Source organism: Emydura macquarii, unplaced genomic scaffold (genome assembly GCF_026122565.2).
Source record: "Emydura macquarii macquarii isolate MOO-44397 ecotype Brisbane River unplaced genomic scaffold, CSIRO-AGI_Emac_v2 contig_2681, whole genome shotgun sequence".
Classification (NCBI taxonomy): domain Eukaryota; kingdom Metazoa; phylum Chordata; order Testudines; family Chelidae; genus Emydura; species Emydura macquarii.
Genome location: NW_027132818.1, coordinates 319,168 through 391,256, shown reverse-complemented (window position 1 = coordinate 391,256; position 72,089 = coordinate 319,168). Strand labels below are relative to the sequence as shown.

Below are 72,089 nucleotides of genomic sequence, written 5' to 3'. Positions count from 1 at the left end.
CAGTGTTATTATACTCTATTGGTTTGTGGTTTCCCAAGCGAAACTTTAGCTACCTACTGGTTAAAAGTTGCGCATTTTAATGAAGTATATTTGTCACACACTGCTTACATTTGTGGGATTGAAAGATACGACAACATTTATAGCAAAATCAACATAATATATTTGAATAGTTTCCTTTCCTTCTTCTCCAGCAGCCACATGCTAGCGGAGCCAAAATGTGAAAGTTACTTCTGAAAATAGTCCCTGGGTATACAGCTATCATTTTCAAAACATTGCAAACTATTTGTTTATAAATTATGTGGAAAAGGAGGTAAACAGTGAGTGGTAAGGTTTGCAGATGATTCAAGATAGTTAAGTCCAAAGCTGACTGTGAAGAATTACAATGGGAAGTCACAAAGCTGGGTGACTGAGCAACAAAATGGCAGATGAAATTCAATGTTGGTAAGTAGAAAGTAATGCAAAGTGAAATAAATAATCCCAATGATACATACAAAATGATGGGGTCTAAATTAGCTGTTACCACTGAAAGAGATCTTGGAGTCATCATGGATAATTCTCTGAAAACATCTACTTAATGTGCAGCAGCAGTCAAAAAAGCTAACAGAATGTTAAGAACCATTTGAAAAGGAATAGATAATAATTCAGAGAATATCATAATGCCACTATTTAAACCCATGGTATGCCCATACCTTGAATACCACGTGCAGTTCCGGTCACCCCATTTCAGAAAAGATATATTAGAATTGGAAAAGGTATAGAAAAGGGCAACAAAAATAATTAGGGGCTTGAAATAGCTTCCAGATGAGGGGAGATTAAAAATATTGGAACTGTTCAGTTTAGAAAAGAGTCAACTAAAGGGGGAAATGATAGAGGTCTATAAAATCATGAATGGTGTGGAAAAAGTGAATAGGGGAGTGTTATTTATCCCTTCATATAACAAGAATCAGGATCGCCCAATGAAATCAATAGGCAGCCTGTTTAAAACAAACATAAGGAAATACTTCTTCACACAATGCACAGTCAACTTGGTGAAACTGTTGCCAGGGGATGTTGTGAAAGCCAAAAGTATAACTGGGTTCAAAAAAGAATTTGATAAGTTCATGGAGGATAGGCCCCACAATGACTATTAGCCACAATGATTAGAGATGCAGCCCCCTGCTCTGGATATCCCTACACCTCTGACTGCCAGAAGCTAGGACAACTGGGGATGGATCACTCAATAGTTGTCGTATTCTGTTCATTCCCTCTGAAACATCTGGCCACTGTCAGAAAACAGGATATTGGGCTAGAAGGACCATTTTACACCAGCTGAGGATGTGGCTATCATTTAGCAATTTAATCTAGGTGTTACCTTGAAGAATTAACCTTATTCCTTTTCCTCCCAACATCCAGTTGCGATAGCAAGCCATACCTGGTTTTATAAAGCATGGTACATTTCTAAGAGTTCTAGGCACTACAGGGTGACCCTTTGAGTCAGGTGGCTTAGCATGAAAATCATAAGTAATGGCAATACATTATACATATCATGCTTTAGATGTCCAATGTGGACAGACCTCTACAATGAGTGCTTCAGAATAAACCCCTCTATGTCCTACTTGAAAGTGAACAAGTTAAAAGCATTTGTATACACTGCAAAAATGTTCACAGTGTCTCAGAGATCTGTTACTTTTTTTACATGCAGCTATTGGTTTGTTGTCTTTGGATATTTACGAAGGATTTGATTGGGCCTAAGGGGCACAGCCCTGTAATGGGGGCAGTGTGGGACCCCATTGCCTCAGAGATCATGCTAGAGAACCTCTCATAGCTTCCCACTGTGCATACAGGCGGAGCAGAGCCAAGGCTCCAGCTACTCTCTTCCCCTCCCCATCCCTTGGGGTGCCAGGCACTCCTCAGGAGGGCAATTAGGTAGCAGTTCCTATACCCATAAGTGCAGGGACAGCGATTGGGGGAGCGAGTCCAGTGTGAACCTGCATACAGGCTAAGCAAAATCTTTCCCTAGGTAACTCAGTGCACAGTGGAAAATGCTATAAGGGGGAAAAAAAACCTAATATTCTCCATGTTAGGAACAATCCAAAAGCCACATCATCATCTCTGCAACTCACAAGAAAACATGTGCGGCATCGGTTTAAGTACAATGTACAAGCAAAAATTTATTTCCCTAGACAGGCTCGTAGACTCATTGAAATGTTATTACAGTTTGGGTTTTTTTTAAATAAGATATTTTTTGAGAGACAGACACTCAAAGGTCCTTGTATTACACATGTTGCCTGTCCAAATGACTGGACTGAAAATCTAGCCCATGCTGCTTAAACGCTTTAAATGACATCTGCTCTGCTGGCACAATGTCTAGCATTTGAGGTTTGGCACCCAGAGCCTGTCACTTTCTGTGGAACTATGGTGCCTGCTGGAGTCACAGCTGTGAGCAGCACGAGGTAGGCCAGTGCTCTTTGTGGGTTATGTAAAATCAAGAGTAGAACCAAGGGGAGACAGATTCTGACTGAGCACAGAACAGCTGATCTCATGGCTGCTGATGAAAAATGGATGTGAACTGGCAGTTACAGTTGCTTAAAATACAAGCCAAGCCAGAGATCTGTTGTATCTGAATATCAGGATCATAGCTGACCTCTTCATAGTAAAAATAGAGGTGTTGAGAGAATACAGGAAAAGACAGTAGGCACAAAGGGGTGAAAACATTCTAGGAAGGGATTTTCAAAACCCTATCAGGGATTTGGTGTTCCAAACCCTTAAAGATTTTAGAAAAATCTCCGGCCCTCTGTTTTCTGAAGGCACTGAAGGTTGTGACTGTTCTAACTGGAAATGGACTCTACTGAACTAATGGAATTACTTGTAGGATTATATCTGAAAGTACATTTTATTATTATGTGTATGCTTTGGCCTGGTTATGCTGGTGAATTTGCTGATTAATTGTTCCTTTTAATTAGTAATTAAACCAGTACAAACAAAATTAATCCATAGTAAAATTGATCATAATTTAATCCTGTCTCAAAATATTCATCTGAGCGTGATGTAGATAGAAGCAACAGAAAAGGTTTTCAGAATCAATACCCCAAACTGTAGACACTTTTGAAATTACCAGTCTACAAAATAAATCTCTGTTTTGTCTCAGCATAGTCAAGGGGATGATTCATATGAAATATATGTGCTCTTTCACATAAGAATTATCTTGCTCTTGTCTTACAAAAAGTGTCCCAAATTATTTTTTCCCTTTAGCATAGAGCACTTATTTGAACCACTGTGAAGCTTTACTGTAACACTTTGGTCATCTCCTGGTCATCCAGATATCAACACCAATCTTCATGAGAATACTCTTATTTTCATAGTGTTAACTAATTAGAATGAGGGGACAAAAAAGTGTCGGTGTTTCAGTATTACCAGGCACCTACTGTTCACTACAGTAAATAGTCTCCTGATCTCTCCCTCATCTGTGTCTGCACTACTCGTGAAGATGTTGCACTGTGATCAGTGGAATGTCACTGCATACTGTTAAAATGGCAGCATGTAATATAGGAGGCCAGTTAGGCCCTGATTCAGCAAGGTACTTATGCCCAGGCCTAACTTTAAGCATGTGGGTAGTCCCATCAAATTCAGTGGGGCCTTACGGAGGAACTACTGAGGTGTTAAGTAAGGGCAGAAATTGGCCCTTAACATTAAAACAAAACAAAACAAAATTATATGTCCCAAAGATTTTAAAAATACATGTCTGGCAATAACACAGACTAGTTAAGGGGTACACTATGACCCCCAGGGAGCCGATTATAAAGTAAAGACATTGAAACTGAGACAGGCTATTAATGCAACATTTCTTAACTTGATTTTCGTGTACCATCAAGAATGTAATATGCCAGAAACCTGATCCCAGAGGACCATTCAAGGTTGAACTCCTAAAGAATGCCTTTCACACTAGTCATTGCTTCATATGGGATGGCTTGTTTACAGTCTGGAATCATTGCACTCTTCCCCCTGTCTTTAAAGTTACAAAACAGCAGTGCTTGTAATAATTTATTTCTCGTTTTCCATAATTTGATTCTGTAAACTTAAATAAAACTTTCATGAAATGAACCAAAATAAGGGTTCCATTGGAAAATCCTGCTCTTATTTCTTTCACTGTCTGGTTTTGTATGATTCTGCATGACAGCCATTAATAGCAACTTAGGCAATCAGATACTAGAGTGATGGTTGGGAGAATATAACTACCTAGATAAATAGATAGAAATAACAGTAGTGTTTATCTATGAAAAATGTCTTTATTAAACATTACCCAACTTTTCAAAAACATTCAGGTTTTATGAACTTCCTAGTTGGCAGTTATTAGGGGAATATTACATAAAGGAGATATATCTATACATGTGTGTACATGTAGTTAGTTAACATAACAAGCACCATATGCCAGCACTAGGAATATATAGAACTCTTCACAGGTAGTAGTTACAATAAAAGTTGTTGTGCAGTGAAATAGCTTCTTTAGTCCAGCTCCTAAAAGAGATCATTCCTTTCACACAGTACCAGGACAGAATTTTTCATGGACCATGATTTTCCCCTTACCAGCATGGTAATATTTTGTTGTTGATTTTTGTTTTGCTTTGCCTGAGAATGATTGCACATGTCACACGTATAGAAATGAGAGTACTTTCCTCTATTATAAGCCTGCTCTTTTCACCACCTTCTGCATCCACAGGTCACTGTGCAGGCCACTGTTTGTGACATTATAAACATGTGCATGGGAGAAAAATGATATCACAAACTGGACTGTGAGATCAGTAATATGATGCTTAGGTAATCATGGGAGCAGGGTAATTTTTAAAGGGTAGCATTGCTATTTATTTATAAAAATGCTAAAACCAAGGCCTTTTTATGTTCTCTGGACACCCTTGACATAAATGAACAATACATTGTTAAGTGCAGTAATATAACCCCTCCCGTCTCCACCCCTTCCCTTAAAAAGCTTCCCCACCCTTACAGTTACAACTCTCGTTCTATATGGAATATGCACAGAAATCTTGGTAATCTCTGATGTTGAGACGATTTCAAGAAATAGCTTTATATGGAGTCGGTTAAATTTATTTATTTTTTTAAGATCGCCTGTATGTGATGACAGCTTTTTACAAAAAAAAAAAAAGGACCATCGCCAATGTGTCATTTATCTCAGAATAGTATAAAAAGAGCAAATGACAGCAACACAGAAATATTAAACATTAGTGTTTCTTTAAAGTTACAATTAAAATGAACCCAATTTGTTAGTGAGATAGGCAAGAGAGGAACCTGTTTGTATGTCCTAGGCAGGATTAAAGCCTCGGTATATCCAGTGCACTGCTACTGTTTAGTGGATTAAAAGGAATACTATTCACAAGGAGCCTGTAGAGCAGTTTGCAGCGTCTCAGTGCATTGATGGGTGTGCACCCATGCACAAGACACCTAACGGCCAGGTTATAGAGGGAAACGGAGTATCCCCCTCACTCAGGGCTGCTCCGCACAATGTCCAACGAAGGAGATGTAACAGAGCTCCAAACCATTGTAGTGAACCAGCTAGCTCAATACTTGGCATTTTGTTACAGCCCTTCCTCCTGCACCGCCCCCCTTTCACCATGCAACCAGGAGAGGGCTCAGTAATCCCACAGCACAGCAATGAGGTTCAAATTGAGATCAGAGGGTTTGATATGTTGTTCCCGTGCGTATTTACTGCACTTCATTCAAACCCCACTCTGAATACAGAATTACTAATTTCCTCATGGGCCTTTCTGAGGTGCTCATCCCTATAGCAACTAAGGGCGTGTCCACAGTACAAACTTACATCGACCTATGTCAGGTCGACTTACAACCACCACAATCATTATGGCGATGGTTCACATCCACACTGCCCTCCTTCCGTCCGTGGTGCGTGTCCTCACCAGGAGCGCTTCCAGAGACTAAAAAGGGGCAGCGTGGGGCGCTGAGAGCCCATGCAGCTCCCAGCCTAGCTGCCCCCAGGTCTCTGAGTACGGCTGCTCCCCGCCCCAGAGAGCTGTGAGCTGGGCTTTCTTGTCAATTTCACAGCTCCAGCAGGGAGCTGACTCAGAACAGGTCTACTGCATCACCCTAACTACACTGACGTAAGCCTTACGCCTCTTGTAGAGGTGGAGTTATTATGCTGGCGTAGTAAGGCACTTTCATTGGTGGAAGTAAGGCTGTAGTGTAGACACTGACGTAATTAGATCAACGTTAGCTGCCTCAGCAATTGACAGACACAAATGAATTTTATCTACACAATGCTCCTGTGAAAGAAGGTGGTATTATCCCATGTTACAGAGGGGGAATGGAGACAAAGAGATTAATGTCCAAAATGTACACTAATTTGGGTGGTGAGGAGGAGGAATTTTGCAATGCCAACAGCCTGGGTTTTTCAGAGAATTTAGCTTTTTACAGTTCTTAATTTGTTCAGAGCACAGCTCCAAGTGACTTCAGCTGCAGTTGTGAATGCCGAGCACTTTTGCAAGACAGACCTGAGGTGCCTCAACACAATGAGGAAGACATAGTTAGTGGCCAACTGTGAAAATTTTGGTTTAAGTGATTCATCCAGCACCATATAGGAACTCTGGTAGAGGCAGGCATAGAATCAAGTTCTCCAGTGCAGCATTCAACTGCCTTAACTATGAAACTCTCCTTTCTCTTCCCACAATGCCCTACCTCATTCCCCACACAGTTTCCAAGTTCCGCAGCAAATGAAGCAGGGGTCTTGCAGAGACAACAGCTTCATTAGCTATAAAACCCTTCGTTCCCTGAGCACCATCCATCCTGTGCAATGCGTGAGGCAGGGGGCCTGTGGAAAATAGAGTATGTGATCATGTACTTATACACTGTAATATAATGCATACACAAAAGGGACACAAATTAAGGTTGTACAGGCCACCTTGATTCTGGCCTTTCCTAACTTGTGAGTCCTTGACTTTGCCACCTTAATGTTCTTTTAATGCAGCTCATATAATTTTCCTAGGTTTTAAAAAAAGAAAACTAAAAAAAAACAACCACCCCAAATTCCGTCACATGGAACAATATTTGAAGCCTACCTGGGTCATCAGCAGAACTGGAACCTTTTGATCCACTGCACAGTCCTCATCTTCAGCTAATGAGTAACTGATAGCAATAGGAGGTTATCCTCTATGCGGGCTAACCACTTCAAGGAGATGAGGCATATATTTTGCCAGAGGGTTTCACAGCTATTTGCTAACAACAGAGAAATTTGCAACTGTGGAATCCCAGGTTCTAGTCCAGGTTTTGAGGGGAGTGCATTCTAATAGGTAGAGACCCTGCTGCCCCTGTTCCTCCCATACAGAACCCATTCTACCTGTGGCCCCTCCAGACTGTCTCCTCCTAATCCCAGTTCTCCTCCAGCCCCATCCTCAGCTCCTCATACCAGTTCCAATGTGCACCCTACCCTGACTTAACCATTTTTGTTGAACATTTCCAGAATAATTCAGCCTGAGGCAGATACCCAGTTTAGGACATTTCAGCTCAGTTAATTACTGAGAAAAAGTTATAAGAAACTGAAAACAGGGTCTGATAATGGAAAGTGTCAGGCAATCATAACTACAGGAGAGCCACAACAGGTTTTACCAGATGAGAACTGCATCATTAGACAGTTGCTGTCATATCCTGTATCACTGCATAATAGAGACTGGTGCACCTGGGATACCCTTCATTCAGGGTACAAGTCAAAGATTCAGAATGTATGTGGGAATGTGCTATGTGATGCCATGTACCTTTAAATTCTTACCCGTCCCTTCTTGACTTAACTTATTCCCCTTCCCAGACAAGGGTTTGGCTCCTCTGTGGGAGGTGCTATTTCCAACAGAAGCAGCAGCATACTTCCCTAACCTCCCACCACTGTTTCAACAGGCTGTCTGTCCCCTTCTGCTATAGAATACAGAGTAGACCAAGTTTAAAAAAACAACTTTTTTGCAGATGTGGCAGCTGACAACTGCATGTTCACTTTATTTATGCACAGGTACCAAACTGGACCCAATATAGTCAAAGAAATTGCAAACAGATTTTTAAGATGAAATCTACCTTTGTGCATAAGGGCATCAGGAGGCCAAGGCATCACTCAAGCCTTCACATTAGGGTGATCTATATATTTAATCATTTACAGCTTTGGTGTCATTCATTTTGAGTCCCAAATACTTTCTAAACAAAAAGCCTCGAGCTTTCAAAGATAATAGCCAATGGCTCTGAAATCACCTCAGCCAACTCCCTCAGCACCCTCGGGTGCATTGCATCCGGCCCCATGGACTTGTGTATGTCCAATCCTTCTAAATAGTCTTGGACCCATTCCTTCAGCACTGCGGGATGTTCGCCTCCTTCCCATTCTGTGCCACCCAGTACAGCAGTCTGGGAGCTGATCTTGTCTGTGAAGACAGAGGCAAAAAAGGCATTGAGTACCTCAGCTTTCTCCACATCCTCCGTCACTAGGTCGCCTCCCTCATTCTCTAAGGGGCCCACACTTTCCCGAATCTTCCTCATCTTTATAGTAAAAGGTTCAATATCCTGAACTAAAAGCCTGCAGTATTCATTGAGCTACTACAATAAAATATTTTTTCGTTTGGATTATATATGCTCTTTACTCATCAGGAAAATATATATTCCTTTTATGGGCAATATAAACACTGCATCACATATGCTATGAACACAATTCTTGGAAATTAACTCTATCTAGTGGAACAGGCTCAGTTATGATGGCAGACTAATGAAATAAAGCTTACCAGATACTTTGGTATTTTTAAGTGTATTTTAGTGCGTGTGCAGTCTTTCAACTTTTTGTTTTTGTTTTTAAAATAAAAATAGAACTAAAACTGTGAAAATAGCTACCATTGTTTTACTCAAAATGAATCACTGTCTAGTTCTCCCAAAAGGGTGTGGACTGCACAAGGCCTAACTACCACTGCTGTGATCTGTGAAGATGTCTTTAGCAACCAACTCTTTTACTAATGAGACCTCAATCGTCCTGATGATCTACTCTAATTGCTTCATATAATTGGAGAATGCTATGGCCCAGTCTCTGCTCTGAAAATGGGCATTTCAAAAATGCTAATCTGCAAATGATGTGAATACTATTCTAATTGGATTTTTGTAGTCTCTGTTCTTTAGGGAAGAAAAGCTAATATTCAGCCAGAAATATTGATTATCAAATGGCTGACATGAAACAAGAAGATTACATGAAGGGTTGTATTAAAAATGATTTATCATTTTCCTGGTAGAATTTTGTGTGGGAATTAGGGTATTTGAGGTTTCCTAATTAGAATTTTCATGCTTATGTTCAGCATCGGAATTTTGTGCTCTTAGCCGTAGAGGTCTAGGATTTTTAAATATTTCACCTTCTTCAGTCTACTGGGTAGGTTGTGGCAATATATCCATGTCTCTCACAGGTACCCACTGGAATCAGGAGCAGAAAGAGATTACAAATATAAGGCATTTGGGACATGACTGTGTCATTTACATTTTGGCCTTTGATGGGTGCATTGTGGATCCCCAGGAGGCCTTGGGCTCAGCTCTGTAAAGATATTTAGGTGCCTAACTCCTGCTGAAATCAATGAGATTTAGGCTCCTAAATGCCTTTGAGGATCTGAGCACAATCCATCCTCCCCACGTCCCCAATATGCAAGGTTACTTTGGAAGACATGCAGTCCATTGAGAAGGATAGAATGGAGCAGTGGTGAACACAAGGTCTTCTTTTGTGCCTGCCTCTTACATGGCACTTGTATCATCTTCCTGCTAGCACACCCACATGAGATCCAGGCACCATGTGACCCTTCATATTCTTCAAGTGTTCTTCTCTTTTCCAAAACTGAACCTTTGGAAATACTTCCTCCATCCTTGAAAGGATTCTCACTGTGCCACTGGTTATACTGTTAGCTGGCTTTTTGTCACTTCCAGTCCCCCTGGGGATGAGGGTAACACATCAAGTCCAGAAGTTGGATGGAAGTTCAGACAAAGCAGTATTACTTCAAAAAAGCATTTAAGAGGGCCTGGATGAGCAATGCATGACAAACATTTTAATCAACATATTTTGCCTCTTCAGTTTTCTAAGGCCAGATTCTTGCCTGGGATAGAGTCTGTGTACCTAGCTCTAGGTATCCCTTTCTGGCCCTCACGTAGGGGGAGTGGCTTGAGCATGCTGGTTTCCTGAAACCCCTTAAGGGGATGTTGCTGCAGATACACTGAAAATGCTCTCTCTCTTATGCCAGAAACAGAACTGGCCCCTGATTGCTTGCAGGATTAAAGGGCAGAAAAATAACAGAAAGCCACCGTTGCCCTGCCACCTTGGTCATTGGTAGGGCTCTAGAAAAGCATAAACAGACTGTGAAATCCTCATACTTATTCATTGCTTGTAATTATTCACAAATGTGTTTAGTTACTAATTTTTGGTCTGCAAATGAGGTCAGACCTTACCATTGGGCTTTAGTTAAAAGTCATGTGATATAGTTTCTCCTCACTGGTTGGATGAATTTGTAGCAACCCAACCGCAGCATGAAATTCAGACTGCAAAACTGCCAGAAAAATTTAACATCTGGGTTTGGTGACCCACCAAAACACCCGGTTTTAACATTTGTTTTAGAACATGAGTATTTGTGCTAGCAGGGCTCTGGAATATTCATAGAAAGCGGTGCGAACAGTCAAAGCAAGCTCATTAAAAATTAAAGTCAATACTAGCAGAAAATCTTTGTGTTTGCCCAGCTCTTTTGTTAATTCTTTAGGCGCACAAAATAACTTCCAGCTAGGATATAGCACTTCATCTCTGCTGTAATCTCTTATTAAAAATGTGTTAATTTGGAAAAAGAAGGGGGTGGGAATGGATATTTTATATACACACACAGTATAATATAAGCTTATAACGTTGTGAAATAGCCATTGTTAAATATGTTTTCCATTTGAACAGCTATAAAATGTTTTTTAAAAGCATTTGTGTATCTGGTTTAAATGAAGTGTTCTGTCTCTGCAAGGCAGACTATTCCATGTGAAGAACGTTATCTTTTTCCATTTCTGAAATAGGTAAATTCTCAAATCTTTGAGTAGCCCTGGTCAGAGCACTAGTTACAGCCACTGTATGTTGCTCTTGTCAAAAGCAACAAGGAATCTGAATATTCAACACATTTTTAATGGTAGATATTCAAACTGTGACTGCCAGATTAAGTGTTCAGTGTGCAAAACTGGGAATTCTGACTAAGACAATGGTGCCAAGAACTACTACTGATAGCTGTAGAATGGGGAAAAATGTGGCACCTGGTCTCTGTTCTAGGATTTGATGACTACCTGATTCTCCTTAAATCCTTCCCTATATTACCTTAGGACATGCATCAGTGCAAAGATACCTTTTCATCAGTGTTGGCAGAATTTGTAGCTTATGTGCACTGTGCTTATTTTGTAGCTTCAACCCATGGTATACTATAATTCTTTCTGTAATCCGCACCTTTGGAGCACAGACATAATTTGTGGGCCCCTAGTTTTGAACGCAGCTGCTCAAAAAAAAAAAAAATATTTGAAAAGGTTTCTTGGTAGGGATTGAAATGGACCAATTTTTCCAAAAATGTTTACATTTCAATGAAAATTTTGAATTTGGTTATAGAAACCAGATTTTTAGCACACAAAAAAATTCTATAACCTTTTTGGTGTTTGGATAACAAACAGAGATTAAAAAGGTCCCAAAAATTGTCCAAAAAGGAGGATGGAGAGGGAGGAGGTAGAACAGTTTTTCATGACTCTCTAGGATAAAAGGCCAAACCTTTATTCGTGGGACTCATATTGGGAGCACTGTATTTCTTTTAGTTTTACAGTTTTCTTTTCTCCAAATGCCAGGCAGTGTTAATGTGCAAGCTAACTTCTACATATCCCACACATTCCTCTAACCTGATTGTCCGTTGCAAGATTTTGGCACCCTTTTTTTGCAATGCCTGTTTTCAGTATACTTGTGTACATCCTGCTGTGCAATAACTTTATTCCTGGTTTCTTGATTATCCTCTTTACTCACAGCAGGCATTTATACTTTTGCCTGTTCCTCCAAATGACAGGTTTTGTATGACGTTTTCACAATTAGCCCAAAAATCTCTCAACAAGTATTCATATAGTTTCACACCACTGCAGCTCACAGTAGATGTAAGCAGGAAATTTTTTAAATGGACTAAAATCAGCTTAAAGTTTGTGACATATCCCTTAAAACTTTCTTGCTTCTTTTACAGACTTCTGTGGGATAATAAATCTTTCATATATTTTGTTCTTCTTGGCAGTGCAATGAGTCTCAAGTTGCACTAGGACTCTATCAAAAACTTTACTGGGCATGGAGGAGAGCTGAGCCTAATAAAAATATCTAGAACCTCATACCCAACTACAGTTAATAAGACCATGGTCCTTGCAGTACTGATTGACAGCGAAAGATGAAGTCATGCTATACCTGACAAAACTCTAGGCCAATGGAGCAAGTGGGTGAGGGAGGAGGTTGGGCTAGGGTGGCTGGGAATGGGCAAAGTCTACTTGTGGGGCAGCACTGCATTGCTACTGCAGGTGCTGTTGTGATTTGTTGCTGGAATAGGCAAATCAGTAGATTACTGCCCCTGAAGAGCCAGGAGAAAGTAGGAAGGAACTGTCTCTGAAGCGTAATGCTTCCTGGGCCTGCTTGTGGGGTGAGGCAGCTCCCATACCCTTCCTTGCTCACAGCTGTGACTGAAGTCACAATCTAGCCCTCAGTGATGAGTTGCACCCTTCTACTCACTACTGTGTCTCCACTTCAAAATGAAGGGTGACCTTGGGCCTGCTAGAGACACCTTGCACATTCTTTTGGTGTTAGTGCAGTAGGAATGTAAAGCTCCTTGCATAGACCTTCTCTTACCCTTCCCTTTCTCCTTCTAAAAAGGAAGGAATTTATTGCCCCTTGGCACTGTCACTGATGGTTTTCCTGCAGCTAAGTTTACTCTCTCTTTGGCTAGAGTAACCCTTGTGTGTCTTGGAGTTTTCCATTTGGAGGACGGAACTTACTGGTGTTTAGCAGATTTCACACTTTCATAGTACAACATGGGGAAATCTATATTAATAGCAGGCAACTAGCTATTGTATGGAGTTCAAAGGGTTTGAATGGTGACAGAACAGACTGTGCAGTAAAAAAAAACCAGCCATAGTTCATAAAGCTGGTATCTTTCGTACCTCATGGACTAGGGAATAGACCATGTGTTAGAATGCATTTTCAGCAATACAGGCAGAGGATAATTTATGAGAGTTTATAATGCCAGCTACTAATATTAAAAATGTTACATCCTGTGTAGAGGTGGGCAAACTAATGAAGCATTAAGTCTGGCTTCAGCTGAAAATCTGATTCTGTCTCGGCTCTGTGCCCATGAATATGTGAGAGTCAGGGTAGAGCCAAGGCAGTGAGAATTGTCTGGCATTACTTCCTGGCGGTCACAGTGACCTTATATATATTATATATATAAAATGTAATACGTTTTTCATACTGCATATGTATATCCACCCCAGTGGCTTGAATGATGATTAGCCTAATCATACTAAGACAGATCCTTGGCTTGTCACCAACTTAGCTGTACCCTCAAGCATTTTGGCTTGTCTAGGACTAGTACTTAGACATTATTTGAGATACATCTTTCATCAGATCCTATGCATGGGACAGTCTGGTATAATGAAATTCTCCTCCTTCCTTTCCCTCTCACACCTGTTGAACTCTCTCACATGTATTTACCTGCTTGACTAAATATAGTTTGAATGACATAAGACTAAGTGATATTTAATATTCCACGTCGCAGTGGTGAGAAATTTTCACCTAATAGAAGATGATCTTTTTAAATAATATTTTTAGCTGAGGTAAACCCAAGCTGCAAAGTTTGTATTAGGATTTTTGGTAGCCTGAAGTTTAAAGCCAGGTTTTAGGTCTAGGCCTTAAAACAGCAGTCATTTGCAAAATTTGGATCTACACTTGGGTTCAGGCCTTGAACTCATCCCAAGAAGGAAGAAAGAGAGAGAGGGATGTAGGAGGCCCCTCTCTGGGTTTTAGAAATCTAGGCCTATCACTTACCAAAAAATTCTTTTGACAACACTTTTGTTTAAGAAGACTTAATAAAAGGAATTTTAAAAAGAGTTTCCCTACATGCTTTAATAGTTAGGTCATACCATGGATTAGAACGCACAAGCCTCATCGACAAAAGTTCTAGTGAAACATATAGACTCTCTACACAGAGAGATGCTTACAGAAATGGTTCTCAACCAGTGGTATGCATACCCCTGGGAGTAAACAGAAGTCTTCCAGGGGGTTCATCAACTCATTTGGATATTTGCCTAGTTTTACAACAGGATAAATAAAAAGAACTACCAAAGTCAGTACAGGCAATTACTTCATACAGGCAATTACTTGTTTATACTTCTCTTTATACTTTTATACAGTATCACGCTGAAATGTAAGTACAATATTTATATTCCAATTGATTTATTTTACAATTATATGATAAAAGAGAAAAAAAGCAATTTTTCACTAATAGCGTGCTGTGACACTTTCATATTTTTATGTCAGATTTTGTAAGCAAGTGTAAGCAAGTGAAATGAAACTTGGGATACACAAGACAAATCAGACTCCTGAAAGGCATACAGTAGTCTGGAAAGGTTGAGAACCATGGACTTACAGTACTGGGCCATGGCCACGGCCACACACACACAAGTTTTTTAGCATTGAGCAAAGGTTACTACATTGCATATCCCAGCAATGCAAACAATAAAAAGCAAGGAAAGAAGCAGCTAAGTCATCAAATTCTCAGTTTCACACTACTCAGCAATTCCCCTTCTCAGCTTCGGCTACCTCTTATACATCAGGCACAGCCCATATATTCTGAACAACCCAGGGGTCTCTTTGAACTTTCATTGTGATTATTGGTTGTGTGTCCATATGTTTCCATCATGAACAATGTAGTTTTGGTGTCAGGGCCATAAGTTACATTGCAGGTAACTCTGTACATGGTTTGATATTAGTTTGTGGTGAAATTTCAGATATGAAGTCTCTGTATGTTTGTGCATTGGTGTGTTATATTTTAAGTTTAAGATGGGTGAGGGAGTAGATTAATGGGCAGTTGTAGTGAGGAACCAGCTCTGTAGAGAGTCTTAAGGGAATGCTCCACAGGTCTGCAAAGGAGGCTGTTAGATGACAGAGGATCAGCAACAAATCTGCAGGGACATACAAGATCAGACAAACCAGCATGAGCATCAAGCTCTGAGTCACCACGCATGGTAGAGAACAGGACAATCAAGGGGAAATGGTGATAGTAAGGTGGTGATAGTGAGGCAATGCATGAAACTTTAATGCATTTACAGATAAAGATTTTAATTTTACAAGCATTATGTAAGAAAGCAGAACCGCAAATACCCTAAAGGCCAACAGTTGCTCCAAGAAACACACAAGGAAAGAGCGTATTTAAAAGTTAGGGCAAATCTTTTCCTCAGTGATCAACCCAAGTGTCCATGTTGAGCTTTGGAGAGAGACACCTAAGGAGGAGGCAGAGCAGGAGAGGAAGTTCTGTTCATGGGTTCAGTGTGACTCTTCAGTCCTCCCAAGACTGAACAGCAAAGAAACCAAATCAAGAGCAGCAGATTCCTTGTAGCCAGCTCTGCCTTGCCCCCAGTCCTCCCTACCCCTCTGCATGCTGTTGCACAGGGATAAGGAACGTGATCAGGAACAGTCAATATGGATTCACCAAGGGTAAGTCATGCCTGACCAACCTGATTGCCTTCTATGATGAGATGACTGGCTCTGTGGATGTGGGGAAAGCAGTGCAGGTGATATATCTTGACTTTAGCAAAGCTTTTGATACGGTCTTCCACAGTATTCTTATCAGCAAGTTAAAGAAGTATGGGTTGGATGAATGGAGCATGAAGTGGATAGAAATCTGGCTAGATCATCGGGTTCAACGGGTAGTGATCAATGACTCAATGTCTAGTTGGCAGCTGGTAACAAACGAGTGCCCCAGGGGTTGGTCCTGTGCCAGTTTTGTTTAACATCTTCATTAATGATCTAGAGGATAGATGGATTGCACCCTCAACAAGTTTGCAGATGACACTATGCTGTAGGGAATGGTAGATATGCTGGAAGGTAGGGATAGGATACAGAGTGATCTAGACAAATTGGAAGATTGGGCCAACAGAAATCTGTTGAGGTTCAACAAGAACAAGTGCAGGATCCTGCACTTAGGACAGAAGAATCCCATGCACTGCTACAGTTTGGGGACCAACTGGCTAGGCAGCAGTTCTGCAGAAAGAGACCTCGGGGTTACAGTGGACAGGAAGCTGGATATGAGTCAGCAGTGTGCCCTGGTTGCCAAGAAGGCTAACGACATTTTGGGCTGTATTAGTAGGAGCACTGCCGGCAGATTGAGGGAAGTGATTATTCCCCTCCATTTGGCATTTGTGAGGCCTCATTTGGAGTATTGTGTCCAGTTTTGGGGCTCCTACTACAGGAAGGATGTGGACAAAATGGAGTCCTGTGGAGGGCAGCAAAAATTATTAGGGTGCTGGAGCACGACCCATGAGGAGAGGCTGAGGGAAGTAGGTTTATTTAGTCTACAGAAGAGAAGAGTGAGGGGGGTTTGAAAGTGGCCTTCAACTACCTGAAGGGAGGTTCCAGGAAGAATGGAGCTAGGCTGTTCTCAGTGGTGGCAGATGACAGAACTAGGAACATGGTCTCAAGTTGCACTGGGGGAGATCTAGGTTGGATATTAGGAAATGCTTTTTCATTAGGAGGCTAGTGAAGCATTGGAATGAGGTGGAATCTACATCTTTAGAGGTTTTTAAGGTCCAGCTTGACAAAGCCCTGGCTGGGATGATTTAGTTGGGGTTGGACTAGATGACCTCCTGAGGTCCCTTCCAACCCTAATATTCTATGATTTTATGATCCATGCTGCATAGAAGGGTTACATACCCTGTGAAACCTTCCCAATTTCTGCCCACCTCTAGCAGAATAAAACTTCAAGCATTCTGCTACCTGGGGTCCATGAGAGGCTACTGAGGCAGGTTCAGCGCTTACCTTTTGTTCAGCAGATACACTGAGAGCTTCTTCACTGGCCACACTGAGGGAGAACTGCCCCACTAATGTCAGTCTCAGAATCACCCTAGAAGAGTGGTTTGAAACTGAGTAGCAGAGTCCCACAACTCTGTGCCCCTGCTCTGTTACAGAATCATGTCTGTGCCCTTGCTGGGGGCCATTTTGAGTTGACTAACATAGTTCATGAACCACCGGAAGCTGTATAAATGGTACAAGAAGGGCTTCTGTGAACATACTATACTAGACCATGTAAGTAAAAGTAAATTAGTGTTCCACAAATGTGGGCAAAGCTTTGGGAAGGGCCTGGGTGAGGAAGAGAACCTGCTGTTTTCTGCACAGTCATGCTTTCCCTCTGCCTTGTGAAGAGCTCTTGGAAACAGAAATGCCCAGTTACTGAGTCTGAGTTCTCTGCCCTCTTACGATGAGAGCTCAAGACTAAAAGGGAGTCAGTGTGGCCTAGTGGAGCAAGCCCTAGCTGGAGACTCCGATGACTGAGGTTCTAATCGCAACTCTCCTTGATAACTTGGGGCAAGTCTCTGTGCTTCAATTTCCCCCCCTGTAACCTGGGTAATGCTACTTATGTCCTTTATAAAGCAGTTATCTATAGCTGAAAAGCATTATACTGTAAGAAAGAAATCTTGATTAGCTGATTACCCAAAATATCTTCAGAAACCCAGCCTGCCAAAAATGCCCTATTATTCCATCCCCCTGTGTGTGTGCACACACACCCGTACACCCTTATGTGATTGTATCAACAGGATTCGGAGAGACCAAGCAAAAAAAGGGGGCGGGGGGAAGCCGGGTTCAGATGAACCTTATCAGAACCAGAAAGTGGATCTGGTTTGAAATAAAAGTTTCTCATGACACAGACTCAAGGAAAATACCTCAAGGAATTGCATTTTTGCAAAGAGAATAGGCTTTTTGATCAGGATAGGCCAGCCACACTTGGGGAGGGTGAGAAAGCATCAATGTTAAAAATAAAATAAAAAGTATGGGAAAGTTTCTGAGAACAAACTGCCTCATGTGAGCTTCCTTCTGTGTTTTAGTAATTTGGAAAATCTGTGGCTCTCCTCTTGATTTCCACTTCAAACTTTACTTTGATTTATTAAGATGAAAGCTTTGCTAATGCCCTTCTTCATTTCAGGTTCACTGCTGTTGACAGTGATATGCAAAACAGACATTGTCATAGCTGTGTACAGTAAAGTGTGCTGGCAGTATTGAAAACCTCCAAAAATCATGACTCAGGCCCTCAAAATTTATGAGATTGACTTTAAGGAAAAAAAGATGAAAAGATTATATATTTTTTTAATTTGCCTTTTGGTTTCTGAGCCTTTAAAGTTCATATTTTCTGGTTTTTCTCTGCAACCATCATGGTTAGAAACATTAAAAAAAAAAAAGCTCATAATCACATGACTCCAGCATCTGGGGAGTTGAGAAAAGTACAAGATGTACGAGACTCATGATTACACACACCCACCACACATACACTTCTAGCAAGGCATGGATTCAGAATATGGGGATCATATCCAGATGTCAGCGAGTTGTGACCACCCTGTGTCTCTCATCTTGATAAATGGGAAGAGGAGCACGGATAGATCCTAGTTAGCTGAGATAGTTAGCTGAGAGGGGGATCATCCTGGTATGGAAAAAGGTAATGGGATGGGAGTCCTAGTATGAAAAAGGTTAAGAACTATCAGCATAGTGGAACTCAAAATCTGGACTAGTACACTGCATGTGATTTTTTACTCATGACAGACAACTAGAACAGTGACCTTATTCTCATGAATTGCAGTAAAGCTTATATTTCCTTTCATGAAAGGTGTCTGCTTGAGAAAGAAGCTGAAGTATTGCTGGTAAGTAACCTGGTAACCTGTACATGGAACATTTTTCAAACAGACTCTTTTTAAAAAATAAACTGGCACAGAGCTACCCTTTCACAACACAGAAAATATGGAAACCATTGGGAACAACTTCAGACATTTTTTCTTCTTTAGTCACAAACAAAAGATCATCTTATCTTAGGCCAACTAACCATGCTTTGTACCATTCTAAGTACATGTTGACTTCCAATCTGTCTGAGCTATTTCTCAATATATGGATTATAACAGAAACCCCTTAACAAAAGTTTTTCTTACTAAAGTTTTAAGGCTACCTGGTAATTACAGCATGTGTTTAACCAGCCCTGCAATGTATAAGCACTGTTTGCATGAACTGCTTTAAAAACATACAATAAGGCCCGTAACATAGCAAAGATTGCTCTGCCACCTATTGGTCATGAATCTGAAAGTTTTTCTGATTATCATCACCTCTGGTAATCCAAGATTCTAAATGGTGTTTTCCTCTTCCTCCTCAGAGAAGATGGGGTGTCTTGTGAAAGCAAGTCCTATTTCAGTACCAGCAGGAAGAAATAAGGCAGATATTACACTACCTACAGATACAATTCATGTATACTGTAACATTGCTTTCTAATGCAGAATAAATCCAAGCTTAAAACAACTACATTTTCTAATAGTTAAAACCTAGCCCTTATACAGCCTTTTCATCCATAGATCTCAAAGGACTTTACAAAGGAGGGCAAGTATCATTATCCCCATTTTATAAATGGAGACTATGATGCATGGGCAAGTGAGGTGACTTGCCCAAGGTCACCCAGCCATCCAGCGTTAAAACTAGGAAAAGAATCCAGGGTACCTAAGACCCAGTCCAGTGCTTTATTCACTTGGTCATGCATCAATGCACCTCTATCTATATTCCCTTTCTGGGGCACTACATAGTAGTTTTGAAGAGAACTGCAGTGTAAGTATTAAAACATCTATTATCCAGATTCAGTAAGAAATGCCTGGCCTCTTGATGGCTATAGCCACATCTGGATTTTCCTTGATTCTTAGAGAGAAATTGGTGGCCATCTGTCATGGAAGAGTTGCTTTGAATTCTAACTACACTCTCATGGTAGGTCAAGCTTTCTGCTGAACAGCTTGAAAGTTTTCAGAGCCAGCGTCTGTGATCTTAAAAGTCACTTGGCATGGAAGGCAGCAGGTGCTTTGTTTTAGTGATCTGAGTTCTGATAGGTCTTCAGTCTATCATTACAATAGGCTGATTAAACATATAGAGGCAGAATACTAGATGCTATTATTCCCAATGTGCCCTTTTGGTTTCTGGAGTTCTGTTTCTCCTCCTCACTGCCCCTCACATTTCAACCTCACTTCCCTTCTCCAAATCCCTCCTCCTGATGCATTTCTTCCCCAAAGATGACCATTATTAACTGGCACTTGAGGCACTATGATCAAAGATGTCTCGTGGCAAGTTTGACAAATGAACTACAGTCACTTATTGCAGGTCCTGAGATGACACCAAAGACCAATTTTGGACCTGTAGCCCCATTTGCACGTGAAGACCGTTGTTGATCAATGTGTGCGGCTTTTATCTTTACGCCTCACACATCTCCCCTTGATTGTTGCAATCCGCAAGCTCTCAAAATCTTTTGGTCTGAGGTGCCAGAGCTGCCAACATCAGATCTTGTCATGGGCTGAGTTCCCAAGTGTTGAGGTCAACTTTGCAAGATTGAGGAGGTTGGCCTTGAGAATGTTTTCTGTAACATTTTCTTGGTCTGCCCCTAAAATGAGTTAGACTGCAATTCTTCATAAAAGATGGCTTTCAGTATTCAGCTGTCAGACATACCACCCGCATGACTGCACTATCTCAGCTGTGCTCTCCATAAAAGCTTCAATGCCTGTGATGTTACAGCACTCAAAGCTCACCTTTTAATTCCCATTATATGCCATAGACATTGTAGGTGGAATTGATCCAAGCGTTTTATGCAGTGCTGATAAGGAGTCCACAGGAGTATGGTGATGACGACAGTGCAGTCAACATCAATTTTTATTTACATTTTGACACTGGGTTCAGTCCAGAGATGATGCTGAAGTTTTCCGAACACATTGCTGGCTGCACTGATGTGCTTTGTAAGGTCATCAATCATTGCATCTCATGAAATGACACTGCATAGGTAGCAAAATGTATCAATGTCCTTGAGTACTACATCACTGATGGACACAACTGGAATAGTTACAGTACCTCCTGGTCTAGGCTGTACCGTGACTTCTGTTGTCTTTAGGCTGATTGTTAAGCCAGAATGTTTTGCTGCATGCACAAAGCAGTCAGTGAACAATTGAATGTCTGAGGTTATGGACAAATAAAGCACAAACAGTAATTCATGAATGATTGTCTTCATACATTTTGTCTTCACATTCAGGTGATGCAGATTCAAGACATCCCCATCCACATGGTACTGAATATAAATGGCACAGTCTATGTCTCTGAAAGTGTCTATTAGAACAGCTGCGAACTTGATGCTAAGTAATGTTGAAGCAAGAACAGTCTTATTTTACTCCATTGGTGACAACAAAGAGCTGAGAAGCAGCCTCAGTCAAGAACACAAATCCACATTCCTGCATGCAAAGTTTTAATAATGCTGACAAACTTATTGGGACAATTCAACTTGCAGAGGACTGTCCACAAGTCATTTCAATTTACAGAATCAAAGCCTTAGTAAGATTTATATATATTTTTATCAAAGTCTTGATTCTGTGCACGACATCTCATGAATGTACTGGAGTGCAGAGATCGCATCTGAAGTACCATGGCCAGGACAGAAGCAACATTCATTTTCATGCAGTAATTTCTCCGCAAGTTGATCAGTTAGGTAACTTAGCATGACTTGGATGAGTATCTTTCACAGACTGGCAAAAAGCGAGATGCCACAATGGTTACCTCAAGATGCACAATTGCCTTTTCGTAAGGGTAAATAACGATGGCATCTTTACATTCCCAAAACCTTTAGTAGAGGCCAGTGAGCTTCCTGGTCAGCTCATGGACCCTCACAATTGAAAAATCACTGCAGGAATACTATCTTGACTTGCTCCTTTGCCGTTTGACAGCTTTCCATACTTCAGATATGTTCAGAAGACTTGAGAGTTGGTCTTGAATTGGAAGTTGTTCAAGATCAAGTGCTGATGCTGACATGGTGGATGGGCAGTTCAGAATCTTATTAAAAAGAGTTCAGTCCATCTTCTCAGAATTTTCCACAATGAGTTGCTGCTGACCAATCTGTGTTCCAGACAGGGGCAGTACCATTAGATCGAGGCCATATGGTCTTCAGCTCATTAAAAGAGTTGAATCTTTTTGGTCTGCTGCAGATTGAAGTTGCTCAGCTCTCCTTTTTCACCAGCTGTCCTTCATGGGGTGAAGCTTAGCTTGCATGTTACACTTTACATGTAAATTAGCTTTTTTAAAAAATAAAAATGATAAACTCATTTATCCATAATGTGTGAAGAGCATGTGTGGATGACAGCAGTTGATTTATCTCTGTCATTTTAAACAGACCAGTCCTGATGCTTCCCCTGTACATAGCAGAGGACTTAAGATGCATCAAACACTGTTTCCTTAAAAGACAACCAAGCATAGTCAGTGTTTAATGTTTGACTGAGAAAGTGTTTCAAGAACTTTAAGTTTTTAAAACAAGCCTTGCACACGTGACTTCAGATTTCAACACGTGCACACTGATCCTGCAATTAAAACAGCACAGATGTCAATCTCCAGTATCCAAGCTCAGTGTCATTTTACATCGCAAGGACCAGTGACCAGACTGCATGTATGCTCCCTACATAGCATGAGTGATTGATGTCCTGACAGTTTTGTTGGCATATAATGACAGTCAATTAAATGCCAATGACCAATGTGGGGATGCATCCATGTTGTTTTGTGCTTTCTTGCTTGTTGAAATATCATGTTTGTGATGACCAGCTGGTTCTCCATGTATTTTGTGAGGAGTAATGTACCATTTGAGTTCTTTCCCTACACCGCATTTAACATTTACATTAGGCCAAGCTTCATGATTGAGAACTCTGGTATCTGATGATTTCTTTGCTGTGCTGATGAGCTGACTTCATGGCATTGTCAAAGTCTTCGACATCATTTTCTTTGACATCAGAACATGTCATTGCGGGTACATGTGCACTAATGACTGCTACATGGGGTTCAGCTGTCAAGTTGCAGCACAGGGCCATCAGGAAATCATTTCTTTCTTTTAGTACACAATCATGTCTGAATAGCAAAGCCTGCCCCACTCGATGCCTCTCTTCTGCAGATTTGCCTATCTAGTAGAAAGTGTATCTAGCACAGACGTCTTCTAGCTGGGGACTCACCCGGGAGTTGTGTTTCATTCCATGCAGCAATATCATGTTGTATTTAGCAAGTTCTCTTCCAATGCGTGCAGTGTGTCTTTCGAGCACACCAGCATCATCAGAAAGAGTGCAGACATTCCAGGAGACAGAGTTCTGTGTTATTGGTGTGTGCTATGTTGCTTTTTTAACCAGGCAATTGAATGATCAGTTGGTCACAGCACACTAGCAAGTTGACAATTGAGTGAGTGATGTTGAGGGATCCTTTTCTCCCCACTCTCCCGATTAGGGATGGCAATGCTCTCCCCAAAGAGGGCTGCTCTGTCGCACAACAGGGATACAGACACCAGTGACAAATGACCATCTGTCTCACACTGCCTGCATGCAGGTTTGTGGGTAGGGACCCCCAACGGCATCCTCTGCCTGTCCCCATCGCCACTTGCCCATTATCACCGGGCTTTCAAAGAACAGACTAAGTGAATAGATGGCAATGAATAAGCACTGTAGACCTGCACAAAAAATTGTGCACAAAGAACTAGATTGTGCCTAGGTTGTGCCTGACTAGTCACACTCTTGCCCTGGTTGGCCATCTTGCCCACTGATGTAGAAGGTTGCAAGAAGTAGGCTGACAAAAAGAGATGCATGACTCCATGAGGTGCAAGCGAAACAAATCAAGGCAATCGCATGCAGAACCCACTGGAAACCAAAGTGACCACAGGCCAGGCTCTGGGCTGTACAGCCATGCCAAAGCTTGTTTGCTAGAACCACTACAGACTGGTGAAGCAGCAGCTTTCTGTTTCAAAATCCATGGGCCATGACTTGCTAGTGGGCCAGACAGCCTCAGTTGGAGACAGAGCAGGCCTTTTCCTGAGCCAGCCAGCTGCCTCCCAAGGCTAAGGAGTCTGGTCTACCCTGTCAATGGATTGCTTTTTGTCTGGTCCCTACCCTGTATCCTTTGACCTGTCTGACTGGTGTGGCCCTAGCCAGAGTTAAACTCCTGCCAGCATAGCTCTCCAGCTCATTGGAATTCACAAGCCTTCTCACCACATCAAGGTACAGCTTCCAGGGATGGAGCACTAGGATTAATGAAATATTAAGTGCAATTGATTTCTGAACTATTAGGAAGCAAATTGACTGCACTGCTGTGAATCTCCATCTCCATGATTTGCACTTCATCGTTTTAGTTTGTCATAACACTTCTCATTTCTCACCCATACATCTTTACAAAGGTGGGTAAGTATGGGGAAACTAAGGCACAGAGTTTAATTACTTGCTCAAGGTCACATGATGAACCAGTGGCAGAGTCAGAACTAGAGCCTACTACTTACTCCTAAGCCCATCTTCCTTAGCCTTCATTCCCCTCACTTCTTTGTCTCTCCCTCAAGGAGTTTCATCTCATTTTATTCTATAGTATTATCTGTAATATGAAAATTAAAAAATATTCGCCACTTTTCTCCCCACCCCATATTGTCACCAGAGGTCTAGCCAAAACCCACTGAAGTCAGTGGGAATCTTTCCACTCACTTTGATGGGCTTTGGATCAGGCCCTGTGCTTAAATGTAGCTCTTCTAGAAATTACAGCTAATTGTTTATTTTTCTGAGGTGCAGACAGTAAGAGGAGCCTGGATGACTTGTCCACTTTCATTAATCATTTTCCCCTCCTTATGGACAAGCCTCACATATAGAGAGTTATTTCAATTTTCAACATGTGGTTACGGTCAAGAATTCTTTATGCTTAATCTGGACTCTTGGCAATCTGGTCTCTGAAACTGCTAAGAAAGCAAATAGAAACTGGAATAAAGTATTTTTGCAGTTCCTCATGTCCTCCTGAATCAGTGAACTAAACCAGAGAGGCAATACAAAGTGGTGGCGTTTGCTTATTGCAGCAGGACTGGAAATAAGTGGGAACCTCCAAAGGGTGGGAACGACAGTTTGTGGGTTTGTACAGCACCTAGCACAATGGGGGCCTGGTGCACAAGTAGGGCTCTTAAGTGCTACATAAGATAAATAATAATGGTTTGGGACTGCTCATTTATTCAACTGAAATTCTAAAATAAATAATTGTTTCTGTAACAGGATGGACTTCCTGCTGGAGCACCATCTTGTGGCGAGACATGGCTTAGGAGCTCTCTCTCTCCATCTTCACCCCCTGTCAACATCTGCTCTTCCTATGACTCAGCCCTCCAGCTAGGGCATGATTTAAGTTCACCCCTTTCCAGGTAGCAAGGCCCAGACTCAAAGGGACAGAAACCTCTGTCCTTCCCAGAATCAACCCTCTCCCAACTCATCACCCCTCTCCTGGGCTCTGTAGACTTCCTTCTCACTCTATCACAGAGCACTGCCTCCCAGGGCCTTCTCCCTGGAGGCCCAGCTCCTCCAGGGCAATTGATCCACAGGGCTTCTTCCCTGGAGCCAGTCTTCTCACAGGCCACGTTTAGAGGTCTACCTTTCCAGCTGCCCTCTCCCTTTAGGGTAGGGTTACCTCCACCCAAGTAGAGCACATGAGTGGGGGCAGGGCAAGCAGCAGGGTGGGCAGGGGAGGGTACAGCAACTGCCACTCTCCAGCCGCCCCCAGCTCTGAAGGCAACCCAGAAGTACGGGTGGCAATACCAAATCATGGAGATTTGTTCATATTTCAAAAATCCACCCACATGGAGATCAGAGAACCAAAAAAGAGGCTATGTCCAGTAAAACCTGGATGTATGGCAACCGTACTTTAGGGACAGTCTCAGAATACAAACTCTTTCTTGCAAGCCCTTCTGTTGTTCTTTTCCCCTTTAGTCTAGGACTAATTCCAAAGTCCAGCACCTCCTTCATGGCTTAAATCAATTTTCAGAGCCCTGACCCCATCCTGCCCTTCTTTTAGGCCCACTGCCCAGGGTTGTCCCCTTTCCCTGCAGCTTGGCTTTTCATCTTATCCTTCTCCTAGTCCTGCCCTTCGCTCAGGGTCCACTGGCAGGGATTTTTTCCTTCCCAAACAGCCCAGCTTTCCTGACCTTTTCCCACAGCTCCTTCTCAGCTGAGGATCCCAAGGCCTACTTTCCTTTTCCAATGCTCTAGGATGAAGCCCTCTCCTTAGAGCAGGTGCCCAGCCCTCCCCATCTGGCTCTCATCCCAAACTGGTGCTGAGCCTTCCTCCATGTGTAACTGGATGCACTTATTGAGTTCTCCTGATCTTCTTAAGTCCTTTAGTGCAGGTGTAGGGTGTAAACACCCCATCACAGTTTCATATCCCAGAAGATTCTCTGCAAAAACAGCTATTTTCTTGCTGTTTCCTAGGCTGGGCAAACCTAATATTAGACTTACAGGCTGACTGTTTTAAAAGCCTGGATGAAAATTCTCCCGTTTTCCTCTTAGAAGTTTCTCAAACTCCACATATAAGGATTAAGCTTCTAAATCTTGCTTTATTCTACTTGGTATTGTCAACTTGAGTAGGACCTTGTTATAATTAGACAAAAGTCTTTATGTTCCTTCCTTCCTTTTGGGAAGCTTACGTAAGCATGTAAAAGCATTTCAGAATGGAATAATATGAACTGTTCTTTACTACAAGATCTTATGGCCCTGTTCAACTTTGTACAGTTAGTACTTAATTTAATTTGATTTTACTATCATAAAAAGCAAAGTATTACTTAAATAATGTTAGCAATGTATAATCTTATGGGAGTTGATGTCAATGAGCTTTGGATCAGGCCTTTTAGTGCATGTAACTTTTAATACTGCACAAAAATTATGTCAAACTAAAGCAAGTTTCCAAAAGCATCAGCTCTTGCCTGTACTGCATTCAATTCACAGTAATCTCCATTTAGTGCTTCATTGACATTAAAAAAAGGTTTTAAAGGAAACAATGGAGCAAAAGTGGTTTTACCTTAAGATTCAGACAAGAGATAAGTGTTTTTAATATCCCTGTAAATATGAAGTCATTAAATGCACTTTAGCAATCACTGTACTGTACAGTGTATGGACTGAATAACCTGACCAGTGTCACCCAAGACTACCTCTCTAAGCACTCTGTACTGCACTAATTGATCTCTTAATTGGCTCAGTCAACACAGCAGTCTCCATCACACAACAAGCACTAATTGCTACAAGCTTGCTTTTGAAATGTTAGGTACTTTGACGACAAGGCATATGTATATGCTTGAACTGACTGTACAATATATGCTGGTAGAATGGAGGTTTATGTCTTCTTTACACACGAAGGTAAGATATATTAAGATTCATGGATTTTCTTGTGGAAAGGAAGAGAGATGAGGATGCTGCTGCTTTACATTAACAATGGTATAGTTCTTAGCAAAAAAAAAAAAAAAAAAAAATCAAAGCATTGTACAGAATCCAAAAAGTCATTAAAGGAAATAAGCAATCATTTGGATACACTTTTAGATAGAAAGTTACAAATAGGAAGCTTTTTTCATAAATACGTAACTATAAAAGTTGTCCTCAAACCAACCAAATGTCTCTTTTTGGTTCATTGTGTTCTAAAATGGGCCATGCAGAAGCCAATATAGAATCACTTTAGTCTTTGTAATGTACCTGGAGACTGGATAATCATTTAAGTGGGGGCAATTTTATATGGGCTCTCAGCTCTGACAGATCTCAGTATTAACAGGATGGAATCTGTTACTCCCCTCAGGGTAAGATACATTACCTCAGTAGGTGGATCAGTGGCAAGGAGTCTGACAAAGTGCCTCTAAGGACTTGCTTATGCAAGCTAGTTGAAGCCCTTTAACTTAAGGTGTGATTTTTAAACCAATGTAGTTAAACTGGTGCCAAAAGCTGTGCAGACACTGTTATTTCAGCAAAACAACGAGAGTTCTGTGGCACCTTAAAGACTAAAATTTATTTGGGCATAAGCTTTCATGGGCAGAAACCCACTTCTTGTTGTTTTGCTGAAAACAGACTAACATGGATACCCTTCTGGAACTGTTATTTCAGTTTAAGTTAATTAGGAACTGATTGACATATTTTGGTGTCGTTTTAAATCAGTTCCTAATTTTTAGTTTAAAAACTGATTTAGGTTCAACTGATGCAACCTCTGAATCAAGACCTAAGTGATCCTCAGCCGGTTACAGTTTGGTGTTGAGACTATAATACTAATATCCAAGTTTGTCTCATTAGCCAACTGTGGCAAATTCAGATCTGGTGCAAACAAACAGTTACAACTTCACTGGAGATTAGTTAGAGCTGGTCAGAACATGAAATTTTGTCAGACTTATGCCGATTTTGTGAAGTGTTTTGTGGAGATGTATTGGTTTCAACAAAACTTTCACTGGGAAGATTTGAGAGAGACTCTTTCAGTTGGGAGATTAAGGTTCAAGTCCTTTGTCTGCCTAAGGCCTGGTATACACAAGAGACTTTGGTTAACCAAAGTCAGCTTTTTGCATCAAAACAGTGGTGGTGTACACACTGCAAACCTCCTCCCCCCCCCCCCCCGCCCTCCAACCCAACTCCCCTGATTTTGCGATGAGTGGTGTAGAGAGTTTTGCTACAAACGTTTAGAGACCAAGCATCAGTGTAGACACCGCAGTTGGTTTTGTCGCAGTAAATAGCCTCCAGGAACTGTCCCACAATGCCCATCCTGACTGCTCTGGCCACCAGTTTGAACTCCATTGCCCTGCAACTATCCACCACTCTCCTTTAAAGTCCCAGGCAGGAAGTGGAATTTCAAAAATTCCAGGTTGGCGTGGAGAGCTCACATCACATCTTCCCCAGCTGACCATGGTAGCTCCATGCACCAAATGCTCTGCTGCTTGGAGCACACCAGAGCTTCTGCGTCTGATCAGCGTTTGGGAAGAGTTGGCCATGTGGGCCCAGCTCCACTCCAGCTGAAGGAACTTTGATACGTATGGTCAAATTTCTCATTTAATGGCGGAGAAGGGCTATGAATGAGAGACGCTGCAGCATTGTGCAAAATCAGAGCACTGCAGCAGGGGTACCAAAAGGCTAGGTTTTCTCTACTGCAGAGCCAAAGACCAGCTGCTTCTATAAAGAGCTGGGAGCCATCCTCAGTAGCAACCCCACCTTCAGGGCCAAGAGACCCATGGATACCTCCCTGTGTCCGGAGGCAGCGGACACCAGACTCAATCCTGACAAAGAAATCATGGATGAGGAGATCGAGTTGGAGGAAGATGCAAATCAGGGGATCAGGTCGTTTGCTGACATGGGGAGCCAGGACCTCTTCACAACCCAGGAGGGTTCGAGCCAGTCCCAGCCCTCCAGCTCTGGTGTGCAGGAGAGGAGAGTTCTGGTAAGTGATTTTTTTGAACTGATGCTGCTTGGTTACATGAGGTACAGTTGTCCTTTGCTTTGTTACATTATACAGCTGGTTGAAGTGGTAGTAATACAGAAGAGTAACTTTCCCACACCAATTGATACTCACTTGTGCAAAGACCAAAGCAGCACACAAGTGAGCTGCATGGTTTGAAGCTGCTTGCATGGAGGAAATGCACCCTAGCATCCCTGCTTACTCTCAGGAATGAGTTATCGGCTTCTATGGCCCACCATCTGTGAAAAATGATGGCACAATTTGAAATTTTGTCCCTATCTACCTGCATTAATACCCCAAACAACCACCCAAAACCTTTTCCCCTCCTTGAGTGCCCCCTGCCCCCAGGCACAACTCACCATGCCCTGACTGATCATCAAGCTGTGCACTTGCCAGAGGACAATGAGAAAGAGGTGTATTTTACAGTAATGTATCAATGCTGTTATTGCACTCACAATAATGCTTCTGTTCATGGTTTAATTGTGCTGCTACAGATGGAGGCATTTCCCCTCAAGGGCACATGCCTCCACAACTGCCAAGCACCTGAGGCTGATGAGAAAACGACCATGGAGAAGCAAAGAGGAGAGGTTCCAAGAACTCCTCCAGTTCTCGGAGGCAGAAAAAAAAAAAGAAAAAGAAAAAGGGGCATGGAGAAACACTGTGTCCAAAAATCAGAAAACTGGTAGGCAGGAAAGGAGGGAAAACCAGGATCGAGTAATAGCAGGTCACGAGCACATGATAAAAACCATGGAGGAGCAAATGGAGCTGCTAAAGTCACTCATAATGCTGTAGACTGAATTCATGCACCCCCTTGCAGCCAATACAGAACTGCTTTCTACACCTTCCGCAAACTCCATCCACACATTCCTATCAAACTCCTGGCCCATCTCAGTTCCCCATTCACTCCACCCCTTCAGACAGCTTCCAGAACGATAGCTGGACTTACACCCAGCTGTCATAGTTCACACTGCCCCTCACTATTTTCTCCCCTCCCGCCCAGCTTTTCATGTGTGTTCTGAATAAATTGTCATTTAATAAAGAAATACTCTGTAAAGAATAAGCAATCTTTATTTGTCTCTCGCACATGGTGGTTGCACCCCACATTGATACACAGTGCAAGCTCGATAGCAATCATAGCATGGAACATCACTGTTTACAAAGACACCTTATTGGTGCTCATTATCAAAATAGTCCCTCAAGGCCCCCCTGATTTGAATGGTCCCCTGATGTGCCCCTCTAACAGCCCTAATATCTGGTTGTTCATATTCAGCCACAAGGCAATCCACCTCTGTGCTCCACCAGGGGGAAAACATTTCACCCTTAGCTTCACAAATATTATGGATCACACAGCAGGTGGCTATAACCATGGAAATATTTTCCTCATTTAGGTCTAACCTGCCATAAAAGCATCACCAGCAAGCTTTTAATCTGTCAAACGCACATTCAACGGTCATTCGGCACCTGCTCAGCCTGTTATTTAAGCACTTCTTGCTGCTGTCCAGGTTGCCTGTGTAAGGCTTCATGAACCATGGCAGTAAGGGGGAGGCTGGGTCTCCCAGGATCACTATGGGCATTTCAATATCCCCCATTGGAATCTTTTGGTCTGGGAAGAAAGTCCCTGCTTGCAGATTTCTGTACAGGCCAGTGTCCCTGAAGATGTGTATGTCATGCACCTTCCCTGATCAACCCGAGCAAGTGTTAGTGAAACACCCACGGTGATCCACAAGCACCTGCAGTACCATAGAGAAGTACCCCTGCCTATTGATGTACTCCATTGCAAGATGTCCTGGTGCCAAAATTGGGATATGCATGCCATCTATCACTCCGCCACAGTTAAGGAATCCCATTACTTCAAAGCCATCCATTATTTCATGCACATTTCCAAGACTCACAGTCCTTGGTATAACAGAATGCAATTAATGGCCCTATACGCTTGTGATAACACAGCTTCAACAATAGCCTTCCTGACTGCAAACTGATTAACGACCGACTGGTAGCAGTCTGGAGTTGCCACTTCCACATGGTGATCACTACATGCTTCTCCACCGAGACAGCAGCTCTCATTCTGGTGTCCTTGCACCTCAGGGCAGGGATGAGCTCCACACAGAGTTCCATGTAGGTGGCTTTGTGCATTCAAGAGTTCTGCGATCACTGCTCGTCATCCCAGACCCGCATAATGACATGATCCGACCACCAAGTTTTTGTTTCATGCACCCAAATGCAGCAGTGCACTGTGTGCAGATGCTCTGTGAATGCAAACAGTAATCTGCTGTTTGTTTGCATGGTGCACAGCAGGTCAGGCACCTCGGATTCCAGGTTTGATTGGGAGCTCATGATATACTGCATGACCAGCCACGATTTGTTCAGAACACTGACAGAAACAGTGGAGAGCAGCTCAAGATCCATTCTTTCATATAGAGATGGTGTGGAAACTGGAACCATTCAAAAATGCTGTGAAATGCAGTCAGATACCCATGGAATGATGGGACAGAAATCACTGCATCTTGGAATGTTGAACCTGCACTCAGGATGCACTGCACTCCTCTCCACCTACCCACAACTCCTAGCAGCACAAGGTGGAGAGTTGCACTGTGGGATAGCTGCCCATAATGCACTGCTCTTACTGTCCATGCTAGAGCACCAACTGTGAACACACTTCGGCGACACAATGAATGCTGCGTGGACAGGCACAAGTGTTGTAATTACAGCACTTTTTGATTATTGCTGTAACTTGCATCGACAACACTCTAGTGTAGACGAGGCCTAATTCAGAATGATCTTGGATTGAAAAACTACATTGAATCAGGCACAGCAAAGACTTGAACCTTGGTCTCCTATATCCCAGGTCAGTGCCCTACCCCCACACAATAGACACATAAATTCCCACCCTTCCCAAATGAAAAAGCCCAGGTTTCAATCCAAAAATAGACTGACAATTCTGGTGTTGCAAATGCAGTGCAAAATGAAAACAAAATTCTGAAATCTCAAATCAGGGCTAGAGAATTATTACCCTTCTGTCAGTTGTAAGGTCAGGCTCAATGCAACTTAATCTGTTTAAATGAGGGCTAACTCTGAACTGTAGTGCATAAAATTGCCCCTTTGTAGAACAGTATTTTATTCAGAGAAAATGCATTTAAAAAAAAAAAATCAACTGTGAGTATTGTATTCATGACTTTAATTGATCATCGGATTCTGCAGACTTAAGGTCAAGTCCTAGATTAATTTGTTTTGTCTCTTACTTTACACAAAACATTCGTTTTAATACAAAATAAGATAATGAATCTAGAGAAAATACTAGAAGTGTTAAGAGACACTAATACTTTTGTCTGGTGAAGTGAACATAATGAATTAAAAACAACAAGAGTTCTGTAGCACTTTAAAGACTAACAAATTTAATTTCAGTAGGCATAAGCTTTCGTGAGCTTCACTGGTTCTAACCACATCAATCACACCATAAGGGGCTCATTCACCTGCACATCCACTAATGCTATATATGCCACCATGTGCCAGCAATGCCCCTCTGCCATGTACATTGGCCAAACTGGACTATCACTACGCACAAGGATAAATGGACACAAATCAGACAAAAAACAACAACACCCATAAACCAGTCGGAGAACACTTCAATCTCCCTGGGCACTCTGTCGCTGACCTGAAAGTTGCTTTACTTCTCCAAAAAAGCTTCAAAAACAGACTTGAAGGAGAAACTGCTGAGTTAGAAATTATCTGCAAACTTGACACATTCAAACTGGGTTTAAACAGGTATTTGGAATGGCTTTCTCATTACAAGAAGTAATTTGCTCTGATCACCCATTCTCACCTCCTACTCAATGGTTGTAATTAGGCCTCAAGTACCGGCTTTTATCCACCTACCCCATTGTTATCTATGCCCTTGGATATGTATATGTTGCCTACTATATATGTTACCTATTTGCTGTATCATTTCTACCAACTGCATCTGAGGAAGTGAGCTGAAGCTCACGAAAGCTTATGCCTACTGAAATTAAATGTGTTAGTCTTTAAAGTGTTACAGAACTCTCGTCATTTTTGCTGTATACAGACTAACACGGCTACCCCTCTGGAACTCCTCTACATGATGAATTAAATATACAGCTGTGAATGTTAATAAGAATCACTAGGACAACTATTAGATTCCCTAAAATCTTGGACTAAGATGTGGCAGATAAGATAATGCCTAGCATTTATGAAAACAAGTGTCCAACTCTTACTGTTGAGAGCTACATACATCAACCCCCCTATGTTAGTATTCTTTAAAAGGTACCTTTAAGCATCTAAGTTATCAGTATTCATAAGTCGACGATCATGTGAGGAGCAAACAAATCCATTTTAAATAAGACTTATTCATGTTGGCCCTAAGTCACCGAAGCACTTAAGCATGCGCTTAAGGACTTTGCTCACTCAGAACTTAAAAGCCTGATTCTGCACCCATAAAACAACTCAATATGAGTGTATGTCATTTACTCTCTAAGGACCTTTTCAGTACCAAACATTTTAGGTTACCACAGAAGAAGCCACACATACAAGAGAGAAACTAATGTGGTACAAATTTGAGTGAGTGTCCTCAGTGTATACCAGAGCTAGCCACAATAAGAAACTGGCACTGTTCTGCAGAAAAGGTTTGTGGATATCAAAAGCCAGGCTTGATTAATCTCACTAGCTAGTTTGCAAAGTCGCTTTCTTTAGGTTAATATTTGTATTAATGGGCTTTGTTAATCCCATTTGTGAGAGTTTCAGGGCAAGTTTCCCTGTCAGTCATTGAAAAATTACTTGAGTAAAGCTGTTTTCTTTGAATAAACAAAATCATTCAGGAAAGCACATGCTCGCTCTCTCTCTCAACCCTCCCCTCTCCCACTTTATCAGAGGGGGGGGGATGTTAAACACACAGAGAAGTCTGAACCTTACGAAGCTTTTCAATGGTCCTTATGTAAAAGCTGATGCTTAAATGACAAAATGCTGAAAATTATCCCCCCTTCTGGCTATCATTCAGAATGTAACCGGAAATGGGCATGTCATGAACAATGTGAAAGCCCACACCACATCATGTTTGTAATACACTTAAAAGCATCTTCACAATAAACCTTCAGGCATCTTCTTATAAGGGCTTTTGTCACGGCCCCAAGCAATGGGTAATTTGTTGTTGTGTTGCCCCAGGGCAGATCAGACCAGACCTGCATCTCAGGTTTCCCTTGCTTGGCAGGGGGAGGGAGGGAGGGAGAAATACAAACACTTGGGACACTAGTGCAGCTACACTAGCACTGGAGAGGTGAAGCCAAGACTCTGCCCATTCCTTGTCTCTCCCACTGCCTTCAATATGCTGGGTGGGGGAGGATATGGCAGCTCCGCAGAGACTCCCCCTGCCCTCTCCCCCACCCCCCATCTCCACCTGCACTGCTATTTGGAGTATAGGTAGCATGTGATGGGCCACAGGGCACTTTCCTTCAGCAACAACTGTCCAGAAAACAAGTCCATTCCATGCAACTATTGAAATTGGTTTTCTTTCTGCACTTTTCTCCAAGTCCCTGCTCTGCTTGATTCAGAGTGGAGTTCTTCTTCCCATGTGCTAACTACCAGGCCAGAGAGCATGATATGAGAGAGCGCGCACGCGCGCACACACACACACACACCCCTCTGCTGGAGATTTAAGCTACACTAGAGAGCTTACAGCTGTACCAATGCAGCTGTGCTGCTGTAAGATCTCGTGTAGCCACTTCATGCCGATGGGAGAGAGCTCCCACATCAGCTTAATTACTCCACCACCAATGAGCAGTAGTAACTGTCTCAGCAGGAGAAGCACTCCCACGGACACAGCACTATCCACACCAGCACTAATGTTGGTGAAACTTACGTTGCTCAGTGGGGTGGAATATTCAGACCCCTGAACAACATAAATTTTGCTGACATAAATGATAGTATTGACATACTTTAGAGTCACAACTCCTCCTCTTCCTGATCATTGCTCCTGAGAGGAAATTTGCTATAAGCCTTCACTGGGGGTAGCATGTGCTCTCCATCCTGCCCTTGCACTAGCCTAGCTCTGCTCGGTGGCATGCCCCCTCCTCATGGAAGGGGGAGCATCCTGCTCTCTTCTGCTGCATGCCCAATCTAGGGTACCCTGATGAAACTGCAGAGGTCTTACTCCCCTGTATGGCTGTGTTAGGGCCAACTCAAATCTGGCCCCATATTTGGAGTAACCAGAGACCTAGAATTAAAAATATCCAAGATTTTTACAAGTGTAGAAAGGGACAGGTGGGAGAAAGGGGTTAAATGTACCAAATATAGAATCATAGAAATGTAGGGCTGGAAGGGCCCTGAAGAAGGCCCAGTCCTGCACTAAGGCAGGACCAGGTATAACCAGACCATCTGTGACAGGACTCCAGACTCTCTCTAATTTTTCTACATCTTTCTTAAATTGTGGCCCCCAGCCCTGGACACATTACTCCCGCTGTTATAGTCTCATACATAACATGTCATTTAACCTAGCCCAGACTTCTAACGGATTTGGGGGAGGGGAGAGGTTTACAGCATAGGGTGAAGATAGAATAACAGTTAACAAGAGAGCCTGGGGAGGTTGACACTTATCTAGAACATACATTGGAGAAAGTACTAACAACCTTGAAATCCCAGAACAAACATCACACACTTGAAAAAACCAGCCAGGCCACCAAAAAACCCACACACAAACCACACATGCATTTAAGTGTTTGGACTAGCTTTATTAAAAATTGGTTTAAAAAAATCCTTCTGGAAGGCTGCATACAATAAAAGGATGGTATAAAGCTCAGATCTCTTCCTGCGTGAAAAGTCTCTATCCCATTGGTTCTCAAACTGGGGGTCACAACGTGGTTATGTGGGGGGCTGCCAGCTGTGAGCCCCAACTCTGGCCAGGCGCAGGGCTGTGAGCCTCCCTGCTTCCTCCTGGGGGAGGGCGCGACCAGTGATACAGATACAGTTCATGCCCCCAATGTTCCTCTGCATCCCCCAGGGGGCTGAAAGGGAGGGGGAGCAAGGAGCAATGTCAGGGCTGCCTGTATCCAAGTCACTTTCCCCACCTGGGCAGCGCTATGAGGTAAGCATCAGCAGCTGCTGCTCTCTGCCCTCCCCTTACACAGCCCAAGTGGGGAAAGTGACCTGGTTGCAGGGATCCCTGACATTGCTCCTCACTCCCCAACAGCCCCTAGGGGTGCATGCAGGAGCAGGTTTCAAGGTGGGAGCAAGCATCACTACCAGCCGCTCTGTGCGTGCAGGTCTGTTGCCCCAGGTGGATGCAGGAGGGGGGAGGTGCAGGAGTTCGAGGTGAAGGGGGCACAGTGCAGGGGTTGGGGCGCAGGGGGAGTGGGGAGCCCACAGGGGCCAGAGGCAGGAACTCATAGGAGCAAGAAGGGGGTCGCACTCAGGGTCTTGCTGTGTGAAAAGGGTCACTCACACAAAAAAGTTTGAGAACCAATGCCTATCCACGCAGCGCTTCGAGATACTAATATCCTGCTTAGCCACTTGTATCTTCATTGTTGGGAATATTAATTTAATAGCACAGAAATGAGTTTTGAAAGATGTTTGATTTTGACTTTGCTTTCCAAATAATGCAACTTGTCTTGGGCGGATTCATTGCCTCTTGAATCAGGTTTTCACACTCCCACTCTTAATCAATCTAAAGCACACCCCAAGGCTGATAAGATGATGCTACCAGGAATAGCTGTGGCACCGGGCAGCCTTTGTCCTTTTTCCTGTTTGCTCTTTTCAATCAAGATAGCGTTGTATCTGTCTAAAGAAGATATGACTTGGGTTTATTTTAGCAAATGGTCCCGCCTATCCTATTTGTCTCAGGCATCTGCTAGGACTGAGAAATTAAAGTTTCACAATTGGAGGAGGAAAAAAATAGCAGCCACTATCATGCTTCTGAACTGTGTGCGTTTAGATAAAAATGTAAATTTCCTTTGTGTAAGATGCTGTCATGCTGCTTTCTGTCACCAAATTTTGAGCCTCAGAGGCCCAGATCCTCAGCTGGTGTCAATAATCTTAGCTCCATTAGCACTAGATCCTCAGCACATTAAACAGGAGATTAGTTAAGGAATCCATCCTTCTTGTCACATCTGCCCCCTCTCATGTAAAATCCCACAGGAGGAGAATTCTGACTGTCCCCTCAAGATATCTTCTGCAGATTATTCCTTCAGGTGTAAAGTGTTCACCCCATGTGTGACAGGAAAGACTTCAAGCCCCCACAACCTTGCAGAGGGGGATGAGTATGCCTCATGGAGGAGACGCCACAAAGAAGTTAATGCAGTCTCAGATTCCTCATGGGATTGGTAGGGAAAGATATGCCCCCCCCCATCTCTCCCCACTTTGCTCTCACACATCCTGGACACTACAGAGGGATCTGCCCAGGGATGGCTCCCTCATGGGAAATTGTGTGCAGATCCAGGGGATTCCATCCAGCCTCTTATTTAACTATTATTCTTACTTTAAAATTCCATACATTGAAGTTCTTTCTATGGTACTCGTATGACCCTATAAATGCATGTCCTTACCTCTGGGGCACCCCCTCCTGCCCAGACGCAGCATCACAGGAGAGTTGGCTTCTTGTTCTGTTGCAGTGGCCGCTTTCTCAGACACAATGGTCAGTCCTAGCCAATCCCTTGGCTGGGCTGCTTTCCTGGGTCTTTTGTTGCTCAGCCAGGTCACACAACAGTTCAAGCCCCTTCCAGGGTTCAACGCGAAGCAGACAGGTTCTTTATCCCTACTGAGCTGACTTTAGACAAAAGGTCCTTTGTCCCTCCTGGGCTTGACCCTAACACCTCCCTTGTGTCAGGGTACTGACCCTTCCAGGCTGTTCCTTGCTGGGAGTCCAAGTACCACTTAAAATAGCCACTCCCCATAGCCTTCTATCTCATTCCCTGGTCCTCAGACACCCTAGTTCACCACCCATCTCCACTGTAGGGCCACACCACAGAAGATAACCCTGATTCTCTAGCTCTGCTTTGTAGCCAAGCCTAGCTACTAGCCTTCCAGAAAGAAGAAACTCTTCCTAGCTTGTCTCCCCTTTGCTCTCTCTGCTCCTTACACAGCCTTCCTCCTCCTCCAGGAGGCAAGCAGTTAATCCTTTCCAGGTGCGGAGCATAACTAATTAGGTTCTCTCCCTTGCCTTACAGGTGATGGGGATTAAGCCCCATCACAGCACCTCCCACCCTCATCACTGTAGTGTCTGAGCACCTCCCACTGCATTTCATCCCCACAGCACCCTTGTGAAACAGAAAAGCATCATCCCCATTTCATAGAGGGAAAACTGAGGCACAGGGTTACATAAGTGACTTGCCCAAGGTCCCAGAGGAAGACTGTGTCTTAGCAAAGAATTGAGCCCAGGTATCCTGCATACCAGTCTAGTGCCCCACCCACTAGCTCAGACTTGCACCTACTTTCCTTCCTATTCATGCAGATGCGTGAAGGAGAAATGGCGCAGCTTTATGGTGATACCATAAAGCGAGGAGTTGTTGCAAACCACTGGCCTTTGGCTAGCATGTTAACAGTGTGGGATTATATTTGAGAAATTGGAAAGATTATGGCATTGCTGGTTTTCAGAAAACTGAATTACCCATATTAGCAAGTCAAAAGTTTTCAGCCTAAATCTCAGAAGGGCAGAGCCAATGACTTTAACATTAGACTTTTTTATTTGAAGTAATGGCTCTTGTGCAAAAAAGAAGGGGCTATTCCTCACAGGATCAGGCCCCTAAAAGGCACACAGCAGCTTCAGTGCAGTATATGAAGGATGAGCCAGGCTTATTTCATTCATTTACAGCATAGTAGTTAAAATCCCTCAGAATGGCATTTGTTAATATTTTTCTATCATCTTTTAATGCTTCCCAATACGCAGAATACAATTAATGTTACACCTAATGGATATTGAATATCTGTAATATTATTCCCCTTCCTCACCTACGTTGTATGCACATTATTTCCAGAGAACTTCCACTGGGATTTTCATTTGACTGGCACTTTTAATTGCATTGCCTGGTATAGGCATTGGGAAAGGGGTACTATTGCAAGAGGAGACTTTGCAGAATGGTTCCAAAGCTGAAGAGTCATTTCCTGATATTCAGCTATTTCCATCTGAGCTATGCTGCCTGTGCGGACAACATGATGCCTATCAAAGTGAGTTTTATCTAAAGGGATTTGGATAGAATATGTTCTGTAGAGACCTCAGGCATTGAAAACTGCAGCATTTTACTTGCTCCGTAAAATGAAAGGTGAAAAGTATACATATTGATTTTTGTTTTATTAAACTGTATTTTGCAGTAGCACAGAGATGGACCAAAAACTAGCTATCCATCCAACCTCCCCACTCCAGGACTTTGGGACTTCCAATAAAATGAGACCTATGTCTGAACCACCACTGGTTTTTGTTTGGTTGAGACCAGTTGTTTTACAAAAGCACCTTTGGCTTTGCCCATATTTATTTCAAATGGATATGGGCACAGATAAGAACAATGTGTTCAAACAGCCTCCTGCCCTAAACACGGACTTTCAGAAACACTGAAAACCAGGCTAACTCCATCCCTGGTTGGGGATTTGTTTTTGCAAAAGCAAGACAACCACTGAAGTTTTATTTAACAAATCCATGCACTGATTTTGCCCATTAAAAAAAGGACTCTCTCTGAAAAAGGAAGCCAATGTGCGTTCATTGATTTGCTGGTGGAATACACAGAACAGAGCCAATGCTCTGCTAAGGGTCAGACTGTTCCTGGCCTTTCCACAAGCACTCAGGGGTGATGAGTGGGCACATGCAATCTTCCGTCCAGCTTGGTCTCCCAGCTCAAGCTCTAAGGACAATCATCAGCTTTCCTCTGGGGGAGCACTAGGATTCCTTCCTCTGTGTGCCCTCTGGGGACCCAATTACACCAAAAGGCAAGGCAGGACCACTGAGCTGGCTGGCTGCAGCTGGGAACTGACTATACAGTCAATATGTTGGTGCAGTATGAGCACTCTTCTGCATGCTGGGGAGCCCAGGAAGAGTTAAAGTGGGCCAGTGCCCACCGGGTTCAATCTGACAGTAAATTGCTACTCATGTTCTTTAATTGGTTGAAATTTTGGATTTGTTTTCTAGATTCCCATTTCCTCCTGATACTGAAATTACAGTGACTGAGTTAAGATCCGGCTGCTCTCTGTACTGTGCTAATATTGCAGTTAACAATAATCTGATCAAGACTGAGGTTTCTGAATGCTCCCCATTTCATCTTGGAAGTTTAGTTAGTCCAACAAAGTGAATGCTGACAGCTTCTTGGTTTGGTCATTTTATTCTCTGGCACGGAAAGGTGAAACTCCATACATGCTATTAAGATTAATATTTTAAAATAATTTAAGGCCCAGCCTTCAAATCTTTTTTCTCACCAGTAGTCCAAATTCATGTGAGTAGTCCCACTGAAGTCAGGGAGAATCCTGGACACAAAACTAATCATGCGAACAAAGGTCAGGTCCTAACACTGTTTTTAACCATATTTTCCAAACCCTAAATATTTGAAAGAAACTGTTGTCTCTGCAAGATACTTTAATCATTAATATTAAATCAATCCCTGAACTATCTTTAATGATCCTACATTACACAATTATGATTTACAAGTTTTAGGCAAAATGCACTGCAAAATTTTAAGCTAATTGCAAAACTTATTCAGGATTCACCTGATCTGACTTCATATCCAGCCCTGGGGGAAACACAGCTTACCAATACCAGACAAGTATGCAGGTAAGGTGAGCAGGATTTGTCCTGTTTTCTTCTTTCTGGGTCTGATTTTCATCTCCCTCACACCAATATGAATCAGGAGTAACTCCATTTAAGTCAAGGAAAAGGGGTAAAGCTAGTGTGAAGCCAGATTCAGACTCTCGGATCTTTAGATAAAACTGGTGCATTCATTAATATTGCATAGAATGTGGCACCAATACACACTTACATCATGAATCAAAGCTATTAACCCTGGAAAATCAAATAGCAAGTAAACGAATTATGCAATTTTCCGAGAAAAATAATAACTAACCAGGAGTATCTGCAGGTTCTGGAATCAGACGTGTGAGTTGATCAAGTATTACCAAGCATCCAGCAGCTCTTCTTAAGAAGATTTTTTGAAAAAACTACTCATTTCTCACATTGCACTAAGGACTATTAACATGTGTTCTTGGGACAAGTCTGTAATACTCACAAAAATACTAAATGCAATATATTTGGTACTTGGAGAGAGCAGCCTCACTGAGCAAGGAGGCAGGATGGTAATTACATTTATAAAACTGAACTATAATGGTAGAGGTGGGCTACAAATAAAAACTTCTATTGCAATCTCCCTCCTTTTCCAATGCAGAAAGACCATCATTGCCATGCTGGATCACACCAGTTGTCCATCTAGTCCAGTAGCCTGGCTCGGATAGAACCAGCTGCTTCAGAGAAGATGCAAGATACCCTTCAGTAGGCAATTATGAGATAGTTTGCCTGCAGGGAAAGTCTCTGCCTCATCCCCATTAGTTAGAAGATGGCCTAAACCCTGAAGCATGAAGGTTTCTGGGGGACAAAAATTGAATCCAAATTCAAACCACTCCCAGATTTGTTTTGCTTTCAAAGTCAAAAGCTGAGGCTTTACAAAACCAAACCACCTCAAATGACTCTTTACAGAGATAGATGGGGGGAAAGAAATGCAATATTCTATCTAACCCACAACCCTAAAAGCTCTAGTGATTCAAATAAAATGGTACCTGAATCTGAACTACCACAGCTATGCAAACCCATCCCTATGTACTGATAGCACCCCCTGGAGATAGCAACTTGAGGGTATCAGCATATCTATGGTATACCCACTACATCAGGTTTCCCTACAGCAAAGCCTTGGAGATTTTGGCAATTGGAAGGGCTATCTATGATCCAAACATTAGCTAATTTCAAAGAGCACAGCATAAAATACGGTCTATGAATTCCAATAAGCATTGTCTCTGAAGAGGACTTCTCAGAACTGAGGAACTCTTTATGGGTATTTTAGCAGAGATGATGCTTGTAAGTAATCTCATTCTAAAGCAGTTCATTTTCAAGAATACACTTACATCACTAATTGTTTCCACAGAAAGTGGTGTTTAATGCAGCAACATCCTCTCATTTTTCCTCTCCTTTCTCCCCCCGCCTCACTCAAGGGCTTCTATCCCTTCCCTTTACAAGAGCCATCTTGTTTGATGTTAAGATTCAGAAATGCATTTCAGTCACTGCCATGGACTGCTATTTCTCACAGACCCAAGAAATAAATTTTCTAACAAAAATGATCAGACTAAATTTGCCTTTCTGCTTGTGAATGGTCCATGAACACATGCCAATTTTTCTCAAATACATTTGCTGTTCAATGTTATTTGCAAAATAATTTATTACAATAAATCCTGGAGCCAGATGCTGATGTTTTAAAGCACTGATTTCAGCAGTTATTCCATATTGACACTGGAGTGAGGCTAGAATCAAGCCCTTGCTCTGGAGATTGTTTAGCGAAGGAGGCTGGTTTGCAGCCTGGGATATAGGCAGTCAGGGTTCTATTTCTGACCCTGTCACAGACTGTCTGGTGACCTGAGGAAAATCACTTGGGCTGAAATTTCAAATCTGCCTATGGGAACTGAATATCCAAAGCCGATAAGCAACTTTGAAAACCTCAGCCTGTATTATTATTTATTACCTGCACTGGGGTGGCACCTAGGAACCCCTTGTCAGGGATCCAGGCCCTATTGTTTTAGGAATTGTGAAAACAGAACAAAAATATGGCTCTTGACCCAAAGAACTCACAGTCTAAATATAGGTGGAGAGACAGACAGGGGGAGTAAAAGGAAACAATGCAACCAGGGTGCATTGGTTAGCTATGCTTGAAAGCCTGGGTCACGTAGCTGTACATTTCCATTTCTGGAATGGCTGGTTTGACTCAGGTATCCAGTTTGAATACTCAGTTACAAATTCAAAATTCACTTTTACTAAAATTCACTTAAAATTCACTGTTTCTGCTAATACTCCTCCTGCCAGTAAGCTTGTTTGCTTCCTGATCTAGCAAACGAGCAGCACGAGCACAGGTGATGTCAATTCATTTTAAAATTCAAATGAATATGCACTGGAAAATTACTATTTCATATGTCAAATTCACACAAGGTAGCCATTCCTTAAAAACCATGCACAATGTGTAGTTAAATGATCATTATGAGACACCAAGTGTACTTTTTTGAGGCCCCAGAGTCCTTTGGCCTTTGCATATTGGAGCCAGTTGTTAGTCAGCATACTTTGGGGAATTCTAAGGAGGTTTTTAACTTACTTACATTTGCCATTTAGTTGCTCAGTTGCCTAAATAATCCAAATTGTGTCAAACCAACTGGATTGTTCTTCATCAAAAGCCTGATCCAAAGCCCACTGACGTCAGTGGAAAGACTCTCACTGACCTCAATGGGCACTGAATCAAGCCCTGTGGTTCTAACATTGTCTAATACCTCAACTCTCATTTGCCTTGAATTTAAACTTACTGTGCTTGGCCTGAACCTTAGCTGAGCATTCTCAGCTCCTACCGACTTCAGCAAGAACCAAGGCTGTTTGGCACTTCGCAAAAGCTCAGCTTTTCACAGGATCAAACCTACGACGGGCACAATCCTGCTTCCACTGAAGTCAATGAGAGTTTTGCCATTGTTACTGTTGAAATCAATATTGGGCCCCAGATCTACAAGATCTGAGGTAGCTATTTAAACATCTAGAAATAGCTTCAGGTCCCTTAAAGCTGAAGCCCTGTAAAAATGTGGTGCCAAAGTGTCTGGGATCATGTGGTTAAAAGCCGGTTTTCAGAAAGCAGCCTGCTTTTGTGTATGTGCACCGTTCAAGCACTAACACCTGTGTGTACACTTGCTAGATTTGACACCTGCACAAATAGTTGACAGAAATTACATGCACCAAGTCCATTTAAGCAGGCATTAATGCTTGAAAAGTGCATAAGAGACCTTTACATTCAACTGGTATGAGCACAAAAGGAAGCCCTGGGCATTTTAAAAATTATGGACTAAAGGTCAATGGTCCAGATCTCCTTAGCTGTTACAAATCAGGATAATTCCACTGACTTCAATTGAGCTATTTATACCAACTGTGGATTCTGACCCACTGTACTTTGTATTCACATTTATCACAGGGAAATTCGGAAATTTTCTACAGGGGGGGATAATATTAACTATTTCTAAGCTGTCTTATAAGAGAAGGCTCTAAAATCACTGTGCAGAAAATCAAGTGTTGCCAACTCTCATGACTTTATCATGAGTGTCGTACTGTTTAGTGTTTTTCTTAAAGCCCTAACTCCTGGAGTCAAGTAATTATGTAAAAATTAGCTTTTTTTTTTTTTTTTTTTTTTTTTTTTTTTTTAAAAAAAAAAAAAAAAAGGTTCCTAGCCTTTATGACAGTCAAGACTGTTTCAAGTCTAAGGGCATCCTCAAGATTCAGAGAACGCAAATAAAACAAAAAAACAATAGTTATTGATGTTTTTAAGTGTTATGATTTTTTTGAGGCTTGACTCAGTTTTGAATGCTTGGGACTGGCAATAGGGAACATCAGAAGAACAGCTAATTCAGAGGCATTTGGTAATTTTAAGGAAAACAATTTATATGCTTTGTTTCCTCCAACTCCCTCCTAAAGCTAGAAATTCAACAGTTAATGCTGTCAGCAAATTTCTCTTGCTGTTCTTTCTTCCTTTCTCTTAAGGACAGTTGCTTCCACTTACCTGGCTACTTACAGAAGCCACCTCAGAGAAAGATAAGCAGGCATTCAGCTTCTCTGTCAGTACACTCAGAGCTGTGCTGCACGTGAGCAACAGCCACTATGGACAGTTACAGCAGGACAGATCAACTTTAAACCATCCTGTTTCAGCTGAGTGAATGAAAGAATGGCATTGCTCTTGAGTGAGCTGAGATGGGGGGGGGAAAAAGGGTTCTGTCTGTAATGGCTAACCAAGAGTTCTCTTTTCTTTAGCTTTGTACCCAAGCTTAAAGCCTTGAACATTTGACATCAGATGGTTTTAGTGATAGGTCTTTGATTTCCCGCTCTTTTAGGCTTTCTGTGGGATATTGAAGTTTCTTCCACTCTCTTCTTAAATAGGATACATGATATAGCAACCAAGCTCACCTGCAAAAAAACACAGCATGAATTCAGTCCTATAAAAGACAGAAGAGTGGAAACATTTAGACAGACTCAAATAAGCTAAAACAACTGAAGGTCTATCAATTCTCTGAAGATATTAAGCCCTGCTGGTGGAACTCTAGTCAAGGCAGGAGATGCATGGCAGGAGAAGTTCAGGGGGACCAATCGGTTCAGCGCAAGAAAGGCACTTAAGCAATGATATCTACACTGGTAACAGGCCAGAAAACCACTGATTTTACTGCTCTCGGATGAGTGGCTTTTTATAATGTCACAGCTGTGAGATAGCTCAGAACCATACATCAAGGGAAATGAACCTACAGCACATGAGGAAGTGTGAAATGAAATGGGAAAAAATCAGATAGGATGAAGTAATGCATACAATTGCCAATATGTAACCACAATATACTGACCATTATATTTTACACTTATATAACAACATCTTCCTCCTGCGTACCTCAAAGTACTTTACAAATATGAAATAACCCTCACAGCTCTGCCCATCATAAGGTAGGTAAGTATTATCAATCATCCCATTTGACTAATGGGGACATTGAGGAACAGGTGTAAGATTGAATTTTAAAGTGAATCCTGGTGGAAGATCCCAGCTCTCCTGATAGGGCTTGTCTACATTTGTGGTGTTGCAGCTGCACCACTTAGTGAAGATGCTACCCACACCAATGGGAGAATTTCACCCGTCAGCATAGGTACTCCACCTCCCTGAAAGGCAGCAACTAGGTCAATGGGAGAAGTCTTCTCATCGACCCAGAACTGTCTACACCGGGGGTCAGGTCGGTATAACTACATTGCTCAGGAGTATGGAAAATCTGGTAACATCCCTGATGTAGTTATACTGACATAAGTTTGTAGTGTACACCAGGGCTTATTGTCAGCCTGTGGAGATAGGCTTCTCCTTGTCACCTAATTAACCACTTTAAGCAACAAAATAGTCCAACCCAAGGTCAGGCAGGCAGTACCTAGTCCAGGAGGATTGCCCACCATATGTCACAGATGGAGGAAGAGTGGTCCACTGCCCCTGATGTTAATAATCTCCCTCTACAACATGCTCAGTATTTATACCAAAACCATTAGTCTCACTTTTACTATCCATGGATTTGGAGTCACTATCAAATTCTCCATCCTTCTTTATGACTAAGAGAGATTGTTTTGATTGGAATTAGATGAGCACAGTCAGTGCCACCTGCTCCAAGTTCTTCAGTTCTTGGAAATTCTGCAAAAGCCCTAGGATCTAACAGCTCGATCAGCAGAAGAGGAGAAGCAAATAAGTCCCTGATGCCACAGCACTCATTGGTTTTGTCCTTTGGCATGGATGCCCTGATCGTGGATAGTATCTGCAAGTAGGTATATCAGCATAAGTTTACAGTCTTGCCACAACTTACTCTTGTGTTACACATGAAACAAAGAGCTTTGGCTGTATTTGCCAGGAGGAAGTGGGAAGTTTTCATACATCAGATAGTGATGTTGTCATTTAAGAGGCGGTTGCTACCACCAGTATTTCATTTACCCTGAAGAGGATTTCCCTTTTATTTTACTCCTCCCACTTACCATCTGGAAAGAACAGCAGCTTATTTTTTCTTCTTGGCATTTCCTTCTGTTATACCGGGTCTGGGCTATAGTAGTGAGAGAGAAGACGTAGGGAGAGAGGAGAGGAGGAATGTATGATGTGGTATTAAGCCCTAATTGGGACCAGACATTCTGTTATCACTCTTGCCACATATAAGAGCTGAAGCATTTGCAGCTGTAGTATAGCTGCTCTCAATCTTTTTAAAACATTCTAGTTTATTCAATTCGGAGATTAAAAAACATCTGCTGTTTTTGTTTATTACTATTTATTTTTCTGCAGACATATAGGAAGACAAGGTCCCTCCCCCAAGAAGCCTGCAATCTAAATGACACAAACAAAACCAACAGCTAAAGCTCAACTATGAAAATGGCAGGAGACAGCTGAAGGCAATCTGCAATAGAAAGTTAAGGGAGTTTTTCCATTGACTTCAGCAGGCTTCAGATCAAGCCCTAAGTGGATTTTAAGAGGCATGGGGCATGGGTTGTTGAAAGGAAAGTACACATAATGTGCGAAACTGAAGATACTGATAAGGAGATGCAGTACAACCTTAAAAACAGCAGCAGTTCTTCAAGAATGAGAACTGACTAATATAATATCCATGCTTTAATAAAGGAGCCAGACCTAATCACATGAATTACAGACTGGAAAGCCTCACCTCAGGTCTAGAGGATCGCATTGAGACTCTAATTAAGGACACGATAGTACAGCACTTGGACAAGAAAAAATCCACAGGGTCAAATCAGCACAGCTTCTGTAAAAACGACTCGTGCCTTTCTCGCCATTACAGTTCTTGGAAAAGCTAATAAAGAGAGAAGATAAAGGTGACCTGATAGACATCATCTGCTTGGATTGTCTAGGGTGGTTTTTTTTTTTTTTTATATATATAAAAGGTCCATTATAGGAAACAAAGAAAAATAAACAAATAGCCACAGGGTAAAGGGCAATGTTGTGTTCTCTATTAAAAACTGCTCAAACAAACAATAGTGTACAAAGGGTCACGTTCTAGAAGCTCTCTGTGCACAAGCTCACACTGAAGGCAGAGGGAGAGCTGGTTGAAGTTTGTCAGAAAATGCCAATTCATTGAAACTGAAGTTGTTTGTGGGAAGGGGTCAGCTTCAACAAGTTTTCATTTTCAAAACTATTTTTTGGAGAAGTTTCAAAATATCTAAACATCTCATTTTGAAATAAAGTTTTGTATTTTGGTTTGAAATGACTTTTTTTTAATTTAAGTTAATATACAGTAAACAATATTAAAAAAATAGAAAAAGTTAAAATTTGAAGTTGTGTTTTTTCATTGTCCAATCTGAATTTTTTCCCCTCTGGTTCACAAAACTTTGAGATTTGACTTCTCATCCCTACTTCAGGATGGGAGATTTTTTTGAAATCTCAAAAATTTTCATGGGGCAGGAAATAATTTTTCCTGCCCAGCCCTAGTCAGTGAGAGGCCTGTATATGGAGGGTTTGCAGGACTGAGCCCAATAAGTGCTTAAGAACTCTCCGTAGTGTGGCAAGAATTAATAACTGGAGTTGAATAGGACCCACTGCTAACCACCCTTCGCAACAGGTCAGTTGCTAATGTAGACGGGGTCTTACTTAGAATTTTGAGATGAACATTAATTTTATATAGAAATAATCTCTGACAGGGAACTCCCACTTCCTCGTTCCCAAACAGTACCTCTGAAACAACTAGCTTGCTCCCCATAGTGTAACAGCAACAATATTTTGTCAGGGAACACAGTTGTCACCATAATAAACAAACTATCCATTACACTCACCTCATTTTCCAGTTGTTACATGTATCAAATTCAAGCTTATTATCCTCCTCTCCTTTCCTCCCCCTTTCTGTTTACAAAACTTTACTAGAGTGAAAGAAGGAGAAATAAACAGCTAAAAATATTAATCAAACAGTCAAAAGCGATTATTAAAAACTGAAAAATTATATATAATCTCTGCTCCTGATAACATGAAGTAAATGAAGAGTGAATTATCACAGGATGGGGCCAATCAATCAAAAAAAAATAGATTGCAAGTTAAAATTAGTAAAAGGAGAAAGAGCCATATCATGCCATCTGCATATATAGAGAAAAAACCTGATAGCCCAAAATTACTTGGTAAACACATTTTAACTGATGCTCAAGAAAGATGCCTCTGAAGATTTAAACTCACTACTTACTCTTCTAAAGAGCTAGCATTACATGCTTGTACTACAAGAGTGCCCAGTTGTCTGCATTCCTGATATTCAAGGTCTTCTCTTCCCAATTCATGGTTGAATCTATGGGCCAGTTCCTCAGCTGGTGTTAGCTGATGTCCTTCAATTGAAGCCAATTGATTTACTCTTATTTACACCAGCTGAGAATCTGGGCTAAAGAGTGCTACAAAGATGTCCTAGTTATTTTCTGAAGAAATGGTCTGTTCATATGATACTTAAGATCCACCTCTTTGATGGCCTTTGAGTTTTAATCACTTGAAGTAGATATTAGGAAAATTTCAGAAGGGATTTCCACCTTCAAATGGTGAAAGTTCAACGGCAGAGAGATGTCACAAAACGAAAGGTATGAGTGGAAAGGAACTATGGTCCAATATACTATAGCCCAACTTCTTTCTCAAACAGAACTCTTATTGACTTCAGTGGGATTTTTGCCTGCATAAGGGGCACCGGATTTGACCCATGTTTGAGTGTAAAAGATAGTACAGGTAAAATCACACAGATGATCTGAAGAACTAATTTTACAAAACATGACAAATTGTATCTCATTTCTAAGAAAGTCCTTCATCAGAGGTAGAGGACATAGATGGTAGTTTAACAGAGTGAGCAGTTGTTTTATAATATATTAAAACAATGTTTGGTGGGAGAAGGGAGGAAAATTTGGGGGGGAGAGAATATTTTATTAGTTCTCCTTTATTTATAAATTCCAGAGGGGTAGCCGTGTTAGTCTGTTTTCAACAAAACAATGAGAGTTCTGTAGCACCTTAAAGACTAACAAATTTATTTGGGCATCAGCTTCTGTGGGCAGAAACCCATTTCATCTGACGTCATGAAAGCATATGCCCAAATAAACGTGTCAGTCTTTAAGGTGCCACAGAACTCTCATTGTTTTATTTATAAATCCATTTCTGGGTGATCTGCAAGGTTGTCTTCAAGCTGTATTGGAGGGCAGAGAGGTGAATACTCTTATTGTTTCTTAGCCAGGAAATGATTACTTTGTGACCTCTCATTTGCCCTGTCTGCTGACCTCTGAGGATATTTAGCCTGGTAGTTAACATCTGTGGTCCCATCAGTAGTGCTGAAGTAAAAGGTACTTAATGCAGAGCAGCTCTTCTGCAAGGTTAGAAAGGATCAATAGGAGACGTGTTTAATGTGGTATCACTATCAGGTCTCATCTCACTTTTAAAACTGAAATATCCACAGTGGGACATAATCTTAGTCACACAGTAGTGAGATCTTTAACATGGCTCTATCCCTTCTCCTCAGATCTAGGAATATAGAAAAAGGCTCAATACACAGAGGAAATTACCAGTTTGGAATACACTGGAGCTTTTCTAAAAGAGAAACAATTGTGGAGAGTCCTCTGGCATTTAAATACCATGCTGCATTTTTTCTGGAGCTTGAACAGCACTTGTGGAAAACAGGCAGCCTTGCAACAAACTGAATAAAAAGGGGGTGGTTTTCCCCAGGGTATACATGCATCCACTGTTTGAAGCTAATCTTCTCTAACTGAAGGGGAAAATGGCATGCAAGGAGGTAGCTTCATCCATAAAATTCAATAAACTGCAATCCATAGAAGAAACCTATCCAGGCACACCACAAGGAAACACAATGAAGTTGTTCTTTCACTAAGAGAATTGGATTAATGGGGCTTTGTTATGTCCTACCACACAGTGATTCCTTTAGTTATCTTTAATATACTAATGAAAAACTACATTTCTAGGGCATGCTTCTGAGACCAGATAATTCAGAATTCCCTGGCCAAACTATCAGCCTAAAACATATTTACCAACTCCTTACTTTGGCCAAGCAGAGGACTGTAATTTTGGGGATTACCTCTAGGTAATTTTGAAGGTTGGCACACATATACATTTAAGCAAAGCAATGCTATTGAGGAGGAATTCTCTGTAACGTATGTCTCACAGTGTAACACTCAGAGTGAAATCCTGGCCCCCCTGCAGTCAATAGGGGTTTTGCCATCGACTCACATGGGGCCTGCATTTCAGCTCCACGCTTCAGAATGCAATCAAGTGTCAGAGAATCACCCCTCATTTATTTGAACTCCACTTTGTCAATAAAAAGTTGACAAGTATGCAGAAGATGGAGGATCCACCTCTGTAAGGATTTTATGTTCATGTACATGTACTACTAGCTCAACAGTGCAGTTCTACTGCTATTCCCAAGGGCAACTGCTCAGCCGAGTGATTCAATTGTCTGGCTTGGAAACTTGCTGATTTTTACAGTTGTTACAGTTTTCAACCCAAGTTGCTAAATTGGGAATTAAACAGCAGCTTATTTTTGTGTCTACATGTTAGCCACTTTTAACTGTCCCTTACAGCAGTATGTATGTCCATTATATATATTTTTATGAAAAAATGTAAAACTTCAGATTCTTAGATACATTACACAATGTTGCCTTTTAAGCTCACAGAGACACTTTAATTCCTAAACAAAACATGTGGAATTCCCACTCCAGCTCTTTTATGAGACAGACACCATTCAGAAAGCAATATTCGGAGACAGAATCTGACATGGTAATAGCAGTTTTAAAATGGAGTTAAATTGAGAGTGTTGGATTTGCAATATGATCAGTGAGGGAACAGAGAGGATAAAGAGATGCCAAGGAAGGAAATGAGACGGCTGGAAGCTTGAAACCCAAGTTTTGATTAATTTAGAGGAAGCAAGGATCTTGGTCACATTTTTCTTCTTTAAATTACTTCTGAATTGCATCTACTTGAACACAAAGAATACCATCCCTTTCTTTATTTTCACTTTTTCCCAGACTTTAGTGAATTAGCCCTTTTTCTACAGTTCCTTGCACTTCAAAACCTGGATCAGCTCTTTTGAAGAAGTATCTCCTACTTGTTGTTAATATGATGTGCTGTTGCTAAAAGCCCTGGGAGATTAAAGTGTTCTTCCACTGATTTATGGATGTTATTTTTTATGTCTGATTTGTGTCCATTTATCCTTTTGCATAGTGACAGTCCAGTTTGGCCAATGTACATTGCTGAGGGGCATCGCTGGCACATATAACATTAGTGGATGTACAAGTGAATGAGCTCCTTATGGTGTGATCGATGTGGCTAGGACCAGTGATGTTGTCACTGGAGTCAATGTTTGGGCAGAGCTGACAACGGGGTTTGTTGCAGGGATAGGTTCCTGGGTTGGACTTTTTGTAGGGTGTATGGTTGCTGGTGAGTAGTTGCTTCAGGTTGGGGGGCTGTCTGTAAGCTAGGATGGGTCTGTCGCCCACTGCCTGACCAAGAGATGGATCATCTGGTAGGATGCCTGCTTCCAAATCATGTTACGCAGAAGAGAGAAACTCCATGGCAAATTTTCCTTGGTAGACTTCTCTGGAAACAAGAGAGGGGTGGATACTTCTAGTGCTGATCGACAGACACGCATGGAAGGGGCAGAAATAAACAAGAGCCTGCTGGCTTTGAAGGAATGTATCAGAGCACTAGGTCAGAACAAATCTCATACACCTTTCAGGGAAAGCAAGCTGACCCAGGTGCTGAGAGACTGAATCACAGGGGCAAATTCCAGGACGTGTATGATTGCAATGATTTCTCAGGCATGACTTCATGTGAGTACACCTTAAACACCGAGATATGCTGACAGAGTGAAAGAGCTGAGTCCTCACAACGGTGAGAATGGTGAAATGCAGACCTGTATGGAAACAGAACGAGGAACTGGAGACCAGTGAAGAAGAGTCAAGCCTTCAGCACGGCCTCTCCAAGGAGGAGGAAGAGGCACTGTCTTCCCATATGTCCAGTTTCCGTGAAGCCATGACTCATATTAGTGAGTCAGAGGAGAAGGCTGTAGAAGAACTTGAAGAAATGAGACAAAAGATGACTGAACTGTTGGAAATGACAGCAGCCAAACTAGATCTGGAGACATTTATGAACAGAACCAGATGCTTCATACAAGAAGGATCAAGAAATTTCATTAGTATGGTAGATATCGTGGAGTCCCTGGCTCTTGCCATGCAGCTGGAGGAGCAAGCCAGCAAGCAGATGAGTAAGAGAAGGCCTCAGTAAATATACCAAGACCAGACCATGAAGCAAGGCTGGGCTCATCAACAGGAACAATGTGCTAAGAGAAGCTACAGGAGAAATAGTTCCTGTTTGAAGTCTGTAGCTTACATACATCTGATTTAGGGCTAGATCATGGTATGATATAAATAACTCTCTCAACACACCAGCTGAGAAGATGAGTCTGAGGATATATCTCCTTCTGTTCTTGTTGAACTGTAGCAGGAAGAGGCTATGAAAAGTTCTAGTAAGAAGCTCCACAGTAAAGAAGAGAGGGTGCAGAGTCATTTTAGCCACAATATGGTCTTTATTCTAATTCTAATCAAAACTACTGTTCAGAGTTGGAGGAAAGTAACTATTTCTATGATTCATTGTCATCCTATAACTGGGAGGAGAACAGAAAAATGAAATGAGGAAAGAGAAATCTGCACTTGCAGGGGATTCAGGATATTTCTAGTGTTTTGCTTTCATGTATGTTCTTTTTCTGTTTACTGTTTGTTTGGTTCCTGTATTTTCATGCACAGGATAATAATGAAAGAAGGTGACCAAGTTCAGATTACTAATTACAGAAAGCACACTGAGAAATTAATTTTAAAGACAGACAAAGGCGGGGGAAGGAGGAAGCTAGTTTTATGTTTATAAAAAGCACATCTCATTAGCACAAAAGCTTGATTCCATGTAGTCTGTCTCTTCATCTTCAGGATATGGAACCAGTGACTGCTAAACAGAGATTTCTCAGTCTATATTCCAGGGACCCCAGAGTTCATAGGTCAAATTCTGCATTGTTACACTATAGTAAATGCAATTGCATCAGAATAACTGACTGTAACTCAGGGTCCAGTCCAGTCCCGCGGTTGTGGCCCTTCTTTGGGCCCCGGCTCAGAGGAAGGCACCGCACCTTCCTACCAGGGGAATATTCGCATCTGTGATGCGTCAGTGCCCTGGCCCTCAGGCAGGGCGGGCAGGTGGGCAGTGTCCTCTAGTCAGGAGAGCAGGAGATGGTACTCACTCTCTGGGTGGTGAGGATAAAGGGGAGAGGAGGGGGACGCAGGCCCACTCGACTCCACTGCGTCTCCCAGCCCTCAGGCTCAGGGGACTCAGTCCAGTTCTGGAGGCCTAAAAGTCTAGCCAGTCCTGGGGGCCTGTAGGCCTTGGCCAGTCTAGGAGGCTCAGGGGCCCTATCCAACCCTTAGTGGTTGGTTGCTGAGGCCACTCCTGGGGTCCTCGCTCCAGGAGGTGCTTGCTTGGAGTAGCAGCCCAGCCCGGTTCAGGCCTTTGCTGCAGCCAGCAGGGTAGTACATCTACCTCCACCCTACTTTTTATACTCTCAGACCTGGCTGAGGCCCCGCCCCTCTGGTGCTGGATTGGGTGGCCGGCTGGACCTATCGCTAGCTGGCCTCCCGGTTGCCGGGCAGACTGGGTGGTGGGCCCTTTTACTGTCCCTCCCTGTGGTTGTGGCCCTTCTTCAGGCCCCGGCTCAGAGGAAGGCCACCGCACCTTCCTACACTGACAGTGTTTGGTCCTATTTCCTTAACACCTTCACTGAAATATCAATACTCTGTATGTGCCCACGGACAAGTGACAGGCAAACACAGAGTACACACAACATGTTCTGAACAGAATACACACAGGCACACACTATTTGATTTGAATTAACCCACTTCTTGGGGTATGGCATTATTAGTAACTCAAACAGAAAAATAAATCTCAGCCTAAACTGTCTCTCTAAACCTGGTGGCTCCTCGGGTTCCCTGGAAATACCCCAATTTCCCTTGCTCGAAGAGCCACTCCCACCTGCCTTCTTTCCAAGGTGGAAATAATGAGTCACATGTGGCACAATGAGTCAGCATCTCCCTGCCAGATTCCAGCTCCTGCTATGGGGTGGGGAACAGAAGAAACCCTTCCAGTTGGTGACAGTGGTAGACACAGCAGCTCCTCACTTCATTTTGGCTTAGTCTCCATGGGGAAAATGAGCTGTGCTCAGAAATACACCGACTAACACGTTTCAGTGAATACGATGGTAGATACCACTTAACATGCAGTAAAGAAAAAGAGCCATATTTAAAAAACATGTTAAATGGGCATAATTAAACCTAAGGTTAACCACAAACAGCTATCATGTTTGGAAAACACTGAGTCGTTAAACATGGTTAGTGCAGACAAACCCCCCAAGATACGATTTGATGGAGTTTATTTAAATTTGAGGTCATGATCAGCCTAATCCTTTGTCAGTTTTAAGGCCTGAAGAATAGGGCCACATCTGACTTCAGGCCCAGCCAGGACAACCCTACTGATCAATTCATTACAGAAACTCACTGCAGGACAGTAACTTTGTATCGCTTACTTGGAAGGCTGGCTCCATCTCTAAACACTTTCATTATACTGTCTCACTCCTTGGCTCCAACATTACCTGTCTTTTATTACGTATCCTATGGAAAGGTAATAAACCTCAGGGGTGAAATCCTGGCCCCATTGCAACCAATGGGAGCTGTGCCATTGACTTCAATGGGGCCAGGATTTCACCCCAGGTTTTTAATATTCCAATTCTTTTAACCTTAGTCATAACCTCACTACAATTGCTTAGGAGTGACAGTTATAGAACCCAAAAGTGTGTGAGATCACTCAGAGCTTTTCTGCTAACCTCTAAATGGAGCCAGTCCTTAGGGATGGATGGAATTTCACTGCATTTTTCCATTTCATTTGTATAATGAAAACATTATTTGGCTTATATTCTTTTGCCATTTTTGGATTTAAGGGGGACCCTTATATATATATATTTGTATATAATCTTCGCATCTTCTGAGCACTCACCAATGGCATACTCATTAGTGATCACCAGGCTCAAGGATCTGAAGTGTTTTAAAAGTGGTTTTACAATAGAGATTCCTTTTAGTAGTCCCTCACCCTACTGCACCCAGAAGTTGCACTGTATTTAACTTTACAAAGTGCCAAGGCTCACTGAGAACCTATCATTTTAGTTAGCCATAATTAGGTGCTTGCACTGAAATTAACTCTAAATAAAAATAGTCTGAAATGAATCGTTATGAAGATTTTAGTCAAGGAAATTTAGAAATCTAAATAGCTGACATAGCTACCGCCTCTTGCGGAGGTGGTTTTATTATGACAAGGGGAGAACTCTCTCCTATTGGCATAGAGCATTTTCACTAGATGCACCACAGCTGCATTGCTGTTGCGCTTCTAGTGTAGATCAGTCCTCTGATGCAGTGAGCTAGCTTCAGGAGTAATGTGTGTTATACATCAGTAAGTGGACATGACTATGAGTCTAAGAATGTAAGTGAGAGCCTGGCTGTGAGATTTCTTGCCCTCCCGTGACCCTTTATAGGACTAAGGGACTCTTGTCCCTGACCAAAGGTGAAAGGTTAGCCCAGCCCTCTCCTCCCCCCCGTCAGGACAGAGGGGTAACCAGGCCAAATTTGAGTAGTGTTGCTAACCTACAGGTGCCCATCTGCCCCTGCTCTTTTGTGGTCTTTCCAGTGCCCATGGGCACCAGGCACCCCCAGCAAGAAGCAGAGCAAAGAGTACTAGGAATCCCTAGGATGATGAGAGGGCTGGATCTGGGTTTTCAGTGTTTCCTGGGGAAGCAGAGATGCAGAAGGAGGATGGTGTCTGGGGCTCCCAGGACTGCCTAGCCCCTGGTGGGGATGGTCCTTTTCACCACATCTATGGGTAAGAGTGCAGAGCTGGGCATGGGGTGGGGAGGCTGCAGGGCTAGGTACAGGGCAGGAGCTTGGAACTTGTCAGTGATCAGTAAGTGGGTGGTTGTGGCCCATGGTTAGAGTAGGAATCATGCCGAATGGTTTGAACAGGAACCAGAGCACAGGATCAGAACCCAAGTCAAAGCCTAGGCACCAGAGTCAGAAATTGGAGCCAAAGGTCAGGACTGGGTGACCTTGAGCAAGGCAAGGCTAGGTCCAAGACAGGCATTATCACAGCCATGAGCAAATACTTTGAGCAGCCACCAAACTACTCTTGCTGTTGCTGGGTTTAAGGGCTGGTCTGCAGGCTCATTAGGTTGTCCAGTCAGACTCTGCTACAGGGTTTGATTCCTGACAGTGCAGGGACAAAGGGAGGGAAATGTGTGGGTTTGGTTGGAGGAGGAGAGGGTGGGCTTGGTGCAGGGCAGGGGAGGGAGAGCTCCTTAGGAAAATTCTGGTTGTGCCCCTGGCCTATTACCTGGGCACCACTAACTGTCCAACATACCAGGAACATGGCCAAATAGTAGGAATACACAGGAATGGTATTCTCTAGTCCTGGCATAGTCACTGACTAGGAAGTGAGAAAAGAGAGGCTAGCAAGATTTTAGAGAGAACACAGCTGGCAGAAGTAGTGCGATAGCTGGTCAGGCGTATTGAACCCTAAATTTACTACATCATTTTCATGATCCTCAAACAAGTGATGTGGGCAAAGACTACTTTGAATGAGACGCCTCTAGGAGCACACATGGGAGTCAGAGGCCTAGGAGACAAACGAGTGAGAACCTTGGGTGGCAACATTTCCCTCAGAGATATTGTTTCTAGCCATTTTTTCCAGTGCTGAGTCTACAGAGTAAAAGGCTCATGTGGCTTCTCCTGCAAAGAGTGTTATCAAACGCAAAGCTTGCTTTTCTCTATGAAAAACAAAGCAGAAAATATTGAGGAGGAAAAGCCAGAATTTAAGATTATTACAACTCAAGCACTATGAATGTGTTACACTAATGAGTAGAAAGTAAAAAAGTCTTAACTCACAGTTAGTTCACTTGAGATCTGATCCAAAGCCCACTGAATTCAGTGGAAAGTCTCCCATTGACTTCAGTGGGCTTTGGATCAGTCCCCTACTTTATGTTAGAAATGACATTTGTCCTGTGTGTCAATGCCTGTGTACTTAACACATTATAAGGATCAAATGATTTAGAAATGTATCACAGAAAGAAACACTTTGAATTAACTTGGATGCTTAAAAATATAGTAATGTTAGGGGTTTTTCAGCCCAGGGTTTAAGTGTAGAATTATATAAGTCCTATATTACTTGGAGAAAAATAAATACTATGTGTAAAAAAGTAAATAACTATCCAAAAACTGTATTTAGGAGTGTTAAAGTTTGCAGGCTGATTTTGAAGCACATAATGTAGATTACATGATATAAAGTCTTATTTATCAGCAATACGTTTTTTTTAATCACAGTGGACTTTCTGTTCCTTTGCAAAATTTGCATTTTGTTTGATAAGAATACTAGATCCTGACTAATCTTGCCACTTGTTTGCATTACCCAGAGATAAATTACATAAACCTTTTGTTAGCTATGCAAATAGTTTCCTCCTCTTTTTGTCTCGCAGAAACATAAGGACATGCAGGACTACGGAATACTGTTTTTCCATTTTATTTATGCAAAAAGGGAAAACGATTGTACTTGAAAATCATATAATGATGCCTGGTGCATGTGAATTGTTACTAGCAAGTACAGTTTGTTACTGATATGTTAGTCTGTGTGACAATATACAAGAACAAAGTAAATATTCTGTTAGAATGTGGAGAAAGAGGAAGATTAGAGTAAATTGATATAATCACTGACAGCATTCCTGGATTTGAAATGAAAATAGCTTCTCTTAACTAATGGCTGGGGGAGAAGAGGAAAGACTGGATTAAAAAGAATTTTATTTTGTTTCAAAATATTTCCCGTCTCCTTTCAGTCCTAAGTGGTTAAGCATGTGCTTACCTTTTAGTCAGTTAGTCCATTGATGTCTAACTACTCCCATGCTTAAAAGTAACATGTGCTTCCAGGTAAAATTTTCAAAAGCACCTGAATGACTAAATTCTATTCTCAAAAGCAATTTAGGCACTTAGGAGTTTCATTCAAAGTCAATGAGATTTAGGAGCGGAACTGCCTACATCGCTTTTGGAAATGGGATTTAGGCTCCTAAGTCATTTAAGTGCTTTTGAATCTGTGACCCTTAAGCACTGGTGTTTTTTTAAGCAGTTTTACCCTAGATGTGTTACTGGATGAGGGCCTTTGTATTCAGACTCAAGGCCATGCATAGGTAGCCTTCTTTAAAAAAAAAACAAAACAAAAAAAATCCAAACTTATAAGGAAATACAAACCACTCAGAAAGCATTCATGATTGTTCATATTTTTAGTTTATTCACCTTGACCCTTTAGCTCTTACTAACCACTAAGCTTTCCAACTATGGCAGAGAACTCCTTGTACAGAAAAGAAGTAAACAAGTTTCAGATTGTTGTTATAAAGACACACGTTTTGCATGTACATTTCTTATGTAATATCACAAGTAATGGAGCACCGCTGGGATGAAATAAACATAAATCAAACTGCAGCCAAAATTAGAAAGCCCTGACTTCTGCTATACTCTCTTACTGTCACTTCTGTTGTTCTCCAACTGAATAGCTGCTTTATCATGGGCACCTTCATGTCTTGGAAAAAAACCTATCCACAGAACTACAAAACCCTGTTGGAAAATGGCACTGACAGTTCAAGGGATTTGTGTGAAAGGTATTGACTTCTTTGCCAGGAATGTGGAGTTTTAGTAGGTTTTACTTCTGAATTGAAGGGCATTTCCCAAGCTCTTTAAGGGAGCTCTGCTGTCAGCTGACAGAAATTGCCTGAGATTATCAAGGAAGGTCATTACCTTAATTATTGCTCTTGTGTCATGGATAAGCGTCAATGCAGACGCAATTGCTACTATCATTAATGTTGGCTCTATTGCCATGGTAGCTTTCTTTACACTTTTTAAAAGGATAGCGAGACAGAGTATTTTCCCTTCACTTACCATTCAAACCACTCAGAAAGTATAAAGAAGTCATTTGCTAATGTGAGACTTTGGCTACTCAAACAGAGCATCAATATGTCAGAGCTTTGTTCAGAAATCCACTGAACACAATTGTTTTAACTCTGTTTCTGCTTCTATTTGCTTATCATATCTATGTTTGCTTACTCCCTGCTCCTTACTAGACTGCAGCAATATCACCCAGACTAACACCACCTCAGAAATTAGGAACTGGAGGTTGTTTTTAGTGCTTAAGTAGATAAATAAGGCCAAATTTTGCTCTTAATTTTAATTGTGGGATCCCATTAACTTCAGTGAAATTGTACACAAGTAACTGTTATAAAAAATTCTCCCATTTGGAGTAATGTAACGAATTGACAAAAAGTCTTCAAGACAACTTGATCATTTTGAAGGAGGTTTAACAGAAATCAAATAGGCAAAGACAAATGATTGAATATCTTTGTCCAGAGGCTCAGGTAGAGTAAATCAGCAGCCCTATTGTCTATCATGTAGCTATGTGGATTTACTCCAGCTGAGGAACTGGTTTATGTTACTTACCACAGGTGAGCATAAGTTTGTTTCTTTTGTATTTTAATATACAGAGAAGGAATTCTTCAAATATTTTTCAAAGCAGAGAAATGGTAGGAGTGAAAAACAGTGAATTGAATAAAGGGAATGAAGAACTGGCAGATTTTTACGTGATTCTCCAGCCTTTCTCCCTTCTGCAAAGAGAAGCAAATTAACTGTTTTTAACAAAGGGATTGTATTTCCGGATATGACAGGAGGAGATAGATTCTGAACAGATACAAATGAAAAGGGTTGTGCCAAAACTGGCTGCTCTTAAGGAACACTAAGTATCAGATCCAGCTACCATGAGTGCTAAAGGAAATGAGAAGAGAAAATAGTGAAACTTTAACTGATATTTTACAATTGCCCCCATGACAGGTTGACTCCTGAGCAAGGGAGAGTGGGAAACACAATTCATAGAATCATATCAACCATGTCTTTTATTATAAGGGGGTCATGGCTTACAGCATGGCTTAAAGTTATTTCTTGGGGAAATAGTTTTTTGGGATTTAATGAAGTCATGATGTAATACTTTGAAAGGACTAATTTAACTGCAGCTAGCCAAAATGGATTAAGATGAGGGGCAGTCCTGCTCAGCTACCATTTGAAAGTCCTGGAAGATATTACTGCACCAGGATAAAAGAAAACCAAAGGGGACATGCATACTCTTACCTATCATGGTGAACTGTTAAGATTATACTCATTGTGCCAGACTTCAAAGATTACCTTTTGTTTGTCAACCAAAGAAATTGGTTGCCTAAAGATCTTCAAGGCTATATAATTCTAGTAAAAATTAAGTGCTCTCTCTGTCTTCCTATTTTAAAGTTGTGTGTTGCTGTATTGTAGGCAGGCAGTATGGTCTAGTAGTATAAGCAAGTGACTGCAGAAGAGTCATGGTCAGAAAATGAGGGGGGGAGGGAAACCACAAGCTGGGTTCAGCTCCTTACTGGGAGTTCACTGTTCAAACCTCCTCTAGATAAACCAACTGGGATACTACAGCTGGAGGCAGAAGAATCTGTTATACATCAATACTGCACACACACAAAATTTAATGTGGTTTTAGGTCGCAAAAGTAATTCTATGATCAACACATGTAGCAGCCCTATTAAACTAGCTTCTGCCATGCCCACATTTGAAAGATAGCATATGCCCAGGCCAGGTATTATTGCTTTACTGAGGAAAAAAGTAGCTCCCAGACTATTTTCTTACAAATTTTTTTAATGTTTACAGCACACTGAGAGCTATTGTAAAACATCCCTCTGCAAAACAGCATTTGGCTTTAGTCAGTATATCCAAAAACACATACAAAGCTATGGTTCACCAAACATTCAGCCACCAAGAGGATGAGAAGGGTGGGATTTGCATTGGGGTTTGGGGATTTTGTTTTTTTAACACATACCAGCAAGCGTGTATGTAAAGCTGATAAATAGGAGCTTTGTTTAGAAAGGAGGTTTGTGGTTAGTTGAAAAATTACTGAAAGCAAAAGATACATATAAATAGAAAAACAGCAAGCAGCTTCTGTTCTCTCCCTCGCTCGCTCCCCCTCTCCGAACTTGATGGCAAGATAGCACAAATCTTGCCTTTCACACCCCAAGCACTGTTACTAACACCTTTGCATCTCAGTGGCCTATGTGTGGAGAGATTTGTAAAGCTTAATTTCTGGCCCACTAACACTATTTTGTGTCTGCTACACTACCAAAATACCTCACAACTAGCCACACCTAGTAATTATTTTTATAATGCCTTAGTTTTGCCTCTTGCTAGTAGTGCTCAATATAATTGGGTCAGCTCTGGTCATGAACATGAAATAAGAAACAGAGCAAAAGTGTGTGGATTGCTGGAGATTCAACTCTGGGGTCCTAAAAGACCACTGATTTTTCAGCAGAACTTCCTACTGAATTCTGCTTAGGTTTGACTTAATTGATGGCACGATATGGCCCCTGGTAATGAACCTCTCTAGCTGAAGCCGCTCACCTACACAGCCCACACTGCAGACCAAGCTAACTACAAAGGAGGGGAAAAATGTGCCACCACCAAAGCACTGGGAAATGCAGTGCAGAACTGTAAAAGGTAGCACACCAGCTGAAATCATTCTTCACTCCCACCCTGAATGTGAATTCACGTTGCTTGGTGAGCGCACAAGCCCAGGCTTGTCTGTCAGAGAGATTACGGGAGAAAAGGGGACAGAGGAATGCGTAATGAAGACTAAAACCATACTTTGTATACAGTAAGTACCCTTAGCTCTCCTTTAGCAGCATAAAGGCTTGAGAGGAAGGAGAATGTGGACCGAGCCCTGAAAGAGCCACTTTTAAGTGCTTTTTTTCCCCTTGAGCATCACAGAGATTGAGAGGAAGCAAAGGGGAGAGTAGATTTAGCTTCAAAGGAGTAATACAGATAGTGCTGTTTTCCCCTGTGCAGATGGAAGACCGAGGGGAAGGGAGGAGAGAATGGAAGCATGTGCTGAGCCCCGAAAGAAGGCTTTTGAGGCTTTTTAAGCAACAGATGTGAAATCAGATTTTTCTTGCATATTTTTTTTTCTTTTTTAGGGCCCAGTGGTGGAAACATTTACAAGTGAAAAGTTCCAGAGGGGTAGCCATATTAGTCTGTATATAGCAAAAACAATGCGAGTCCTGTAGCACTTTAAAGACTAACAAATTTAATTTCTGCAGGCATAAGCTTTCGTGGGCTGCAACCCACTTTCATCTGACAAAGTGAGTTGCAGCCCACGAAAGCTTATGCCTGCAGAAATTAAATTTGTTAGTCTTTAAAGTGCTTCAGGACTCTCGTTGTATTTAGAGGTGTGTTTAACTTGAAATCTCTTGGACTGCACATGAGCTGGGGATAGGATTTTTATAGGAATAAATAGAGGAGGAAGTCATTTTGAATGTGACATAATATTTTTAAAACTTTCTCATTTCTTCTAAGAGCTTTAAGTTTAATATTTACCTTGTCCATGATCCGTATGCCAAAAAAAGAAAAAAGATGTTGTGAACCAAGGTCAAATATGAAACAATACAATACATAAGTGCTTTTTTTTCCTCCAGAATATTGATTTTGTTTTATTATAGTTCACATTGGACAAAGAGAGAAAAAGACACGTTAATACACACCAGTGTAAGACTCCAATCCTACAAGCATGTACCCATGTGCTTAACTTTACTACCACGAGTAGTTCTACTGATTTCCAGATAAGCACATATGTAAATATTTGCAGGATCAGGGCCTTAGACAGCACATTGGGGTGATCCTCAGCTGGTTTTAAATGAATGTCGCTACCTAGAAGTCAGTGAAAGTAATATCCACTTGGATCAGTTGAGGATCTGACCCATATCCCATCAATTTTTTAATTCTAGATTTTTTGTTGGGCTGGTTGAAAAATAGTAGAGATTGTGGGAAAATATTCAAAACAATGTTCACTCCCTGGGTCTTGAAAAAAACAATTTTTCACTTATTCAAATTTTTTGGGGAATCTTTTACCAAAAATGTAGGAGTCTTCCCTCTCTTCCACTGAAAAAGGGCAGGAGGGGGAGAGGAGAAAAAAAAAACAGAAACTAAAACTGTGTGTTTCATGAATAACAACAAAAATTGCAAAAGTGATTTTTTTTCACAAAAATGTCTTTTTTTTAAAAAAGGCACTTTTTCAACAAACATTCATTCAAAAATTTCCAAACAGTTCTCGTGTTTTGTGAAATTATATCTGACACTAGCCAAAGAAAGCAAAGGACTCTGCAGTGGTGAGCTGAAACAGCGACTTCTCCATGTAGCTAAATGAGGATCCATTCTGTTACATCATTGCCTTAATCTTATTGAGGACTGTCATTCTGATTTTGCATCTTCTTTTATGATGTTAACTATACTGGCTATCAGCAACTAGGCATTTGTGCTGTATATTGTGCAAACTGCTTCGCTCCCACAAAATAATATGAAGAAATTTTATTTTTATTATTTTCTAAAGTGTATTAGAAGGAGCTTGGTTCTTCAAAGGGAGTTTATTGTGCTGTCTCCATCAGATGGAACTTTGGAATCATCCCTAAAATAATGTTACCCCTTCTGACCCAAGAAGTTAGCCAGTATTTGGGGCTCTGCAGGTTGTTTCCAGTAGACGGAGATATGGATACGAGTCAGGCATTTCTTTGGTGCAATCCTGTTTGTTTACAAAGAAAGTCCACAATGTCCTGTTTCCTTGAGCACAGCGGGACTCAAATAACAGGAGACAGTTTCCTTGCTCCATATTTCAAGCTCTTTTTTCCAGCCAGCACTCTGCCCAAAAGCTCTCTCTTTTAGGCTTGATCTACACTGCCAGCGAAATTCGGTGGCAGTCAACAGGAGATATACAAGCTAAATTGAGTAGCTTGTGTATCTCCCGTCGACTTCCTACATTCTACGTAGCACAGTGCCCCACTACACTGCACCAACAGGAAATGCGCCCCCATCGACGCAACGTTAATCTTTTTTTGCAGGGGTGGATTAATGATGTTGACTTCTGGATCGATTGAGCGGGTCTCCACTGCTGCTCAATCAATCCTGCAGAATCGATCTTGTGGTGCCAACAGTGCCTCCATCAATATAGACATGTCCTAAATTTTCTCAGGACCATGTTACCAGTGCTTTGGCTATCTGTGGCCTTCTATAGAGAGACAACGTGAGTGAGGTAATATCTTTTATTGGACCAACTTCTGCTGGTGAGAGACAGAAGCTTTCGAGCCCATGGCCTTCTCTGTTTTTATGGCTGCATCTGTTATTGCTCTCTGATCACACACACCTCTCCACCAAAACAACACCCAGTCTCCTTGCCTGTGCATTCAGTCTCCAAACCCTTCTACCCACATAGCTCCGCTTCTGACCAGCCTTGCACAAGGCCTGTGTTTTGGGAGATGGCTCTTATTGTCTCACTCCAAAAGCAGCTTAACCACTTCTTACATTTATCCTGAATAAAGGGTGGTTGTTACACCCACCAGCTTCAATGAGATTTCACCCAACCCACCCCCCACCCCCACAGCATAACAGCACTTTGAAGGTTCTGGCTTTTGGCAGGAAGTCATGGATGAGCATGTGCAAATGGCATGCAAAGCATGGCACTTCAGACATGTAGATAGCTAGTCCTATTGCTCTTTAGTAGGCATCATTATCCAGTATAATGTTTCCTAAATATGGTATTGATTTTTTTTCTCTCTTTTTAATGGATTCCCCTCCCAGCCCACCCTAAGTAAAGACACTAGCAAACACTTCAGATGAATCACAAGGGAACCACTCAGCATGAGGTATATTGTGCACAGCACACAGGTGTTTCATTGTGTATTTGCTTGCTAGTTAGCCAGAAGCAATACTGTTTAAAGGAGGGGGAAAGAACTACCCTATTGACACATAAAAAGCGATCACAGTCTACTAACACGGTAACACACAGCAATAGTTCTCCATCATGGGAACAAATGCTCCTATTATCACTCTGCCCCAGGACACAGTTTTCTGCCTTACAACTCTAAAGCTACATCACCACTACAGCACTTACAGTGGCGCAGCTCCTGTAGCGCGCTTGTGGTGGAGACGCTCTAAGCGGACAGGAGAGCTCTCTCCCGTCGGCTTAATAACTCTGCCTCGGTGAGATGCAGTAGCTATGTCGGCGGAAGAAGCTCTCCAGCTGACATAGCACTGTCTACACCAGCGCTTAGGTTGGTGTAACTTATGTTGCTGCCACTTAAGTTATACCAAAGTAATCTGTAGTGTAGACAAGGTCAATGTGTTTGCCTACGTGGGGAATTGTACAATACAAGCTAAGGTTTGAATTTAAGGCTATGTCTTCCTCTAAATGGCTGGAGTGGCACAACTACAGCATTGCAGCTTCGCCACTGTAGTGCTTCAACAGGGGTCTCCCATCACTGTTACTAATCCCACTCCCTGAGAGGCGGTAGCTAGGTCGACGGAAGAATTCCCGTATAAGATGGCCCTTTTCCAGTTTCGCCTCTGTCAGCCTGGAAGCATGTTAAGATGAACAGAGAAAAGCCACTCTTATACTGGAATAAGAATGTCCAGAGAGGGGAAATTATACTGGTATAACTATAGCACTTAACTGAACTGGTCTGATTGCATCAGGATAATTGGTAAAAGTTTCCTGTGTACACATGCCCGAGATCAACCTGGCCCCTGCACAGTGCAGAGAGGAGCAAAACTTTGGCTAAAACCATGGTGGGGCTGCACAGAGGGGGAAAGTGGCTATTTGGGATGTTCTCATTTCCTTTGTCACCCCCCGTGAAAGATCCAGCTGTCCATGTAGAAAGGTGGGGTAGGCCCAAGGAGCACTGGGGTGGAGCTGCAACCTATTCCTTTCCCTGCCCCATGTGAGATACAGTTTGCTCAGAAAAGCTGCTCTAAGCAGCATTAACTAATCCTGCATGGACTAGAATACCCCTTGGTGGAGTCGCACAGTATAGCTGGGGGACTGATACCCAGTGACAGCATGTCCGAGAGCCAGGTATGCTGCTGTATGGGTTTGGTGGGCGTAGGTGGGAGAACAAATAGGATCTCAGGGTTTGGGGATTTATCACCTAAGAATTCACAACTCTCTCATGCTTTTCTGAGAGGTGTCACCAGCGAGCATGGAAAAGGGTTTAGCAGCTAAATTGAAAGAACCGCTGAGATTTTACTTTGCCATGGGACAGATCATAGGGCTTTATGTGACCCTTTTTCTGTCTAGCGGCCAGCTGCTCAACTGGTGTAAACTGGAGTAGTACCATTGGCTTCAGTGAAGCTATGCCAATATAGACTAGCTGAAGATCAGGCTCGCTCTGCCTATGTACTTATATGGCTGACTTCCCTGTATAATCCAAGTACCTCTCAGGCATATAGTTAGGAAACAACAAAAGCCTTTACACTGTCTGCACTTCAGGGATGGTAATGACTGCTGCAAATTATTACATTCTTGTTTTCTCTTTGTCTTGGACCTTTTTTCTCACTTCAGAAGTAGAGAAGAGACAATAGATTCTAGTGTTTCAGCCCTACTACTGCTTTTCACAGCTGCTTGATTAGCAGCATCTTGACTGATACGCTGCTAATCAAGCTTTGTCTTGATACCACTCCCATGTCGATTTTCCAACATAAACTCCATATTTGCTGCTGCTTCATCATAAATAAATATTTGGAACCATCTAACTGATTGTTCGAACAAGTCATGTTATTTTTTATTTTTTTTTAAGAAGAGTAATTTTAAACTTTATACAGCTGGGGGTTTTGATTTGTGAGGGTTGAAGGAGAGAGGAATTATGATGCTTGGATGAACAAACAGCATTTTCAGTTACTTTACTTTGTGGTTTTCTCTTTTCTTAAGGCTCTTTCCCTTTGAACTGCAAAGCTGCATAGTGCACCTTCAGCATCTTCTCTTCAAACTCAGGACACAGATATACTATCCTGGGGATTCACTGTGTCATCATTGACGCTCTTACTTCACACAATATACCACCCACACACACAAAAGCCATGTCTACACTACAAAATTATGCCAACCTGACTCATGTTGGCATGCAGACACCACAGTTATTAAATCACCTGTGTGTGTGCCCGGTTGGCTCCTTTTGTTGGAGGTGTATGTCCTCACCAGGAGCACTAGTATCCATTGTATTGTCAGTGTGGGGCATTGTGGGCTGGCTCCTGAAAGTCAGTAACAGTTGACATAAGCAACGCAGCGTTGACACTGTGTCAACCTATTTACATTGACCATGTCTCTACGCCACTCAGAGAGATGGCGTTACTAAGTTGGCATAGAGAGGCGCTTATGTTGACGAGAGCCAAATTTAAGTGAAGACGCTTCCACAGCTAGTCCAACACATGGCAGTTTACATTGACCTCACCCTGTAGTGTAGACCAGACCATAGTACCAGCATTCTGTAGGCTCCTTAATGCTTGTTATCTTCTTACCTGCCCCTGCTTATCTTTTAAGAGCGTCTTCGTTGGAAGGGAACAGATTGCTATTGATATTTTTCAACAGAGAGAGTAGTAGTTTTAAAAAGTTTTCCTCCAACTCATCAAGGAGCCAGTCTGAGACTAACCAGTGCAGCAAAAGAAACAGCAGAGATAGATGATATCATAACCTGGGGATGGATCTCCCCTTTGTGTGAGCATTTTTGCCCTCCTTTTCTGCTTCTGGAATGGCCATGAGCAGACTATGACATGCTCTCCCTTCCAGTTTGCTCTGCTTGTTCTGTGACATCTGTTTACTAGACCTGGCCAAAAATTTTTGTTTCCATAAAATTTTCAATTAAAAAAGGTTTTTTTTGTAACTGAACATTTTCATCAAAAACCTATGGCATATGGAGGAGGGAGAGAGGAGGAGGCCTCCGGGCGACAGGCTGCAAGGCCGGAGGTGGGGGGGTGAGGCCACCCAAGCCAGGCTGGAGCATGGGGGGAGAGGCGGGTCATGCCATGTTGGCCCTTCATGATGGGTGGGGGGCTGGGAACGCAGGAGGTGCTGAGGGGCACTCCTTAGCACCTGCCTCCCACATGGAGTCCCAGGCACCAGGCTGCGGGGCAGGAGCAGCAGGTAAGTGCGGGAGGGGGGCGCCGCTCAGCCCGGCCCTTCTCAGTGGGGAGGCGGGAGGCACAGGAGGCACTGAGGGGCTCCCATCAGCACCCTCCCTGTGCATCATGAAAGACCGCCACCCCCGCAGGCTGGTGGGAAGGCTGCCCCGTCAGAGCCAGCACCAGGTTGCAGGGCTGCAGTGAAAGAGGTGGGCACTGCATGCCAGGTAAGTGCAGATAGGGGGGCAGCAGAGCCAAGCCTGCATTTGCACCCCCCAAGCCTCCACTTCCCCTCCCTTCCCCGGCAGGTACAGACTCCTCTTCCCACGGCAGCTGGGGGGTGGCGCTAGGACCCCTCCTGCCCTGTGCGGGGGGCATGAGGCTTGGGGGGGGCACACATATAGGCTTGGCCCCTGGGTGCCAGAGACCCTTGGTATGCCACTGTCAAAAACTGATATTTTCCAGGTTTTTGACTGAAAAACAAAAACATTTCAGTTTTTGAAAAAGTTAAAACAACCAAAAAGAAAAGTTTTCAAAACCTGGAATATCTGTAAAAAAATGTAAATAAAAACCAAGTGTTTCATTTCTTACAACATTTTTCATGAAAAATACCGTTTTCCAGACAGCTCTAGTTTTATTTTATGCATTGATAATAAACATTTTGCTGCAAGTGTTTGACACACAATATTTGAAATCCAAGCACTTTGCTTAGTTGTGATCGGATTATACATATGTCTCGTGGTGTTGTTTCTGTTCCCTGATTAGCTGACAGTAACTCAGAGAGAAGGGATTGAAGAAGCTACTGGGCTGTGGAATATCTCAAGAAGAGGTAACAGATAATCAAGGTTAGGAAATGCTACACATTTTCCTTGCTAGTCTAGACTAGCCTGAGGCATAGTTTATAGAACATTAAGTTACAGTCAGATTCACTGGTTGGGTGAATTTTGTTTAGAATAGAGTTTGAATTTAGTCTAATCACATTCACCCAAATGTAATGTTCTTTTGTCACAAAGTAATTAATTGAGTCATAAAGTGTAGGGCTGAGAGGGTCCTTGAGAAGTCATCTAATCCATCTCCCATCCCACCCTCTACACAGAGGCAGGACCAAGTATGCCTAGCCCTAAACCATCCCTGACACGTGTGTCTAGCCTGTTCTTAAAATCCTCCAATGGTGGGGATTCTATATCTTGCCTTGGAAGCTTATTCCAGTGCTTAATTATCCTTATAGTTAGAAAGCTTTTCCTAATGTCTAATCTTAATTTCCCTTGCTGCAGATGAAGCCCATTACTTCTTGTCCTACCTTCTATGGACATGGAGAACAACTGATCACAGTTCTGTTGATAACAGCCTTTAACATGTTGAAGACTGCTAGCAGTTCCCTGCCCTCGGTCTTCTTTTCTCAGGACTAAACATGCCCAGGTTTTTTTAATCTTTCCTCATAGGTGAGGTTTTCTAAACTTTTCATCATTTTTGTTGCTCTCTTCTGTATTTTCTCCAATATATCCATGTTTCTTAAAGTACTGGACATAGTACTCCAGCTGAGGCCGCACCAGTGCTAAGCAGAGTGGGACAATTACCTCCTGTGTCTTACATATGACACGCCTGTTAATACACACAGAATGGCATTAGCCTTCTTCACAGCTTCATCACATTGTTGATTCATATCCAATTTGTGATCCACTATAACCCCCAGAACCTTTTCAGCAGTACTACCACCCATCCAGGCATTCCCCACTTCGTAGTTCTACATTTGGTTTTTTTTTTTTTTTTTCCTTCCTAAGCATAGTACTTTACATTTGTCTTTACTGAATTTTATCTTGTTCATTTCAGACCAGTTATATAATTTGTCAAAGTCATTTTGAATTCTAATTCTGTCCTCTGAAATGCTTGCAACCCATCCCAGTTTGGTGTCATCTGCAAATTTTATAAGCATGCTCTCCACTTCATTATCCAAGTCATTAATGAAAATATATTGAAACAGGACTGGACCCAGGCCAGACCACTACCAACTTCAATGCATCTAACTTATCTAAATATTCTTTAACCTGTTCTTTCCTTATTTTGGCTTATGTTCCTTTCCCCTTGTTGTTAATATTAATTGTGTTGAGTATCTGATCACAATTTACCTTTTTAGTGAAGACTGAAGCAAAGTAGGCATTAACCACCTCAGCTGTCTTGATGTCACCAGTTATTAGCTCCCCTTTTCCACTAAGTAGGGAACCTACACTTTCCTTCATTTTTGTCTTTTATGTCCCATGCTAGCTGTAACTCATTTTGTGCCTTATCCTTTCTGATTTTTGTCCCAACATGTATGTGCTATTCTTTTGTATTCCTCCTTAATAATTTGTCCATGTTTCCACTTTTTGGATGATTTCTTTTAGATTTTCAGGTCATTAAAGAGCTCCTGATTGAGATATATTGGCCTCTTACTATTCTTCCTATTTTCCCTTTGCCTCAGGATAGATTGCTTTTGTACCTTTGATATTATCTCTTTGAGAAACTGACAGCTCTCCTGAATTCTTTTTTTCTTTTAGATTTTCTTCCCATGGGATCTTACCTACCAGTTCTCTGAGTTTGTTAAAGTCTGCTTTCTTGAAGACCATTGTCTTTATTCTACTGCTCACACTCCTTCCTTCCCTTAGAATCATGAAATCTCATGAAATTTCATGATTAATTTCACCTTAATTGCCTTCAGCTTCACAACCAATCCTCCCTGTTGGTCAGAATCAAGTC

General features: G+C 42.0%; 2 long non-coding RNA genes and 1 pseudogene across 2 annotated transcripts; 2 read left to right on the top strand and 1 right to left on the bottom strand.

Moving 5' to 3' along the window:
* Positions 1-45,155: 45,155 nt before the first annotated feature.
* LOC137164695 (uncharacterized) lies at positions 45,156-49,528 on the bottom strand. The gene is made up of 4 exons (XR_010923163.1): positions 49,439-49,528; positions 49,041-49,124; positions 47,921-48,064; positions 45,156-45,668 (listed from the first exon to the last, which is right to left on the bottom strand). It is a non-coding gene; the product is annotated as an uncharacterized lncRNA (long non-coding RNA).
* On the top strand, positions 46,369-47,926 carry LOC137164696 (uncharacterized). The gene is made up of 3 exons (XR_010923164.1): positions 46,369-46,387; positions 46,862-47,038; positions 47,545-47,926. It is a non-coding gene; the product is annotated as an uncharacterized lncRNA (long non-coding RNA).
* Positions 49,529-49,775: 247 nt separating the features above from the next.
* LOC137164692 (kinesin-like protein KIF2C) lies at positions 49,776-53,511 on the top strand (annotated as a pseudogene).
* The last annotated feature ends 18,578 nt before the right edge of the window (positions 53,512-72,089 follow it).